Source organism: Arachis hypogaea, chromosome 14 (genome assembly GCF_003086295.3).
Source record: "Arachis hypogaea cultivar Tifrunner chromosome 14, arahy.Tifrunner.gnm2.J5K5, whole genome shotgun sequence".
NCBI lineage: Eukaryota > Viridiplantae > Streptophyta > Magnoliopsida > Fabales > Fabaceae > Arachis > Arachis hypogaea.
Genome location: NC_092049.1, coordinates 103,855,589 through 103,927,677, shown reverse-complemented (window position 1 = coordinate 103,927,677; position 72,089 = coordinate 103,855,589). Strand labels below are relative to the sequence as shown.

The 72,089-nt window shown below is 35.1% G+C and overlaps 4 protein-coding genes across 4 annotated transcripts; all 4 read left to right on the top strand.

The window, feature by feature from the left end:
* The first annotated feature begins 24,563 nt into the window (after positions 1-24,563).
* Positions 24,564-26,229, top strand: LOC112740478 (uncharacterized). Its single transcript, XM_025789165.3, has 2 exons — positions 24,564-25,208; positions 25,478-26,229. Exons 1-2 carry the CDS (start codon positions 24,603-24,605, stop codon positions 26,150-26,152), a joined length of 1,281 nt encoding a protein of 426 aa, XP_025644950.1. The 5' UTR covers positions 24,564-24,602; the 3' UTR covers positions 26,153-26,229.
* A 15,392-nt stretch (positions 26,230-41,621) lies between these two features.
* Positions 41,622-43,080, top strand: LOC112740477 (uncharacterized). Its single transcript, XM_025789164.2, has one exon. The coding sequence runs from the start codon at positions 41,639-41,641 to the stop codon at positions 42,875-42,877; it is 1,239 nt and encodes a 412-aa protein (XP_025644949.1). The 5' UTR covers positions 41,622-41,638; the 3' UTR covers positions 42,878-43,080.
* A 10,810-nt stretch (positions 43,081-53,890) lies between these two features.
* LOC112742853 (uncharacterized) lies at positions 53,891-55,755 on the top strand. The gene is made up of 3 exons (XM_025792091.1): positions 53,891-54,013; positions 54,364-55,308; positions 55,435-55,755. Exons 1-3 carry the CDS (start codon positions 53,891-53,893, stop codon positions 55,753-55,755), a joined length of 1,389 nt encoding a protein of 462 aa, XP_025647876.1.
* A 4,487-nt stretch (positions 55,756-60,242) lies between these two features.
* Positions 60,243-61,499, top strand: LOC112742850 (uncharacterized). Its single transcript, XM_025792089.1, has one exon. The coding sequence runs from the start codon at positions 60,243-60,245 to the stop codon at positions 61,497-61,499; it is 1,257 nt and encodes a 418-aa protein (XP_025647874.1).
* Positions 61,500-72,089: the final 10,590 nt, after the last annotated feature.

The following is a 72,089-nucleotide window of genomic DNA, read 5'->3' as shown; positions in this document are numbered from 1 at the left end:
CTTCAACTTCCGTATGCACATCACGTCTTAAAGAACTAACGTATCGCGTTACTACGTCTATAAGTCGCACGTGATATCAAAACAATTCTCGAGTCTACTCAGAAGGATACAAGATTTAGGAATGAGAGATAAATGTCAACAATAATACTCATAGATTTGAGAGAGTGTATCCAATTTCCAGATAAACAAAGACGCTCAAGCAATGAAGTTTGCTAGAAATAAATCAATTGACAACTTCAAAGATAACCCTTGGATAAAAGAATTTCAATAGGTCCAATAAGAAGAATCAGCACATTAATTTGAACCAAATTCAAATTGGGTCGAAGAAGTATGAGGTTTACAGAAGAGAATATTTCAGACCCAAGACAAAGCTCACAGAACTCGAGCACGATTAAAGGTACTTCCGAATACATTGTTCATAAAGGAACCAAAACTTGCGGAAAAACCACTTCGCAGTCTAAAAGAAAGGTTAAGTAACAACATCCTTCAAGAGAGTAACAAAAGCATAATCGTGGCTTTACCTCAATACAATTTCATGTTGAAGTAAATCATGTAGAGTTTTAAAAACAAAATGCACACAAGTTTCGCTAAGAGCTAAAATATTTCCTCAAATATTTTAGAAAGATAATTAGGTGCACAACTTAACCAAAAGTAATTCATAAAACTCGGAAGAGAAATCAAATGCTTGTTCAAAAATTCCCAAAATTCATATTCAAACAAGCGTGTATAACATTCATAGCAAGGGTGAAAGAGGAAGTTAAACCTTTTTTTTTTTTTAGAAAAGAAATTCCAAGGTAAAAACTTGCTTGCAATTTGGTAAAGGAAATAAGTGGTGCGTCACAAACAAACCGGTTTCCACTAAACAAGGAAGCTTTTCAAAACTTCATTTAAAACAGCATATGCCAAATTTAAATTAACTTCGTCAAAATTGAACAATGGTTTCAATCTCAATCAAGCAACAGAAAATAAATTCCGTTTAATATTTCTTCAAAGAGAATTCAAAATTCTTTTAAAAGGTTCAAAACAAGACTCTAAAAGCGTTCTTGAAATCACCATCTCGGAAGAACATTCAAGAAGTCTAAGATGTACTAAAAAGGAGTCAAGCCTTGCAAGAAAGGATCTTAAATTAGAGTAGTTCAAACAAGATCCACTAAACATGAAATATCAAACAAGTTTTAAATTGATCCAAAAGAATACAAAAGTCATAGAAAAGACAACTCAATCATTTGTAATTTTTTAAATGATAAATCTTTAACTAAAAACTCTTGTAGAGATAATGGGAGAATAAACAATGCACTATCTTGAAACGAATCAAACTGACCCACATATGGATGAGATTCACAAGAGGGGACAAACCAAGATCAATGGTAATGTTCACAAGATGTAAAAGATTAGTTAAAAACAGAATCACGTATGACATTCATAGAGGTGAAAAGCTTAAGAAGGAACCAGTCCGTTCATAAGAAGAAAGCTATGAATCCAATATTTTCAAAAGAACAACAATGGCATAAACTATGTAGTATGCTAAACCAAACTCAATTCAAAATAAGTTAAGTAGAGCTTATCAAACGAAACTCAACCGGAATAAAAGCGAAAATTCTTTTCTTTCCAGTATTTCGGAAAATATCCAAATACACAATCAAATAAAGATGTCCATTGGAACTATAGTAAAATTACTAGAAGGTCAAAATTTACTTTTAAAATAAGTGCAATTGCGTAAACCAGTAAAAGTACAGGCAACGTATTAGAAAGAAATAGTTGTTAAACTGTATAAATAATTTCAAAGTCTCATATATAGAAAAGTATATATCTAATCAACAGCAATTTATAAAATCTCAAAATTGGCTGTGATTACTGTCAAGTAAGAGAAAAACTGAATCAACAATTTCTCAAAGAATGGACTCAGAATCCGGAGTTAAAAGTCACAACACATTAAGACAGGTTCAAGGCTATATCAAAGAATACTTGAATCAAGAAGAACTCAAACAGAGGAAGATAGATGCAACAAAGATCTTAAACCAGCATATGCACTTAAGGTCAAACAAGAATACATATGGATAGAGGAATAGAGTGAAGACATCAAATTACTCTTCAAAAGGTCTAGCAAATAAGAACTTCAAGTTAGGATATGAAAGAACATGTCAACTCGAACAGAATTCAAGACACACAACTGAATAGCCTCGAGAAGTAGTTTCCAACTTTTCCAAAACCCGCGATTCGCTTTACTCAAAACTAGGATTTCATCTTTGATAACCCATCAGTGCTTTCATATACATATTTCGCTAGTATTAAGCCGGCCAAACTTAATATCAGGAATTATGCAATGCAAGACTAACAGTATTAATCAATAGATCGTCATGTGCATAAAGCCCTAATTCTCGTCATTCGACAAGAACTAATACATGACAAACGCTCAGAGTATGCAACTGAAGCATAGTTAGTCCATTCCTCAGGCTCTACAGGAAGAACTGCTCTGATACCATAATGTAACACCCTAACTACCAAAGCTCGCACTTCCGGCTGTGCGACTCTGATAGCTCGGGCATTACGACGACACTTATATTATTTAATACTAAAATATGAGCCTGTTTAAAATTTTAAACCGCAATGCCGCTCCCAAAGATACTTTCGTTCGATAACGTACATCCATAAATACCATACAACTTACAAAAACTCATAAAGGGTACATACATATATACACTTATATACATAGATAATATTATAAGCATTATCCAATACAATTCCTATTCCTCTTACAGAACATATCAAGATAAAGGCGAGGGTGCAGTAAACCATAACTAAAATAATACAGAGCATCACAACAACAATTAAATAAGCTCTTCGTAACTTCTGCGCCATATCCTGAAAGGGGAAAAATGTAGGGGGGTGAGAACATCATCCTCGAAAGGGTTCTCAGTAGAGGGTTTTTAGGAATTACTGTAATAGGATACGTGAAGATAAACCGTACCAGTGATTCATAACCGTCTTATGCCTCTTTTCAAAAACAACGGTTTACAATGAAAGTAAAGTCGGAAATCTTTTCGGAAAGAAGAACCGTTCAATTCTCAAAAACTCAAAAGCCTTTCAAAACGGTTTATCTAAGCGAAACCAAAATAGTCATTCATATTTTATTCCAAACCAGAAACACAAGACCGAAATCAACCATCAGTTCATCTCATTCCAACCACGGCCCTAGGCCCAAACAATCCAACCAACAACCAATCACCACAATCCAACAGAGTCCCAGATGCAAACACAGATAGGAAGTTCAAGCACAAACAAACAGTTATTACAAGTAGAACAGTTAGCAATTAATCACATAGGCAAACCAAGTATAATATGCACACCCAACCAATGTCACACAAATGCATATGATGCATGCCTGTCCCTAGTGGCTGATGATATCATCTGTCGGTTATAGAGCCAACCCGACAAGTCCTGGTAGCTAACCATTGGACTGTCCCTCTGTCGTGCATCCCCAACTCGAGTTATACTCATCATAAACTTGATCATAATCATGATCCATATCCATCACCCTTACTGGTGAATATTTATCCATCACCATCACTGGTGAATATTTATGGGGGCGAGCTCATCCGGGGCTTTCACAGTGCCCGGCCACACTTACGACATAGGGTCAACAGAGTATCAAGTCTCAACCTGGAGCACGTGGTGGCTAGCCACTGCTACTACCCAGGAAAACTCGTATCTCAGATAGTGGAAGTGCAACATTCACATTTATCAATGATTCAGCATAAACATGCATTCAATCTCATCCATGGATCAACATCCATCTCAGCCATCCGGCTCACGGTTCAGTCCAGAACCAGCCAATATTCATATCATACACAGCCATTCCGGCTCATGGTTCAATCCAAAACCAACCAATATGTATAATCATACACAGCCATTCCGGCTCACAACAAAACAGCACTTCCACCATTCAAAATCATCAGATTTATGAAATCGGCATTTAAGCCATAAATCATTTTCTCAATTCATTTCACTTTGAAATCAAGTTTCAACTCTTTTCAGCCTTGGCTTTAGAAATCTCGTTTCTCAAATCATCTCAGGCTCATAAGCCAAATTTACTCAAAGTGAGTTCCCTTTTTAACACAAAGCCACTTTCGGCATTCTCTTTCCAAAACTTCCAAAACCATGGCAAGTTAAGGATTTATTTCAAAATATTCAAAATCACCCATACAAAAATGGGATTTCATAACAAAAGTTGCTCGGCAGAGTCCCAAGTCTTTAGGGGAGAATAACATATCTCATTTCGCCAAAATCATTTAAAATCATTAAAACATTGGCTTTCTGATTTGAGTAAGAAAATAGGATCTAAGCCAAACCGAGTCACGTAACCTTTACTTCTTTCAAAACCATTTCCTTTACTTAAACAAAACCGGCTTCAATTCCATAATTAAATCTGAAGCGTTTCAAACTGATAAGAGAATCATTTTCGTTGTGTTAAACTAGAGTTCAAAAGATACTTTGAATCTTATTTAAAACGTCAAAATAATGAGGCTCATCAATCGAAATCCAATTCCTTTTAAAATCACGAAAACTCTCCCAAGGGACAATCTTTGTGTTTAATGGAGAAAAACATAAACCCGTTTTACCTTTTAAAACAGCCTCAAAGCAAAATTCTCTTTCAAATGAATTGTACCCAAAGACATACTGTTCTTCTTGGAAAATAAGGATAAATCATGATTCTCTTTTCAATAATTCTTTCAAAGCATAACTTCATTGCTTTCTTAATTGCTCTAAGTAAAGGTAATAAAGAAGCCATAATTTCACAATCCTCAAAATAGATAGGAAAGGCATTAAACTCAAAATTCCCCAATTAACATCTCAAATAAGGACTCGGATTCTATAGAAATTTCGGCAGCACCTCCCCTAAAACTTGGACTTTTGCCACCCGGTTCGGGTCCCAACTAAACCGTTTCTCATTCTTTTTCAACAGCTCAAAACCAGAAATCAATTCAAAAGCAAGCTAAATCCAACAGTCGCCTCAGTGGCATATCTCAAGGAAGCCATTTCAAAAATCAACTCAATATCAACCGATTTAACTCATTTCCAAAGCTTTAAAGAATCGGTTCAGCAATAAATCGTTTATCAAAACCAAATCAATTAAAGCAACACAGGCTGAATTTCAAGAGTATTCTATCTTCCACATCATCAAAATAATTGACTCAATTCAAACCAATCCTCAACGGATTAAACTCATTTCAAATATTTAAAGAATCAACTTCAAACATTACATTTCACAAGCCACACAACAATTCAGCCAAGCCAACATCCATAATCATTCGAGTCAATCAAATAATACATAAGGCAGATACAATCGCCAAATACACAATATCTCACATCAGTATCCATATGTAATAATTCCAATACATAAAACATAGTTTTTGGAAAGCGCCCCTACCTCAAAATGCAAATTCCATAACTCGAAGGCATCACAGCGTCCTTTCCGCCTCGACCCAAAATCAACAATCAAAATCCCGACTACCAAAACCTCAGCTCCAAACCGTTTCCTCAGCAACCACAACGACTCTAATCGCAATATATAATAACCGAGATTAACTCTCATAACAACAAATGCTACGACTCCTCAACGTATAATAGAGCAGTAAATAGAGGGCTTTCAGATCGAAACGCTTACCGAACCAAAGGAACGGCTGAACCGAAATGACGGCGGTCTCCGAACCGGTTCGGCGGCAGCCCGGCAGTTAGCCCCAAGCAGCAGCGGCGATCTGAACCACACGCAGCGACAATGAAGTTCCAGGAAACTCAACAGAAGGGAAACTCAACTTAAAAGCCTTACCGGCAGTGGAGCTCGGTGGCGGCAGCGGCGTTCCCGGCGGTTGAGGCTCGACCAGAAGCTCCGGCGGTCAGAACAGCGGCACGGCTTCTCCCTCCTTCGGCAACAACAACAGTGGTGATTTCCGGCAACCGCCGATCTCCGGCATCAGCAACAGGAGCTCCAGCTAGGCACCGAGGAGCAGCAAATCGGTAATGCCGTCGGCCAAGGTGCGACGATAGAGACGCCCTCAACCGCGGTGAAACGCGGCGGCTATGGAAGCTCCGCGGCGGCTGGCTCTGTGACGAGGATGATGGCGCGTCAGCGGTGATGCGACAAGCTGGTCGACGACGAGGAGAACGGCGAAGGCCCACGCTCGGCGACGATGACAGGCGGTGATGGCTTCCCCGCGGTGGCTCCCTTTCGTGCATCTTCTCTCTCTGCGCGCGAGTTCGGCGGTGGCGAGGCAGTGAGGCGCGACGGTCTTCTCCCTCGGTCAGGCGACGGCGCGATGGCGACGGTGAAGCCCGCATGCCGGCGCGGGTCTTTCTCTCCTTCTCCTTCCTCGGCCCTCACAGCTCTCTCCCCTCCTTGTCAGCAGCGGCGGCGACGGTGGCAGTGGCGTCCACCGCGCCGCCTTTCCTCCTCTCTCAATCTTCTTCCGCAAACCCCTACCTGTTTCCCCCTTTCACGTTGCAGCCGCTGCTGCTGAGTATTAGGGAGTGTTTGTGTGCTGGGTTGTGGGGGGGAAGAAATGGGTTACCGGGTTAGGGTTTTAGGGTTAGGGTTTCTCTTTCAAAAATTAGGGTTAGGGGCATTTTGGTAATTTCAAATAAAAATAGGGATATTATAGTAATTAGAAATAAATTCTAATCCATTAATAATAATGTATGAAAATACTATTTGCTCATCAATTTCATAAATTATTTTCAATAAAATGTCCCCACCAAATAATTAGAAATAATATACTTATTTTCTTCATTTTCTAAAATAGTAATATCAATATTCTAAAATATTACTTATCCAATCCAAATCATTATAAAATACTTATTATTTTATAACTATCAACTTTATAATTCAAATATAGAAAATAATCCAATAATTATAAAATTGGATAATAATCATAGCTTATCTTAAATCCAATAAATCAAAACTTGCATTAATTATCTTTAATAAAATAATTTCTGAAATTAAGGCTATAAATAATTGTAGGATTTGAGACTTGATCATAATAAGACTTTTCAAAAGTTCTGGGTCTTACAGAAAGAAAAGGAAAAAAATATTAAAGAACCTCTGCCACAGGAGAGCAAAGAGTAGGAATAAAAGAAACGAAAGAAGGAACAAAACGAAAAGGAGATAAGTAGAAGTATTGTTTGGCATTGAGAACGAGATGAGATAATTGTGTACCTGCTGAAAACGAGCAGAGATATGGTGGTGAGTCCACCGAGATTTGCTTCCAGAGATACATCGCCCAATCTAGGGGACGGTCGCACCTGTAAGACAGAGGTTGCTTACAGAGGTTATCGATACATACATTGGCTAGAGAGCCTCACCTGTAAGACTGAGGTTGCTTACAGAGGTTATGTTTGCATACATCAGCTCAAGAGAGTCGCACCTGTAAGACAGAGGTTGCTTACAGAGGTTATCGATACATACATTGGCTAGAGAGCCTCACCTATAAGACCGAAGTTATTTACAGAGGTTATGTTTACATACATCGGCTCAAGAGAGTCGCACCTGTAAGACAGAGGTTGCTTACAAAGGTTATGGCACTGGAAACCAAACTCAGACAAAGGTTGCTGAGTTGCATCGGGAGTGGGTTGAAATCGACAGATGAGCTCATTACCTGCACTAGGAACCATGCATCATACTTGTTTGCGCATATTTGTTTGCGAGTGTATTTTTTGTGATTGTGCATGTGCTAAATGACTGTTTGAATTCTATGTTCTTTAATTGTTGAATTAGATGGTGCCTTATTGATTGTTATTGATGACCAAGTATATATAAAATGAACTTAACTCTTAATCCTGACCCTACTAAGAACTCCCCAATTCTTATCCCCTATCTCCACCCCTTTCAACTACAGAAGCGAAGGCTTACTGCGGAGCTACAAGAGCATAGAAGATTCTGTTTACAAGTTGAGTTGTTAGATTTTATTTTTTCCTTGTCATTTATTGTTTTAGTTTTTAGAGGGGTAGGAATTGTATTTGAGGATCTTTGAGTAAGTCTATGTATATAATATTACGTGGATATATATAATTTTGTGATTAAATGATTTAAAGTACCGACTCTTCATTTTCTTGGTGAAAGTTTTGGTTCGTATTCGCGAAAGATCGATATTAAATAAAAATGGTATAGAATAAAAAAGTTTAGAAGTAAGTAACGCCTGAGTTTTTAGTACGATTATGAAGTGCTAAAAGTTAGGATGTTACACCTTTAGCCACTCCATCCACTTCTTACTGAAAGCCTAAAACCCATTTTCTCCGTAATTGCCCAAACACAAGTTCCATTCTACTTTGTTAGTTGATTACAATAAGCACTACAATAGTTTGTATAAGTCTTACAAATTAATACATCATAATATATCACAATATCTAGATATTTACTTCTATAAAACAAGATCATGGAATTTTAAAAAATTTCACAAATATATAGCATAGTCAATAGATATATTATAAATAAAAATGATATACAAATAAATTGACAATAACACCAATAAAGTTTATAAAAAATAATATAATATGATAGTTTTACCTTTTAACAGTAGTCAATATTTTTTTTATCTAGTACTCTCTTTATATTACTCGTTCTTAAGATATAATTTTTTCACAATTTTTATGATTTAAATAACTTTTAGTCTTTTTTATGGGATTAATAATTTTATATTATAAAAAATAACAATAACAAATATATTACACATACTAATTTAAGAAAAAAGCTCCATAAACATGTATTAAATCATAGTAATTAAACTTGTTAGAACTTTAACATCAAAATATTATTTAATTGTTTAATTAAAAATTTTTCAAAAATTGATAATAATTTTAATATCATATTTTTTTAAAAGAATATGAAAGGGATATATAATAATTTTAACAAAACAATTATATTATGCACATTTTATTTCCAAACCTTTCAAACATGTAATTTGTTGTGCAAAAAAATTTGATAATAAAACAATTACCGATCTTATAATGATACAATGACATAGTGTGTTGGGTAACTATGTAATCCACTTAATATTTATCAGGGTGATTCCATGAAGTTTTCTCTATACCATCAACATCAAATCAGCTTTAAACAACAAATGTAATATTTTTTTTGTGAGAAAAATAATATTTTATAGTACTGTTTTTATTATGGTACTCTCATATTATAAATTATATTTTAAATTTGGAGTACAATTTAAATAAATATATATATCTAAATATATGTATAAAAAATTTGAAATACTATTTAAATATATATATATTAAAAATATAGATGAATTATTTAAATTTAAAAAATTTTAAATTTAAATCAAATATTAATCATTTTAATTCGAATCATAATATTAATTTAGATCGATTTATTTAAAAAAAATTTATGTTTTAAATTAATTTGATTTAAATTATTATAATTTGAATTGAAAATTTTATATTTGATTTAAATTTTAAATTTAAAAAATATTTTTAATTAATGTGTTATAATCTACAACGAAATATATGTAAAATTTTCATTCAAACAAGAGTAAACAGAAGTCTATGCATGCATAACATCAATCACCATTCCTATATTATAGGCCATAGCAACAAAAAATCTATTGGAGTTAGAAGTAGTATTTAATTAATTAATAATTACTCCCTCTAATTTCAAATAATATAAATGTTTATCTTCAAAAATTGATTTGACTTTAGGCTAGTCTTTATTAAGAAAGCTTAGACATTATTAATTATTTTTCATTAGTAATTTTATTAACAGTTCCATTATACATTTAAATTTTTTTGACAATTAAATCTAATTAAATTAGTCTAAACCCAATAAAATCAACTCATACAACGTGCATATGAAACCACGTTCTTTTTCTTTTTTCGTGTTTTTTCGTGCGCTTCTTTTTTGTTCTATTAGTGCTGGTGTTGCAGCATTTTATTTTTATTTTTTTTTCTCCTCCTCTTCTTCATGTGTTATTATAGTTATTTCTTAGTTTTTGTTTGATTTTTTTTTGTTTTATTTCTCTTAAGATAATAAAACAAGAGGAATTATAAAAAAAGTAAGAAGCAAAAGAGTTTTAAATTGCGCAGAATTTATCAAAAAAATAGCATCGAAAATTTTTTAAAATAACACATAAATTTCTTAGTTTTGACACTAAAATTTTGCTACAAAAGCACATAGCTGTCTTCTTTAATGCTGCATTTTTCTTATTTTTATTCTTCTTTCTTTCCCTTTTTTTCTCACTATAAGAAAAATACCGAGTACTGTTGGATTTATCAGCGAAAAAATAAAATTAATCTGCCGATAATAAATTTATCGTCGAAATTTGTGTCAGTTTCAATCTGACAGTATAAATCTCGCCAGTAAATATTTACTGTCGGATTTTATTGTCTGACGGTAACTTTCAGCGGATTTGGCGGCGGATTTAGTTTTTAAGCTACGAATATCCGATGTCAGTTGTTGACGGATTTTTTCTAATAGTAACTTTTGGCGCCAAACAGTTTTGTTCCCGCATTTTTTTCGTCGGATATTTCCCCCGGGAAATCCAACGGTAAGTTCAATTTTTTTAATATTTTTTGATAAAATTAGTGGTGAAATTCTAAATTTTTTTATTTAACTTTATTTTTTTTAATTAGTAGTCAAATTCTAAATAATAGAAGCCAAATATGTTAAATAATCTACTGTACAAATAAAATAAAAAGTCAAATAACAGAGGATATGATACAATCAAATAGTGTATAAAAAAACCCTAGTCACTAAAAGTTGTCGCTGTCATCATCATCGTCCCGCTGGACCTGTTGCTGAGGCGGCGGCCTAGGCAGGTGATGTTTGTGCCTTTCCATCAGCACCGCTGCCACCAGCGTGTATCTGATCTTCGTAAAACGCTATGTGTCGCTCCATCCATTGAAACCACTCTAGCTCCTACCTCCACTCCAGTCTTACGTCATCTGTGTCTGATATGAATGAGAAGATTGCCTGATACATTTCCTTAGACTCCCGCAGCTGCTGAGCCTGTTGGTGAAGGCTCTGGGTGAGGAGCAACACCTTCTCCCTCAAATCCATGCTGTCCTTGGGATCGACGGGCCGACCGGTATATTTCGATGACCTGGCCGATGCCCTGTTAACTCTATTGGTGAGACGGCAACGCTTGAACCCCGCATCAGTCTCCCAATGGTTATGGTGCTCACATACGTCCTCCAAAATCTACTGAAGTCGCCTAGCCATCCGATGGTCGAAGAACTTCCTAATCATGAGATCGTGAGCCATGTCCCATAAAAATTTCTCCTGCAAAAAAAAAACATTTAGTACGAGTTAATTGAAATTAAATACATAATTAAACAAAATAGAAGATATAAACTAACACAAAGTTTTGAATATGTTGAGTTCTTACCACCCACTTCTGAAACCATCGCTCTCTGATCTCAGTTGGGATCTTCTTGTAGCTCAACCATGGATGGTCGTACATAAGCTTTATGACATTAGTACACTTCTGTGTACAAGCATTGTTATTTGGTACAAACCTATGAATGGAAAACTTAAGATGCGTTTGGTTTGTATTTTCATTTTCTATTTTTATTTTCAGTATTTTCTGTTTTCTGAATTTTGTGAAGAAAAAAGTGAAAACAAGAGGTGAAAACAGAAAATAAAATTTTATTGTTTTAACTTTTTCCTTCACAAAATTCAGAAAATAGAACATACTGAAAATAAAAACAAAAAATGAAAACACAAACCAAACGCACCCTTAGGTTTGGTAGTTTACTAAAAAGTACTTCAAAGTAATCTATAAACTTCAATTATATTTAGATTTTTTTAGGAATTTCGGCAGAGTTTCATCTATACTTAGAATGTGCTAAAAACTACTCCATCAATAAGTCAGTTAAACAGCAACATCTATCAATAATCAACAAATAAGAATCAAGAATCAAATTGTTCAAACATATCTTAACAACCTAAATCCACTAAAATCAGTAAAATTGAGTGTAACTAAATTAAAATGACTAACTAAAGTGGTTTGCATATAAAAGACTTAAAATAGTACTCACGTTGAAGTCCCATCAGGCCAAATCGTCATCCGTATGATGGGAGGTGGTGGAGGGGCATCTGATTGGAATCCGTGAGAGGATTTCGGCACTGCGGTGTCTGTCGCAAGAGGCAACGTCGTCGAGGTAGTGCATTGCTGAGTGGATGGAGGTGGTGGAGGAGTCCAATCTGATGAAGCAAACAGACGACTTCCTGGTTGTGTAACCACCCTTCCCCATGAGACCTGCGATTCCTCATTCTATACAACATTCGCTGACGCGCATAGGTTTAGATATATATAAATATAAAGCATACATAACGAATTAGAATTGGAACACGTAGCACTAAAACTTTCTTTTTAGTGCTTCCGAGTGACAAGTTTTGGTAATTAGATAATTACCACTATAGTTAATTTATTTCTTTTAAAATTAACTATCTCTTAATAATTCATAAGTAATGAATTAGTAGAAAATTATCCTAAATGCGTTACCAACTATTAACCCGATTTTTCCTTCCTCCCGTTTAAAGCCACGGTTTTTTCTTTTTTTTCTTCTCCCGGTTAAGCCGAACCAAGTTTCTTTTAATTAAACTAAAACCTAAGGAGAACTCTGGTTAAGTTCATTCCCTCTTCCTCTCTCACCACTGAATGCTACTCCAGGAGGAACCATAGTCACCGCTTCATACAATGATTGCTGTGAAATGGTGTTGCAAGGGGAGAGAGTCACGAAACCTTGTTGTACCAGCTCATCCTTTCCCACCTTCTATAGATATATATGGTAGGGCCAAGCCTTTCAATTCCTCTGAAGACTACATGAAGAGAAGAAAGGAATCAAAAGTGCTGATTGCTCAAAGAAAAGGAGAAGGAAAATGGCAATAGGATCATCATCATCATCTGCGTACACCACCATCAAGAAGGAAGAAGAGGCCTACTAAAGGAGTTGCAATCTGAAGTTAGAGAAGAAACCCTACCATTTTTCTTTCTAATTCTCTTGGTATTTTTCTGATTAGGTAAGAAATCAGTAACTCTGTATGCTGTTGTTCTTCCTAATTCAAAGGTTTTACGCTTGTTAAGCTTCAATTTCTGTAAATGAGGACCAACCCAATCAAATTCATCCTATCACAAGAATGAGACTCCTTCCCTTACTCCATGTGCAGGTCATTTTGCCTTGTGAACTAGCAAAATTCCTTAATTACATTTGTTAGGGTTTTCTGGGTTACAGTAGCAAGAAACATACCTTGGTTTGTAAATCCTTAAAATGAGGTAAGGGTTAGGATTGTAAATTAGATATGGATGATTGTTAGATGTAATCTTGATTGATGATGATGAGCTAACATGATTAATGTTGCTAAAAATTCTGTTAATTGGCTGAATTATTGTTGTTGGATGTAGTGCAAATTTTTAATGTTGTGAAAGTGTGATCATGTTATGTTTATTGTGTAAATTCTTGATGTATATAGATCTGAAGCTCTTGGACAGAATTATGGAATAATTCATATAGATATAGTAATGAGTAATGAGAATTATTGATTGGCATGAGTTAGAAACTTAGAGGATCAAATTTGGTTTTGGAAAATTAGGGAGCCTTGCTGGAGAAATTCTGGAACAGATTGGACAGCAACTTAAAAGAAATTTTGGGAGCAATCTGGCCAGTTTTTACAAGAAAAATTATTTTTCTAATAAACTTCAAGAGATCAATATTTCTCCATAAAAATTTTAAGAAATTTGGTCAAGTGTTTTGGAAGATATGAATTTTTGAAATTTAGTGGTTGCTGCAGAATTTTCTGGTTTTCTGGTTATGCAATATCAAATTCCAGCCACTATAACTTTTGACGTATTTGGAATTTTGAGTTGGTTTCAAAATTATTTTGAGGATCTGTGAGTCTACTTTAATTGGGTATAAGTTTCATGTCCAGAGATATTTTGTAGAGTTAATTATGTCTCTTGGAAGTTGTGTTGTTCGCAGGAAATTCAGAACCAATCACTTGAAACAGGACAGCAGTTCCAATTAACATTTAATTAACCAAACTAAGTGCTATGAACCTGAAACTTATTTGTCCTAAAACTTAAGAGAGTTGGGTGTATCCTCATCAAATTCTGGAAGTATCGTATTAGAATTAGATTTATCATAAAATTTTCAAAAATAGAGCTGTCTGTTGTATTTTTCTGAATTTTCCTAGGACAGCAGCAGATTTTTATTAAATTTGTCATCAAATCCAATTGTAGTCCAAACACAATAAAACTTTAATTTTAATCCAAAGGGTATGTCCAGATTTGGCATCATACATGACTTTAGTTAAATGAAAAGGAAAGGATAGACTTTTGTCAAAAAGTTGATGTTAAATGGTGATGCGGAGGAATTTCTAATTAAATGGTGATGCGGACGTAGGTATAATAAAACGGTGATGCGAAGCTGCGTGTATGTAATTGGTGATGTGGAGGTATAATGAAAAGAAAAGAAAATGAGAAACAATGAATGAAACAAAAGTTGAGAACTGTATATTAAATGAGCCTTGTGCCGAATTGCTAATGCGAAAGTACCCGCCTAACTAATAGCCTAAGGATGCTAATGCAGGAATGTTCGCCTAACTGATGGCCTGTTTCTTGCCGTGATGCCAAGATATCCTAACTGACATGGGTTCGTCCATGATGATAATTGTGCTTGAATGACACGGTAAGGAAACCATATTTGGGATTAGCCCCGAGTAACGTCGGGTTGCGGGTAGACAACCGATGCATGAGCTCCTGGCCTGTGCTAAGAATAGGCATGCATCATCTTGTATGCGCATATGCACTTCCGGTGAATTATTTATTGCCATGCCCTAATTGTTTATACTATCTATTTGTTGTATGCATCTCTGTGCCCTGTGTTTCCATGTTTGTTATTTTTCTGTTTCACGACAACCTAAAGACAAAGACCTTAGGTTCCCTTTTTACCTTGCTGAGAACTCTTGGTTCTCACCCTTCTTTTCTTTCTTTTTCCCCCTCCCTAGATGGGTTCGGCAGAGGAGTTCTATGAGTTTTGTCTTATCCTGACCTATGAGGACCCAGCGCGGGGCGGAGTCTTAATATGGAGTACGTTGTGGACCCGCATCTATGTTTTCCACGAGCCCGAGTTTCACGTCTCTGTACTGTACCCTCTCTTTGACTTTTACATGCCGTACGCGTTCACGCTATCCGAGTTACACCATCTTGGAGATCAGTCCCCCTCTTCTCCTCCCCTTCTCTTGGTAGGACCATGCCATAATTTACTTCTCCCGGATGCTCCGCACACATATGAGATCGACTTGGATCTTGCGCAGCACCTTCCCATTTTTGCACCTCAGTCTAATCCCATCGAGTCCGATGACCTTCTGGAGTTCGTGGTAGTAGCCATGGAGGCCAACTCTTTGGTCATGACGTGTCAAAAGTTGAGGTGTTTCAAGTTGGTATAAGAGCAGTTCGTCCTTTGAGTCTTGCGATGGATTGATTATGCCTCCTTTCATACTCTGAATCTTTTTATGCCATGCAGTTAGGATATTTTGTAATATATTCTGCATGAAGGTCTGTGAACATCCCTTGTAGTAATATTAATACTTGATTTTGATATATTAAGAATGATCACCTTAATATTGATTATTGGGTATTGATAGGACTCAAATGGCTGTGAATAGGTGAGGACGCACTCGACTAGAGGGAACAAGTGAAGGAACTATCCTCGATGAAACGGCAATTCTTGAATCTGTAAATGCCATGGCCGCTGCTGTACGCGATTCAATAGCTGCTACCAATTGAGTAGTTGAACGTCTTGACCGCCACAATAGGCTGGAAGTAGCAATGGAACTACACATGGAAATGGAAAAAGTGACGAAGGTGAAGATGGATTACGCAACAAAAATCGGCCAATGACTTTAGCCTCTTTATTGAAAATCAATCCGACACAGTTTAATGGAAACAGTAGTGCTACCCGAGCTGACGACTGGCTTAAGGAAATAGGACGATCACTGCGAGCACAACAAGTCCCCGAAGCACAGCGTGTAGAATTTGCTGCCTACATGCTGAGGAACGCTGCGCAATATTGGTAGCAGGGGGTGCTTCAACTGCTGGGAAGAGAACCTGTTGACATCACTTGGGATGAATTTTCAACTGAATTCTATAAGAAATATTTTTCTCAATGTTTCTGTACCACTAAGGAATTAGAGTTGCTTTAGATGAGACAGTGAAACATGATAGTCACTGAGTATACTCGCAAGTTTGAAGAGAAAGTTATGCCGATTCTCAAACGTTTATCAAGGAGCACCAGCTGCATTCAAGAAATAGAAGTGTATCAAGTTCGAAGGAGGACTTAGGGAAGAATTGTTAGCTCATGTGGGCTCAATGGAAATTCAGAATTTTGCGGAATAGTTAACAGGAACCAACTGACAGAAGAATGTATAAAGAAGCTGGTGGTAGCGCAAACTAACCAAAGGAATCTTCCAACAAGGGATTTCAATCGTAACCTCACTCCTCAAGGTAGAAATGTCAAAGTAATTTGGCAGCCAGACCTAGGCAAACAACCGCAGCCGACCCAACCAAAACTGACATGCATTGTGTGTGGAAGGAATCATGGAGGCAGATCCTATCTGTTGAAGTCTTGGGTTTGCTATAACTACGGTAAGCCTGGACACATAGCCAAAAAATGCACACGACGAATGGAAGAATTTGCTTCCCCTGGGCAACAGCAGCCAAGAAGGGCGTTTGTTATGGATTTGGAAAATACTACCGAAACCAATCCCCTTACTCGAGGTAACAAAATTTTGAGGACAAAATTTTTTTAGGGAGGTAGAATGTAACCACCCTACCCCCACGAGGCCTGCAATTCCTCGTTCTATACAATGTTTGCTGACGCGCATAGGTTTAGATATATATAAATATAAAGCATAGATAACGAATTAGAATTAGAACACGTAGTGCTAAAACTTTTTTTTTAAGTGCTTCCGAGTGACGAGTTTTTGTAATTAGATAATTACTGCTATAGTTAATTTATTTTCTTTTAAAATTAACTACCTCTTAATAATTTATAAGTAATAAATTAGTAAAAAATTACCCTAGATGCGTTACCAACTATTAACCCGGTTTTTTCTTCCTCCCTTTCAAAGCCATAGTTTTTTCTTCTTTTCCTCTTCCCGGTTCAGCCAAACCAAGTTTATTTTCATTAAACTAAAACCCAAGGGAAACTCTAGTTAAGTTCATTCCCTCTTCCTCTCTCACCACCGAACGCTACTCCAAGAGGAACCACGGTCACCTCTTTATACAATGATTGCTGAGAAATGGTGTTGCAAGGGGAGAGAGCCATGAAGCCTTGTCCCACCGGCTCATCCTTTCCCACCTTCTATAGATATATATAGTACAGCCAAGCCTTTCAATTCCTCTAGAGACTACACGAAGAGAAGTAAGGAATCAAAAGTGGCGATTGCTCAAGGAAGAGGAGAAGGAAAATGGCAATAGGATCATCATCGGCTGCGTACACCACCATTAAGAAGGAAGAAGAGGCCCACTAAAGAAGCTGCAATCTGAAGCCAGAGAACAAACTCTACCCTTTTTCTTTCTGATTCTCTTGGTATTTTTCTGATTAGGTAAGAAATCAGTAACACTGTGCTCTATTGTTCTTCCTAATTCAAAGGTTTTACCTTTGTTAAGCTTCAATTTCTGTAAATGAGGACCAACCCAATAAAATTCATTCCATCACAAGAATGAGACTCCTTCCCTTACTACATGTGCAGCTCGATCATTTTGCCTTGTGAACTAACAAAATTCCTTAATTACGTTTGTTAGGGTTAGCTAGGTTAAAGTAGCAAGGAACAGGCCTTAGTTTGTGAATCCTCAAAAAGAGGTAACGGTTAAGATTGTAAATTAGGTATGGGTGATTGTTAGATGTAATCTTGATTGATAATGATGAGCTAACATGATTGATGTTGCTGAAAATTCTATTAATTGGCTGAATTATTGTTGTTGGATGTAGTGCAGATTTTTAATGTCGTGAAAGTGTGATCATGTTATGTTTATTATGTAATTTCTTGATGTATATGGATCTGAAGCTCTTGGATAGAATTATGGCATAATTCATATAGATATGGTAATGAGTAATGAGAATTATTGATTGGTATGATTTAGAAACTTAGATGATCAAATTTGGTTTTGGAAAATTAGGGAGCCTTGCTGCAGAAAATCTAGAACATATTGGACAGCAACTTAAAAGAAATTCTGGTAACAATCTAGCCAGCTTTTACAAGCAAAATTATTCTAATAAATTTTAAGAGGTCGAGATTTCTCCATAAAATTTCAAGGAATTTGGCCAAGTAGTTTGGAAAATATGAATTTTTGAATTTTAGTGGTTGCTGCAGAATTTTCTGGTTTTCTGATTCTGCAGTATCAATTTCCAGCTACTATAACTTTTGGCGTATTTGTCATTCTGAGTTGCTTCTAAAATGATTTTGAAGATTTGTGAGTCTACTTTAATTGAGTATAAGTTTCATGTCTATAGCTATTTTGTAGAGTTAATTATGTCTCTTGGAAGTTGGGTTGTTCCCTGGAAATTCAGAACCAATCACTTAAAACAGAGCAGCATTTTCAATTAATATTTAATTAACCAAACATAGTGCTATGAACCTGAAACTTATTTGTCCTAAAACTTAATAGATTTGGGTGTATTCTCACAAAATTTTGGAAGTATCGGATTAGAATTGGATTTATCATAAATTTTCCAAAAACAGAGCTGTCTATTGTATTTTTGTGAATTTTCCTACGGCAGCAATAGATTTTTATTAAATTTGTCATCAAATATGATTGTAGTCCAAACACAACAAAAATTTAATTTTAATTCAAAGGGTATGTCCAGATTTGGCAGCATACATGACTTTAGTTAATTGAAAATGAAAGGATAGACTTTTCCTAAAAAGTTGATGTTAAATGGTGATGCGGAGGGTTGTGTAATTAAATGGTGATGCGGAGGAAGGTATAATAAAATGGTGATGCGGAGGTGCGTGTATATAATTGGTGATGTGGAGGTATAATGAAAATAAAATAAAATGAGAAACAATGAATGAAACAAAAGTTGAGAACTGTATATTAAATGGGCCTTGTGCCGAATTGCTAATGCGAAAGTGCCCGCCTAACTGATAGCCTAAGGATGCTAATGCGGGAATGTTCGCCTAACTGATAGATTGTTTCTTGCCATGATGCCAAGATATCCTAACTGACATGGGTTCGCTCATGATGATAATTGTGCCTGACTGACACGGTAAGGAAACCATATTCGGGGTTCGCCCCGAGTAACGTCGGGTTGCAGGTAGACAACCGACGCATGAGCTTATGGCCTGCGCTAGAAACAAGCATGCATCATCTTAGTTGCGCATATGCACTTCCTGTGAACTATTTATTGCCATTTTCTAATTGTTTATACTATTTACTTGTTATATGTATCTTTGTGCCCTGTGTTTCCGTGTTTGTTCTTTTTCTGTTTCACGACAACCTAGAGACAAAGACCTTAGGTTCCCTTCTTACCTTGTTGAGAACTCTAGGTTCTCACCCTTCTTTTCTTTCTTTTTCCCCCTCCCTAGATGGGTTCGGTGGAGGAGTTCTATGAGTTCCGTCTTATCTTGAGCTATGAGGACCCAGCGCGAGACAGAGTCTTCATATGGAGTACGTTGTGAACCCGCATCTATGTTTCCCACGAGCCCGAGTTTCACGTCTCTGTACAGTACCCTCTCTTTGACTTTGGCATGCCATACGCATTCACGCTATCTGAGTTACACCATATTGGAGATCAGTCCCCTTCTTCTCGTCCCCTTCTCTTGGTAGGACCACGCCACGATTTGCTTCTCCCAAATGCTCCGCACACATATGAGACCAACTTGGATCTTGCGCAGCACTTTCTTATTTCCGCACCTCAGTCTGACCCAATCGAGTTTGACGACCTTCTGGAGTTTGTGGCAGCAGCCATGGGGGCCAACCCTTTGGATGATTTTCCCGTCTGGAATGATGAGTCGGAGGAGGATTCAGAGTCCGACGAGGAGCCGCTTCCATCTTGGGCCGACTTCCAGGAGATGATTCAGAGGTCACACCAGAGTTAGGCACGACGGATCTTTTACTCTTTTTTTTGGATCAGTAGTATTACTTTCCCCTCGCTTTTGTAGTACTTTTAGAGGGGCAGGACCTCTTAGTAGTTTGGTTCCAGTTTAGGGAATCCATGTGAGGGTTGGGACTGACTTTCTCTTTTGTATTTGTATACATAACTTGGTGTGGTACTTGGCTTTTGATAGATGACATATATCTCCAAGTTTAACTTGTGTATATTTGTATATATGTATATATATGATACTTTCTGTTACCATGTATTTATCTATGATATGACTTTATGTATTAACCTTGCTAAAAACTAAATAATTTTTCATGATAAGTAAGTTAATCACGCTGAACTGATAAAGACTTATATTAACATTTGCTTATGAAATTCGAGTCTAGAGCCAAGTAGGTCCTTACGACAAGTAACACCTAAACGTTTGGCGTTTGTCATGATGTGTCAAAAGTTTGGGTGTTACAGTTTACAGGGGTGGCGTAGCAGTATGAGCCACATAGTTAGTGTTAGGGATCATGATGAACGGCTAGTCCTGTGCACCCATTGCCTCTGACGTCACAGGGGTAGTCGGCATAGAGGAGGACGACTGAGAAGTTCCAGGGATTCCAGTAGAACCCCTCCGTCTACCATGGCCACGTAGTCGATCCGTGACACCTCTACCTCTTGTCATGTCTCCAAAGAGAATATCAATTAATACATGTCACAAAAACAATGTTAATAGAAATGATAAAATTTATAGACACTTTAAATCACATAAATTAGCAAATATAACATAAATCCTGTGTACATCTATGTTATTTGGAAAATATTTTGGCATAACCTCCCCTAAAGTTGGACATATATCCACCTCTATAGTTTACACAAATCCAACCAACCTCAATTATGAATTAAAACTTACAAACAGCCAAAATAACTTAATTAGTTAACTAATTAGTTGAGTTCCTAACTACTTAAGTGTTTTCATTTATTCGTAATCAAACCAATAAATTAATCAACAACACCTAAAAACATGTTTTAGTTAGAATCTGAACCAAATAACGAACACAAAATTATAATAACAAATCACAACCAAAATTATAACAACTTATAATAACAAATCAGAATCAAATAACAAACACAAAATTATAATAACAAATCATAACCAAAATTATAATAACTTATAATAACAAATCAAAATCAAATAATGAACATAAAATTATAATAATAAATTAGAACTAAAATTATAATAACAAATCAGAATCAAATAACAAACACAATTTTAATAACAAATCAGAACCAAAATTATAATAACAAATTAGAACCAAAATAACGAACACAAAATTATAATAACAAATCAGAATAGATTATAACTAAAATTATAATAACAAATCAGACCTTATTCCTATTTTAGAAAAAAAAAGTTCAAAAGCATTACCTAAAGAAGAGCACCAGCACCGAGAAAAAGAGGGTGGCAGAAGCGGTAGCAGCAGCAACGGAGACGAACTGTGCCAATGAAGGAGGGGGCTTCCGAAGAGGATGGGGCTGCCAGAGAGAAGAGAGAGTTAGAGAGAGTGGCAGGTGAGAGGGTTAGAGAGAGAGAAATTCAAATGAGGAGAAAGATGATTCGCGGTTCGAATTTAGGACACAATTATTGTCGAATTTACTGGCGGATAAATCCGACGATAATATATTGCGGGTTAACAAAGTGTAGAGTTACACCAAGTAGGTTTACCGTTGAAATTTTTCGCAGGTACATCTGACCCTAAATGTAGCGCCTATTTTTTCGTTTTCCCTCCAATTATTACCGGCGAATTTACTGTCGAAAACAAGAATCCATCGGTAATATTTTGACCCTACGAATTCGACGCCTAAACTGCTTGTAAAGACGTCGCTACTTTGCAACGCTAAATCTGACAGTATTTAGTATTTTTCTTGTAGTGTCTGTTGCTCTTATTTTTTCTTTTAGGAACATTGTTTCCCATATTATACTTGAATGAACATGTTTGTATTGTATTACCATCTTATTTAATTGAATAAATGTAGGTTCACATTTATTGGATTGAATTCTTGCCAGAAATAAAAGTGACACCAAAATTTGTCTAAAGTAATGCTAGAATTTAAATATAATGATATAAAAGATAGAAAATAAATTACATACTGAAAGATCACATTGATAGATAAAATGAAATAAGATAGCACCAAAATTACTTAAAATTGACACCAGAAGTATCTCATATATAAAACAACACATAAATTTCTAAAAAATAACACCAAAATATCTTCACTATAACACCAAAATTTCTAATTAAATGATGTGGTAAACTAAGAATTTATTTCATGAAGACTTGAGCTGTAGATTCACAAATTTCAATAAAAAAAGAGAATAAGTGGAAACATCTGTATATAATGCAGCGAAATTAAGTAGAATAAGTGCAAAAATTTGAACGAGAATGAACAATGTCATTTACACAGAATAAGAAGACGATGTATCTAATATATAAAACAACACAAAAATTTAATTTTGAAATTGAAATTTTATTACAAAAATACATAAATTTCCTCTTTAATGCTACATTTTTTTTGCTTCTTATTATTCTTCTTTCTTTCTTTCTTTCTTTCTTTCTTTCTTTCTTTCTTTCTTTCTTTCTTTCTTTCTTTCTGTTACTTTTATTTCTTTTTTTTAGGAGTATTGCTTCTCATATTACATGAACATGTCTATAATATATTGCAATCTTATTTAGTTGAATGAATGTAGGTTCACACTAATTATTTGAATTCTTACCACAAACAAAAATATCACCGAAATGTGTTCATTCTAATACCAAAATGTCTTTATTCTAACACCGAAATTTTTAACTAAATAATGTGATAGAATTAAGAATTTATTTCATGAAGACTTGAGTTGCAGATTTATAAATTTTGATAGAAAAGAAAATAAGTGAAAATATCTGTAGATAACGTAGCGAAATTAACCAGAATAAGTGCAAAAATTCGACCATAACGATAACGATAATGATAACGACAATGACAACGATAACGATGATACGCATAAGAAGAAGATGACAATGACGACAATAACAATAACGATAATGGAGGAGAAGGAAAAGGAAGGAGGAAAGAAATTCAAATAAGAAAAGAAGGAAGAGGAGGTGGTAGTGGTAGTGGTAGTGGTAGTGGTAGTGGTGGTGGTGATGATGACAATGATAACGAAAGAAAAAAATGAGAAAAAAGGACGAAAAGAAGAAAAAGCAACAACAACATGGATGTAAGGAAGAAGAAGAATAAGAAGTATGTGTGGATTTAAAACACTATCACACTTTGATTGGATTTAATTAAGTATTTTGCAGTGTTCTAAAAATTGGACTAGATTGGCCAGTTCGACCGAGTTAACCAGGAGTCGGTCCTCCGCCTCGTTCTTTCATCGCACAGGAACTTCATCGCACAGTCCATGTTCTGCCGTCGCCACTAGTCAAGCTCATCTCCACCATCTCGTTCCTCCATCGCACAACCTGTTCTTCCGCACTTTAGCCCTCACTGCTCCAGTTCGCTGCGCTCCATCTTGTGTGTCCGTCGTGCTCCCTCTCCCTCACCTCTGTTCTCTGTGCTCTGGAAAGTATTTTTAGTTATTCTTGTTTTCTGAGTTAATTGTTGTTTTTCTGAGTTAATTTTTTTTATTGTTGATTGTTGTTTTTGTTGAGCTAATTATTATTAAATTATTGTTAAATTTCAGAGTTAATTTTGTACTTTTGTTCTGAACTTCTGATTTTGAGTTCATTTTCGTAGGTTTTTTATGTTTATAGTGATAACAATTTTTTTTATTGTGTTCAAGTCATAAGAGATGCAAGGTGATTTTTTATTTTCTAAGTTAGTTATCGTTGATTGTTAATTTTTTGGAGTTTAGTGTTCTTGAGTTTGTTAATTTTGTTTTGCTGTGTCTTTTGTTCCTTGGCTTTTTCTTGTTGACTGGCAACTGGCATCTGTTCTTGTTTTGCTATGGCTGTTGATATGTTGAGGTTATGCTGTTGAATTTTTAATAATTGTATTTTATATTTAATTAAATCGGTTCCATCATAGTTGGATTTTGGTTGAACTATTGAACTATTAAATTATTTATTCGATCGGTTTATTGATTGATTCAGTTCTTGCAACCTTGATATTTTACTTAGTTGCATAGTTTTATTGTTTTATTAAATGAAGGAGAAAAAATAAGTATAAAAAAAGAAGAGTTATTAGAAGTAAGTTTATATGATATTTTTTTTATCTGAAATGAATATTTTTTTAATTATTTCCTTTAAATTCATATGTATATTTATAAATGTAAACTTACTTAAAACGACAGGAAATATTAAAGTGATTAAAAAGACACTTCAAAAAGATTAAATATAGATGTAAAATGATATTCAAAGTATTTTGTGAATGTATGTCAATAGGGAATACAGATGTTCATTCTTGCCTAAGGTTTCTCACATAATTGCACAAAAAGAAAAACACTTGGTCTTTAGACCATAATAGCCATTATGGGTGCTGATCAGAAAATCTCAGAGAATATCAATGATCACGGGCTACAAAACCGCATTACAAAATTAATTGTTATCTTCTATTTCTTTATTGTTGCCACTATGTTCTTCATCAATTCCGATATAGATATAATTTCTAGTTCTCCAGCACTCTCATCATTTGGATTCATAATGCAAAAACAAACTCATCAAGGTGAAAAGAGTGGTGTGAATCTTCAGCTTTCCATAGAAAAAAATCATGAAGAAGAAGAAGAAGAAGAAAATGAAGAGAATCTAATTCCACCACAAAATGTTACAAAACAAGAAAGAATGGCGTGGTTCAGGAAAAACCTACCTAAATATGAGATACTCAAATCAAGCTATAACTCGTCTTCAGCTTCATTTCATTTAAGGGTCCTCAGCTTCCTCACTCAAAATTGCTCAACATTTTTCTTCGCCATATGGTTGTCGCCGGCGAAGAATTTTTGCAAAAGGGACTTCATAACGTTTGACACACTTTTCAAGGTCCACCCTCAAGGATGCTTGCTGATCCTATCAAGATCCATGGAGTCGAAACGAGGTTATCGGATCCTGAAACCGCTCCTAGACCGCGGCTTTAAAGTTCAAGTAAGAGAATAGTCTACGAATTTAGTTCTAAAACAATTGATATTAACAGCTTAGTTCCTAAAAGACCAAAATAAATTCATGATACTTGAAAGATTACTTTATTTCATAATACCATCTCTGTTTCACTTTTCCTAACTATAATGCATGAGTTTTTCTTTTTTTTTTAATTTTCTCGAAGGGCTAAATTGTCAACATTCGTTTAAAAGTAAAACTATCAATATTTGGAATTTTCAATTTATTCAAGACTAAATTAGTTGCTTACTCCGCAGGCAATTACTCCGGATTTGCCATTCTTGGTCAAGAATACCCCAGCTCAATCTTGGCTTGAAGGGATCAAGAATGGCAACAGGGACCCTGGATCAATCCCGATATCTCAGAACCTTTCAAATTTGATGAGGCTAGCAATGCTATACAAGTATGGTGGTGTGTATTTGGACACAGATTTGATCTTTGTGAAGGATATGTCACAATTGAAAAATGCAATTGGAGCACAATTTGTTGATCTAGAGACAAAACAATGGTTGAGGCTAAACTCAGCAATTATGATATTTGACATGAAACATCCAATTCTACTTGATTTACTAGAAGAATTTGCATCAAGTTTTGATGGTAATAAATGGGGTCACAATGGTCCTTATTTGGTTACTAGAGTTGTGGGGAGAGTAGTTGAAGATAAACTGGGGTACAATTTAACTGTTTTGCCACCTAGTGCATTTTACCCTGTGGATTGGAACAAGATTAAGGACTATTACAAGAAGCCTACAACTGATTCTGGAACAACTTGGGTGGATAATAGGTTTGTGGAATTGATTTATGGAGGGAAGACTTATGCACTTCATTTGTGGAACAAGAAGACCAGAGATCTTGCGATTGAAGAGGGAAGCGTCATGGAAAAATTGTTCACTGATTATTGCCTTACTTGCTCCAATTTTACTAGGACTTAGTCAAGTAATTTATTTTCCCTGCAGAAAAAAAAAATACGTTAGAATCATTTTCAGGGAAAAAGATTATTCACTTTATTTATCATCTTATGGATTATTTAAAAATTTAGTCTCTTTTTAAAATCTAATTTTTTTTGTATTATAATTTTTTTTATAGTTTCACTATATTCACTCTTATAAATCTATTTTAGAGAGTAGACTTTGGTCACAAACCTATGAACCTATCATTAGATATGATATAATGTTATAATGTTATATCACTCTTATTTCAATGTAAAGTGAAGCTTCTTTGTGTACTCTGCTTTATATAAGGTATGACAAATTCTAACAAGGTAACCCTTCTCGTTTCTTATGCACAAGAGTCAAGTAGGAGTAAACACAGATTGAATTTGATATGGTCAAAATTTTGATTTGATCTGCGTTAAAATTATCGAATCGAATCCAATATTCGCAATTTTTAAGCTTGGATTCAATCTGCATATTTGTGGATCGAATCGGATTGAATTTCTGATATATTTGCAAAACATAAAAATATTTTAAAAATATTATTTTTATGAAAAAATATCAATAAAATTCTTTTTTTTCAGGCTTTTAAATATATTTATTTTTAAAATATTATTAAACATATTTTTTTAAATAATAAAAATAAAATAATACAATGTATATGACAATTATTAGTTAAAATAAAATATAAAGAGAATGTTTACTTATTTATTTATTTATTTTTGCAGATTCGCGGATATGCAGATGCCTGCATGAAATCCGCAATCCGGTCTTATTAATATGCGGATCGAATTAATATCTGCAATTTTCGGATCAAATTCGAATAAATACCATAAAAATATGGATCAAATTCGATCTATGAACACCCTACGATCAAGGGTATGAATATTCAATCAGCTTCATCAATGGCCTTCTCACCCTGCCATTGCCATCGGCCGCCAACGGTTAGGGCGGGTCTCCCCGTTAATGTCTCAAATGCCACATTATTCCTCCCACAATTCTATAAACATTTCTCTGATGGCACATTTGTAATACCCTAACTACCAAAGCTCACGCTTCCGGCTGCGCAACTCTGATAGCTCGGACATTACGACGACTTTTATACTATTTACTACTAAAATATGAGCCTGTTTAAAACTTTAAACTGCAATACCGATCCAAAAATACTTTCATCCGATAACATACATCCATAGATACCATACAACTTACAAAACTCATAAAGGGTACATACATACATATATGCATACATATATATAAATAGTATTACAAGCATTAACCAATACAATCCCTATCCCTCTTACAGAATATATCAAGATAAAGGCGAGGGTACAATAAACCATAACTAAAACAATACAGAGCATCACAACAACAATTAAATAAGCTCTTCGTAAATTCTGCGCCCATATCCTGAAAGGGGAAAAATGTAAGGGGGGTGAGAACATCATCCTCGAAAGGGTTCTCAGTAGAGGGTTTTTGGGAATTACTGTAATAGGATACATGAAGATAACCGCACTAGTGATTCATAACCGTCTTATGCCTCTTTTCAAAAACAACGGTTTACAATAAAAGTAAAGTCAGAAATCTTTTCGGAAAGAAGAACTGTTCAATTCTCAAAAACTCAAAAGCCTTTCAAAGCGGTTTATCTAAGCGAAACCAAAATAGCCTTTCATATTTTATTCCAAACCAGAAACACAAAACCGAAATCAACCATCAGTCCATCTCATTCCAACCACGGCCCTAGGCCCAAACAATCCAACCAACAACCAATCACCACAATCCAACAGAGTCCCAGATGCAAACACAGATAGGAAGTTCAAGCACAAACAAACAGTTATTACAAGTAAAACAGTTAGCAATTAATCACATAGGCAAACCAAGTATAATATGCACACCCAACCAATGTCACACAAATGCATATGATGCATGCCTGTCCCTAGTGGCTGATGATATCATCTGTCGGTTATAGAGCCAACCCGACAAGTCCTGGTAGCTAACCATTGGACTGTTCCTCTGTCGTGCATCCCCAACTCGAGTTATACTCATCATAAACTTGATCATAATCATGATCCATATCCATCACCCTCACTGGTGAATATTTATCCATCACCATCACTGGTGAATATTTATGGGGGCGAGCTCATCCGGGCCTTTCACAGTGCCCGGCCACACTTACGACATTGGGTTAACAGAGCTTCGAGTCTCAACCTAGAGCACATGGTGGCTAGCCATTGCTACTACCCAGGGAAACCCTCATCTCCAATAGTGGAAGTGCAAAAAATCACAATTATCAATAATTCAGCATATACATGCATTCATTCTCATCCATGGATCAACATCCATTTCAGCCATCCGGCTTACGGTTCAGTCCAGAACCAGCCAATATTGATAATCACACACAGCCATTCTGGCTCACGGTTCAATCCAGAACCACTCAATATTCATAATCATACATAGCCATTCCGACTCATAATAAAATAGCACTTCCACATTCAAAATCATCAAATTCATAAAATCGGCATTTAAGCCATAAATCATTTTCTCAATTCATTTCACTTTGAAATCAAGTTTCAACTCTTTTCAGCCTTGGCTTTAGAAATCTCGTTTCTCAAATCATCTCAGGCTCATAAGCCAAATTTACTCAAAGTGAGTTCCCTTTTTAAAACAAAGCCGCTCTCGGCATCCTCTTTCCGAAACTTCCAAAACTATGGAAAGTTAAAGATTCATTTTGGGAACATTCAAAATCACCCATCCCACAATGGGATTTTATAACAAGGTTTCTCGGCAGAGTCCCAAGTCTTTAGGGGAGAATAGCATAACTCATTTCGCCGAATTCATTTAAAATCATTAAAACCTTGGCTTTCCGATTTGAGTAATAAAATAGGATCTAAGCCAAACTGAGTCACGTAATCATTTACTTCTTTCAAAGCCGATTCCTTTACTTAGGCAAAACCAGCTTCAACCCCCATGATAAATTCTAAAGCGTTTCAACTGTTCAAAATTGTTTTAGTCTTGCAAAAGTTCAGAGTTCAAAGAGTACTTAAAACCTTTCTCAAAACATTTCAAAATAAAACTTGTCAATAGACATTCAGGTTCTTTCAAAGTCATTGAAACTTCTTTAATTGAAACCCCCAAGTCAAATTCAAAGGCATAAACCCTTTTCGCATTCAAACAGCTTTAAAACACAAGTTTCATCTAAATAACTTCCTCTCGAAAGAGATACAATGCCTTTATTAAGAAGCAAGACTAAATCACAATTTCCTCTTTACTAACTCATTTCGAAAGCATGAATCATCCTTTTCTTGATAATTCAAATAAAATAGCAGAAGTCTTTAACTCATCATTTTCCAGACAACATTTCAATAAAGACTCGGATTTTATAGAAATTTCGGCAGCACCTCCCCTAAAACTTGGACTTTTGCCACCCGGTTCGGGTCCCAACTAAACCATTTCTCATTCCTTTTCAACAGCTCAAAACCAGAAATCAATTCAAAAGCAAGCTAAATCCAACAGTCGCCTCAATGGCATACCTCAAGGAAACCATTTCAAAAATTAACTCAATATCAACCGATTTAACTCATTTATAAAGCTTTAAAGAACCGGTTCCGCAATAAATCATTTATCAAAACCAAATCAGTTAAAGCAACCCAGGCTGAATTTCAAGAGTATTCTATCTTTCACATCATCAACATAATTGACTCAATTCAAACCAATCCTCAACGGATTAAACTCATTTCAAATCTTTAAAGAATCAACTTCCAAATATTACATTTCACAAAGCCGCACAACAATCCAGCCAAACAAACATTCATAATCATTCGATACAATCAAATTATACGTAAGGCCGATACAATCACCAAATACACAATATCTCACACCAGTATCCATATGTAATAATTCCAATACACAAAACATAGTTTTTGGAAAGCGCCCCTACCTCAAAACACAATTCCATAATCCAAACGTCTCATAGAGTCCTTTCCGCCTCATTCCGAACTGACGGCAACCAAAACCTCGGCTCCCAGTCACGTTCGCAATGACCATAGCAACACTAATCGCAACATACAATAATCAGGACTCGACCCCACGTTATCAAAACTCGTATTCATTAACCATACACAACAAAATACTAATGCGAGGCTCTTCGAAATATACTTACTTACTGAGACAAAGAAAGGACGGCTGAACCGAAACAGCGGCGGTCTCCAGGCCGGCTCGGCAGCAGCCCGGCAGCCACCTCAAGCGGCTGCGGTGACAATTCCGATCACGACATCTGAAACCAACACGCAGCGACTATAGTATTCCCGGAATTCAAAAAGGATAGAAACCACAATTAAAACCCTTACCGGCAACCTTTTCCGGTGACGGCAGCAGTAGCCAGAAGCTTCGGCGGTGGTTCCGGTGGCCTCAAGAACTCCGGCAGCGGTGCTGTCAGACTCCGATGGTGTTTCAGGGCAGCTCCGGTGGCAAAAAGGTTTTTCGGCGACCATACACAGCAGACCCCAACCACAGCAACAACTAGGAGACCGGCGGCCATGGCGGCAGACTCTGACGGTACGGCAGCAAGGGCGGTGGAACCACCCACCACCATCGTGCCTCACTCTCTCCGCAAGCCCCCCACGAGCGCGTTCTTCCCCTGTTCGCGCCTCCATCGGCACCGGCGAAGACAGCTTCTATGGCAGTTCTCGGTGCCGATGACACAGGCAGAGATGGCTCCCCCTGTCGCGCTCTCTCTCTCTTCCTGCTTGCAAAACTCCGATTTCTCTCTCCCTCTGTGCTTGCCGGCAGTGATAAGGTGGCGGCGGCAAACCCTAGCAGTGGCGGCGGCATGGCGTGGACGCGGTGGTGATGAAGGCGCTGCGGCTCCGAGCCCGCGACCATCCCCATTCGCGAGCCAACCCCTTCTCGGTTCTGCTCTCCCTGGCGACGACGCAACCGGCGCGATGGTGGCAGAAAATTGGAGCGTGATCGGCGGCGAGCTGGACGTGGTGGCAGAACGCGGCTGGCCGACGAGCTGCTGTTTCCCCGGTGCTCTTCCTTCCACTGGTGGTGAATCCCTCCCTCTCTGATCTCCCCTTTCCCGATCCCCCTTCCTTTCTTTCTTTGTTTCGTTCTTTCTTTCTTGAGGAACAGGGTGTGTGTGTGTTAGCATAGGGGCTGCGCAACTGCTACTGAGCCTTGGGGGAGAGGGTAGATGGGTTAGGGTTTAGGCAAAATTAGGTTTAGGGGTAATTTGGTAATTTCAAATAAAATTAGGTACAATATAATAATTGAAACCCAAATTAAATCCAACACTAATTATATATATAGAAAATACCATTTGTCCCTCACTTTCACAAATTATTTCCAATAAAATGCCCAAATCTAAAAATTAGGAATAATATAATTATTTTCTCTATTTTTCCAAAATAGTAGTAGTAATATTTAAAATATTAATTATTCAATCCAAATCATATAAATTCCTTATTTCATAACTGCCAACTTTATAATTTAAATATAGGAAATAGTCCAATAATTATAAAATTAGATAATAACCATAACTTATCTCAAATCCAATAAATCAAAACTTGCCTTAATTATCTTTAATAAAATAATCTCTGAAATTAAGGCTATAAATAACTGTAGGATTTGAGACTTGATCATAATAAGACTTTTCAAATATTTTGGGTCTTACATTCTACCCACCTTATAAAAATTTTCGCCCTCGACAATTGATACAAAATGAAAGAAATTCCATATCAGTTCACCTTTGAACACATTTAAGGAAGAAGCAAAAATATCTCAAAATATAATCATATATACGATTTTCAAATACTTTGATTGTCATAAGCATAAGGATGTAAAGGTAGGAGTGTGATTGCAAAGCAAACGTTACAAGGTAGGCTCCATGCAAAAGATAACATGGGTCAATCATGTGGTAGAAGGGCAAGGCATCAAAGGCTATTAAACAGGATGGAGTTAAAATGACGTGCTTAACCTCCGCACACTAATCTCATACCAACCTCAAAGTTTCAACCTTCCAACTCCATCAAGCACTTTACAAACCCCAAATTCGATCACAAGCCTGGCAACCACAAACCCGTTCGCAAGGAACAAAACACCCACAACTCGTAATGCTGCACACCTACCGTTTCAACTTCCGTATACACATATCACGTCTTAAAGAACTAACGCATCGCGTCACTACGTCTACTAGTCGCACGTGATATCAAACAATTCTCGAGTCTACTCAGAAGGATACAAGATTCTAGCAAGGAGAAACAATATCAAGGATAATGCTCATAGATTTAAGAGAATATATCCAATTCCAGACAAACAAGGATGCTCAAGCAATGAAGTTTGCTAGAAATAAATCAATTGACAACTTCAAAGATAGCCCTTGGATCAAAGAAGTTCAATAGGATCAACAAGAAGAAAACCAGCGCATCAGTTTGAAACAAACTCAAACCGAGTCGATGAAGTATGAGGTTTACAGAAATGAATATCTCAGACCCAAGCCAAGCTCACAGAACTCAAGATCACGATTAAAAGTACTTCCGAATACTTTGTTCATGAAAGAGTCGAAAACTTGCGAAAAACCACCTCACAGTCTAGAAGGAAAGTTGAGCAACAAACATTCTTCAAGAGAGTAGCAAAAGCATAAATGTGGCTCTACTTCAATATATTTTCATGTTGAAGTAGATCATGTAAAGTTTTTAAAAAAAAACAAGATGCACACAAGTTTAGCTAAAAGCTAAATTATTTCCTCAAAACATTTTAGAAAGATAATTAGGTGCACAACTTAACCAAAAGCAATCATAAAACTCGGAAGAGAAATCAAATGCTTGTTCAAAAATTCCCAAAATTCATATTCAAACAAGTATTTATAACATTTATAGCAAGGACGAAAGAAGAAGTTAAACTCTTTAGAAAAAAAAACTCCGAGATAAAAATTTGCTTACAATTTGGTAAAGGGAATAAGTGGTGCATTACAAACGAACCAATTTCCACTAAACAAGGGAGCTTTCCAAAACCTCATTTAAAATGGCGCATGCCAACTTTAAATTAATTTCGTCAAAATTGGACAATGGTTTTCAATCTCAATCAAGCAACAGAAAATAAATTCCGTTTAATATTTCTTCAAAGAGAATTCAAAACTTCTTTAAAAGATTCAAAGCAAGACTCCAAAAGTGTTCTTGAAATCACCATCTCAGAAGAACATTCAAGAAGTTTAAGATGTACTAAAAAGAAGTCAAGCCTTGCAAGAAAGGACCTTAAATTAAAGTAGTTCAAACAAGGTCCACTGGACATGAAACATCAAACAAGTTTTAAATTGATCCAAAAGAATACAAAAGTCATAGAAAAAGACAACTCAATCATTTGTAATTTCTCAAGGATAAAATTTTTGACTAAAAACTCTTGTAGAGATAATGAGAGAATAAACAATGCACTAACTTGAAACGAATCAAACTGACTCACATAAGGATGAGATCCACAAGAGAGGACAAACCAAGATCAATGGTAATATTTACAAGATGTAAAAGATTAGTTAAAAACAGAGTCACGTATAACATTCATAGAGGTGAAAAGCTTAAGAAGGAACGAGTCCGTTCATAAGAAGAAAGCTATGAGTCCAACATTTTCAAAAGAACAACAATGGCATAAACCATGTAGTATGCTAAACCAAACTCAATTCAAAATAAGTTAAGTAAAGCTTATCAAACGAAACTCAACCAGGATAAAAAAAATGAAAAATTCTTTCTTTCCAAAATTTTGAAAAATATCCAAATACATAATCAAATGAAAATGTGCATTGGAACTATAGTAAAATTACTAGAAAGTCAAATTGTAATTTTAAGGTAAAATGCAGTTCCGTAAACCAGTAAAAGTACAGGCGAGGTATTAGAAATAAATAGTTGTCAAACTGTGTAAAAATCTTCAAAGTTTCATATATAGATAAGTATACATCTATTCAACAGCAATTTTCATAAAAGTCTCAAAATTGGCTGTAATCACTGTCAAATAAGAGAAAAACCGAATCAACAATTTCTTTAAGAATGGACTCGAAATCCCGGAGTTAAAAATGCACAGCGCATTAGGACAAGTTCAAAGCCATATCAAAGAATACATGAACCAAGAAGAATTCAAATAGAGGAAGGTAGATACAACAAGGATTTCAACCAAGCATAGGCACTTAAGATCAAATAAAAATGCATATGAATAGAGGAATAGAGTTGAAAACGCAAACTACTTTTCAAGAGGATTAGCAAACAAGGACTTCAAGTTAGGATATGAAAGAACAGGTCGACTCGAACAGAATTCAAGACACACAACTGAATAGCCTCGAGAAATAGTTTCCAACGTTCCCAAAACCCGCGATTCGCTTTACTAAAAACTCGTATATCATCTATGATAACCCATCAGTACTTTCATATACATAATTCACTAGTATTAAGCCGGCCAAACTTAATACCAAGAATTATGCAATGCAAGCCTAACAGCGTTAAATCAATAGATCGTCATGTGCATAAAGCACTAATTCTCGTCATTCGACAAGACCTAATACATGACAAACTCTCAGAGTATGCAATTGAAGCATAGTCAGTCCATTCCTCAGGCTCTATAGGAAGAACTGCTCTGATACCATAATGTAATACCCTAACTACCAAAGCTCACGCTTCCGGCTGCGCAACTCTGATAGCTCGGACATTACGACGACTTTTATACTATTTACTACTAAAATATGAGCCTGTTTAAAACTTTAAACTGCAATACCGATCCAAAAATACTTTCATCCGATAACATACATCCATAGATACCATACAACTTACAAAACTCATAAAGGGTACATACATACATATATGCATACATATATGTAAATAGTATTACAAGCATTAACCAATACAATCCCTATCCCTCTTACAGAATATATCAAGATAAAGGCGAGGGTACAATAAACCATAACTAAAACAATACAGAGCATCACAACAACAATTAAATAAGCTCTTCGTAACTTCTGCGCCCATATCCTGAAAGGGGAAAAATGTAAGGGGGGTGAGAACATCATCCTCGAAAGGGTTCTCAGTAGAGGGTTTTTGGGAATTACTGTAATAGGATACATGAAGATAACCGCACTAGTGATTCATAACCGTCTTATGCCTCTTTTCAAAAACAACAGTTTACAATAAAAGTAACGTCGGAAATCTTTTCGGAAAGAAGAACCGTTCAATTCTCAAAAACTCAAAAGCCTTTCAAAGCGGTTTATCTAAGCGAAACCAACATAGCCTTTCATATTTTATTCCAAACCAGAAACACAAAACCGAAATCAACCATCAGTCCATCTCATTCCAACCACGGCCCTAGGCCCAAACAATCCAACCAACAACCAATCACCACAATCCAACAGAGTCCCAGATGCAAACACAGATAGGAAGTTCAAGCACAAACAAACAGTTATTACAAGTAAAACAGTTAGCAATTAATCACATAGGCAAACCAAGTATAATATGCACACCCAACCAATGTCACACAAATGCATATGATGCATGCCTGTCCCTAGTGGCTGATGATATCATCTGTCGGTTATAGAGCCAACCCGACAAGTCCTGGTAGCTAACCATTGGACTGTCCCTCTGTCGTGCATCCCCAACTCGAGTTATACTCATCATAAACTTGATCATAATCATGATCCATATCCATCACCCTCACTGGTGAATATTTATCCATCACCCTCACTGGTGAATATTTATCCATCACCATCACTGGTGAATATTTATGGGGGCGAGCTCATCCGGGCCTTTCACAGTGCCCGGCCACACTTACGACATTGGGTTAACAGAGCTTCGAGTCTCAACCTAGAGCACATGGTGGCTAGCCATTGCTACTACCCAGGGAAACCCTCATCTCCAATAGTGGAAGTGCAAAAAATCACAATTATCAATAATTCAGCATATACATGCATTCATTCTCATCCATGGATCAATATCCATCTCAGCCATCCGGCTTACGGTTCAGTCCAGAACCAGCCAATATTGATAATCACACACAGCCATTCTGGCTCACGGTTCAATCCAGAACCACTCAATATTCATAATCATACATAGCCATTCTGGCTCATAATAAAACAGCACTTCCACATTCAAAATCATCAAATTCATAAAATCGGCATTTAAGCCATAAATCATTTTCTCAATTCATTTCACTTTGAAATCAAGTTTCAACTCTTTTCAGCCTTGGCTTTTAGAAATCTCGTTTCTCAAATCATCTCAGGCTCATAAGCCAAATTTACTCAAAGTGAGTTCCCTTTTTAAAACAAAGCCGCTCTCGGCATCCTCTTTCCGAAACTTCCAAAACTATGGAAAGTTAAATATTCATTTTGGAAACATTCAAAATCACCCATCCCACAATGGGATTTTATAACAAGGTTTCTCGGCAGAGTCCCAAGTCTTTAGGGGAGAATAGCATAACTCATTTCGCCGAATTCATTTAAAATCATTAAAACCTTGGCTTTCCGATTTGAGTAATAAAATAGGATCTAAGCCAAACCGAGTCACGTAATCATTTACTTCTTTCAAAGCCGATTCCTTTACTCAGGCAAAACCAGCTTCAACCCCCATGATAAATTCTAAAGCGTTTCAACTGTTCAAAATTGTTTTAGTCTTGCAAAAGTTCAGAGTTCAAAGAGTACTTAAAACCTTTCTCAAAACATTTCAAAATAAAACTTGTCAATAGACATTCAGGTTCTTTCAAAGTCATTGAAACTTCTTTAATTGAAACCCCCAAGTCAAATTCAAAGGCATAAACCCTTTTCGCATTCAAATAGCTTTAAAACACAAGTTTCATCTAAATAACTTCCTCTCGAAAGAGATACAATGCCTTTCTTAAGAAGCAAGACTAAATCACAATTTCCTCTTTACTAACTCATTTCGAAAGCATGAATCATCCTTTTCTTGATAATTCAAATAAAATAGCAGAAGTCTTTAACTCATCATTTTCCAGACAACATTTCAATAAAGACTCAGATTTTATAGAAATTTCGGCAGCACCTCCCCTAAAACTTGGACTTTTGCCACCTGGTTCGGGTCCCAACTAAACCGTTTCTCATTCCTTTTCAACAGCTCAAAACCAGAAATCAATTCAAAAGCAAGCTAAATCCAACAGTCGCCTCAATGGCATACCTCAAAGAAACCATTTCAAAAATTAACTCAATATCAACCGATTTAACTCATTTATAAAGCTTTAAAGAATCGGTTCCGCAATAAATCATTTATCAAAACCAAATCAGTTAAAGCAACCCAGGCTGAATTTCAAGAGTATTCTATCTTTCACATCATCAACATAATTGACTCAATTCAAACCAATCCTCAACGGATTAAACTCATTTCAAATCTTTAAAGAATCAACTTCCAAAGATTACATTTCACAAAGCCGCACAACAATCCAGCCAAACAAACATTCATAATCATTCGATACAATCAAATTATACATAAGGCCGATACAATCACCAAATACACAATATCTCACACCAGTATCCATATGTAATAATTCCAATACACAAAACATAGTTTTTGGAAAGCTCCCCTACCTCAAAACGCAATTCCATAATCCAAACGTCTCATAGAGTCCTTTCCGCCTCATTCCGAACTGACGGCAACCAAAACCTCGGCTCCCAGTCACGTTCGCAATGACCATAGCAACACTAATCGCAACATACAATAATCAGGACTCAACCCCACGTTATCAAAACTCGTATTCATTAACCATACACAACAAAATACTAACGCGAGGCTCTTCGAAATATACTTACTTACTGAGACAAAGAAAGGACGGCTGAACCGAAACAGCGGCGGTCTCCAGGCCGGCTCGGCAACAGCCCGGCAGCCACCTCAAGTGGCTGCGGTGACAATTCCGATCACGACATCTGAAACCAACATGCAGCGACTATAGTATTCCCGGAATTCAAAAAGGATAGAAACCACAATTAAAACCCTTACCGGCAACCTTTTCCGGTGACGGCAGCAGTAGCCAGAAGCTTCGGCGGTGGTTCCGGTGGCCTCAAGAACTCCGGCAGCGGTGTTGTCAGACTCCGATGGTGTTTCAGGGCAGCTCCGGTGGCAAAAAGGTTTTTCGGCGACCATACACAGCAGACCCCAACCACAGCAACAACTAGGAGACCGGCGGCCATGGCGGCAGACTCTGACGGTACGGCAGCAAGGGCGGTGGAACCACCCACCACCATCGTGCCTCACTCTCTCCGCAAGCCCCCCACGAACGCGTTCTTCCCCTGTTCGCGCCTCCATCGGCACCGGCGAAGACAGCTTCTATGGCAGTTCTCGGTGGCGATGACACAGGCGGAGATGGCTCCCCCTGTCGCGCTCTCTCTCTCTTCCTGCTTGCAAAACTCCGATTTCTCTCTCCCTCTGTGCTTGCCGGCAGTGATAAGGTGGCGGCGGCAAACCCTAGCAGTGGCAGCGGCATGGCGTGGACGCGGTGGTGATGAAGGCGCTGCGGCTCCGAGCCCGCGACCATCCCCATTCGCGAGCCAACCCCTTCTCGATTCTGCTCTCCCTGGCGACGGCGCAACCGGCGCGGTGGTGGCAGAAAATTGGAGCGCGATCGGCGGCGAGCTGGACGTGGTGGCAGAACGCGGCTGGCCGACGAGCTGCTGTTTCCCCGGTGCTCTTCCTTCCACTGGTGGTGAAGCCCTCCCTCTCTGATCTCCCCTTTCCCGATCCCCCTTCCTTTCTTTCTTTGTTTCGTTCTTTCTTTCTTGAGGAACAGTGTGTGTGTGTTAGCATAGGGGCTGCGCAACTGCTACTGAGTCTTGGGGGAGAGGGTAGATGGGTTAGGGTTTAGGCAAAATTAGGTTTAGGGGTAATTTAGTAATTTCAAATAAAATTAGGTACAATATAATAATTGAAACCCAAATTAAATCCAACACTAATTATATATATAGAAAATACCATTTGTCCCTCACTTTCACAAATTATTTCCAATAAAATGCCCAAATCTAAAAATTAGGAATAATATAATTATTTTCTCTATTTTTCCAAAATAGTAGTAGTAATATTTAAAATATTAATTATTCAATCCAAATCATATAAATTCCTTATTTCATAACTGCCAACTTTATAATTTAAATATAGGAAATAGTCCAATAATTATAAAATTAGATAATAACCATAACTTATCTCAAATCCAATAAATTAAAACTTGCCTTAATTATCTTTAATAAAATAATCTCTGAAATTAAGGCTATAAATAACTGTAGGATTTGAGACTTGATCATAATAAGACTTTTCAAATATTTTGGGTCTTACAACATTTACGTGCTAGTGATGTCTATGTCTTAGAAGTCTTTAGTGTATTAGTATTTTTCAAAAGCAATGCTATATGTCCAATATATATTATTATTTTTTTGTTAGTATTTGACTAATAATAATTTACAAAGGAACTTTGCACACAGAAAGTATATAGTTTGTAGATATATTTATCAGAATTTGTATACATAAATTAATACAATTTGCACTTACATTTTTTTAGAGTTTGCACGCATGAATTAATAAAATTTATTTGTTAAAAATAATTTAGTGTTTGTATTGGTCAAATAATAACAAAAAATACTAAAAAATACTAGCTCTAAGAGTTTCTCGTTTTTTAATTTGTTGTATTTTCTCTTAGAATATTTATTTACATGGTTGAAGCTAAAACGTTAAATTGATGGAAGCGCATGCATTTCTCAAAATATTTTTGCAACGCTTAACTTGGTGTCGGTTCCGCAACCGCTGCAAAAGGTTACTTTAAAATGCGTCGGCGTCTTTGGTGTAATTTTGACTGCCACTTGCCATTGAGCTTGGATACTGCGGTTACGTTGTCCTTGGAGTTGTTTCTGAAAATTTTCTCCCCCTTTCAGCTTTATCCTTAAACCCTTGGTTGCAGTTCTTTACACAATTAAGGATTGCAAATCTATAATGACCTAGAAATTAAAAAATATGAGATCATGCAATGCCAAAGTACGATGCCAAAATTACATAATGTTTATATGGAAAATGCATGACAATAAGTAGTTAAAATTAGGACAAATATTTAGACAAAATATAACCCTTATTGAAAAGTAAGAAAATAACAAATTGGATATTATTAGCATAAAAGGAGAGGGAAAAAAAAAAGACAAACAAAGAGGTTCGAATGTTCGATCTCTGAAATATTTAGATCCAAGCTTTTCTTGTGTTTGGATAGAGATGTGAATGTTCAGTTTTGTTTTTTTACGAAGATAATATATTAATTTACAAAAATATCACGTGCATAAAAAAAAAAAAACAATTATTAAATTAGTTATTATATATTTGTATATAAATATATTTATTCTTTTTAATTTGAACTTGAAATAATGGGTTTGTTTAATTATTTTTACATTTTCTATATTAATTTTTACAACCATGTTAGATATACACTAAAATCAATTCTTAAATTCAATTATCAGTATAAAATACATATAAAAATATAAAATACATAATAAAAATGAATTAGACTATACATGTATTTAATTTATACATAAATACATGATGATTAATTTTATTATGCAAATATCATTTTTGCAATTTTTAATAGTTTAGATTATTAAGATTTATCAAGAAAAAGTAAAAAGAGCGAATCAATAAAATCATAGTCAATTTGAATTTTTTTTTTATTGTCTACTTTTATCTGACTAGCTTACTTTTTTTTTTCTTTTTTACAAAATCATAAATTCAAAATTTATTATTTTTTACTATCACTTTTAGCTATAAATTCAATTCTTTTAATTTAATAATTTAATTATATATTTTAGCTCACACTTTTAAATATTGATGGTTAACTATAGCCAAAACTAATATATTATAATGGTGCATTCCTCGTTGAAAAAACTAGAAATGAAAATTAATGGGAAAAAAACGAAAGTTGTGGAAAACGACATACAACTTATTTACAAAATCATACCTTATTATTACGTTCTATTCTTCACTTACAAATGTGCAATTATACTCAGCCAGCATCAATATTGTCATAATAAATACAAATGTTTAAAGAAAGAAAGGGGAGGAAATAAGCGTCGCGTTTTTCACCATTGACGTGGTTGATGATGACAAAAAAAACTCTCAATGCACCTAACTTATATAAGCCTGATTTGATATAATTAAAATTGTTAGATCTAAATAAATGATTTCATCATCAATCTGGGTTCAAATTAATTGTAATAGGCATTAATATAAGGTTAATAAATTAGCAACCTTGATACTGATAACAAAGCCAAAATTTGAAGTTCCAAAAGCTACATATATATTATTGAAAACGAAAAGAATAAATGTACAATTTGGAGTATCATCTTGCTAAATAAAAGTTACTGTACAATTTTGTTGATAATGATAAGAAAACTTAATATTTCTTACATCAATCGCCAAAGAGCTTTAATCTTTGAGGTAGCTTATATATACAAAATCTCTAAAATATAATTCCATAATGTTAGTATCATAGATGGATTCATCTGGCTCTTTGGCAATGATGCGTTCTAAACATATATCAAGGAAGATCTTTGAATACAAACAAAAAAGCCGCAACCCAAAATCACCATTCTTCTATGCCATTATCTTTGCAATAGTATTCATCTTCTGCTATGTTCAAAGCAAATACTCAAATTCTAGAATCCTTTACTTCAGTTCAACAAATCATGGAACAGATTCATCATCATTTGAAGAGTCAACAACTAGTGATTCAGAAAACTATGACCCTCTTATTCCACCGGCAAATGCATCAAGAGAAGTAAGAATGGCATGGTTCAGAACACAGATTCCTAAGCTAGAGTTACTACACTCTACAACATTGTCACAACAATTTCATGATAGAGTCACCGGTTTCTTGAACAAAGGTTGCTCTGTTCTGTTCCACATTATATGGTTTTCGCCGGCGAAACACTTTGGGAAAAGAGAATTTCTTACCATGGACACATTCTTTAAAGCGCACCCGGACGGGTGCTTAATAGTTGTGTCGAGATCAATGGACACCGAGAGTGGATATGCAACTTTGAAGCCGTTGATTGATCGCGGCTTCAAAGTTGGCGCCATAACTCCGGACGTGCCCTTCTTGGTTAACAACACGCCGGCCGAGGCTTGGCTTGAACTGATCAAGAGTGGTAATAGAGATCCTGGAGACATTCCTCTGTCTCAAAACCTGTCGAATCTTGTTCGGCTCGCGATGTTGTACAAATATGGAGGCGGTTACATGGACACAGACATCATAGTGCTAAAAGATTTCTTGGACTTGAGGAATGCAATTGGAGCACAAAGTCTTGACTTCACTACCAAGCAATGGAATAGGTTAAACAATGCGGTTATGATGTTTGACATTAACCATCCTGTTGTGTGGGAATTTTTACAGGAATTCTCCACTACTTTCAATGGGAACAAATGGGGTAACAATGGACCATACTTGGTGTCGAGGGTTATGGCGCGGCTCGAAGGCCATAACATTACTATTTTGCCACCTAAGGCCTTCTACCCTGTGGATTGGAATGGAATTGGGAAGCTTTACAAGAAACCGGAAGGCGAATTGGAATCAAGATGGGTGGAAAGCCAGATTGATGAACTTTCTAATGGTGAGAGCTATGCTGTGCATTTGTGGAACAAGAGAAGCAAGAATTTGGCCATTGAAGACGGGAGTGTCATGGCAAGATTAGTATCCACTCACTGTGTTGTTTGTGATACCATAACAACATAAGAGGAATTTGTGCCATTTTTATTACATTAATAGAGTATACAAATTCTCCTTCCTTTGAGTCAAGGAGAGTGAAGTCCAAATTGAATTGTGTTCATGAAATTATACATGCTTGGAATGATCCATGTGAGTAATGGATTCTACCTTGTGATTAATGATTTCATGTGTGTCATTGGGAAAAAAAAAATAGTGCGTGGCATTGGAAACATTAGGGTGCATTTTGTTTACATTTTTATTTTAGTATTTTCTATTTTTTAAATTTTATGAAGCAAAAAGAAAAAATAATAAAAACAATAAATTTTTTATTTTCACTTTCTGTTTTTTTTTTATAAAATTTTAAAATAAAAAATATTAAAAATAAAAATACAAACCAAACACACTTCTATATTCTCAAGATGCTCCTCTTATTTTTCACTAGGTGTGATTTTCGGACTTTTTTTATAAATAAATAACTTAATTATTTTATTTACCAAAATATATAATTTATAGCGTATTTATCAATTTATAATGCATTGATTTATCTCATTTATGAATGTATCTCATTTATAGAATTTAAAAAAATATACGTATCTCGTTACAATGTAAACAAGATACATATATATATAATTATCTCCTTTACACTGAGATATGTGTATTATTATTTAAAAAATTACGATTAGATTAATTTAAATTTAAAAAAAATGTTTTACGAGGAATGAAAAGTTTTGTGTAAAAAATGAAACATTGAGTTCGTAAGAGAATATTAAGGATGAGAAGTTACGTATTCAGGTTCCATTAGAGAATATCAGGGATAAAAATTAAGAAAATATGAGGAGCCAATGTAGTTAGTATATAATGTATACAATGGGATATTTTTGAAATTAACATCAAATGATAATTAAATTAATTAATTAATTACAAAATTATTTCCAATTTTAAATACAAAGCAAATAAGGATTCCAAATCGTCACAAACACCTCCAACCGGTCTTTCTCTCTCTCTCTCTCTCCCTCTCCATCCTCTCTCATCTGCCGCGCCGCCACAGGCACCAGCCGCCGTAGCCCTCAACATCCACCGCCGTGGCGCCGCGTGACCTGAAGCCTTCATCAGCGCCAATCAGAACTGTAGCGCCCAACCTGCTTTGTGCATCTTTCCTCCGCTGGCAGCAGCTGCTTCGGTCGGCCCCGGTCTTGCACCGCTTGCCCATTACGCGCGCATCTTTCGGCGTCCGCCTGGCTCCTGCCTCCTTCGTCAGCCAGTTGAAGGCGTGACCGTTGGACAGGTTACGTTCGCATTTGTGTTACGGCCCCTTCACACCTACCGTCGTCGTCTTCTCCTCATCTGTTCAAGTTTTCTTTTTCTTTTTTCTCATTTTATGGTTACATCAAATCATAAGACTCATGTGTCAAATTATAAATTTTCTTCTTTTTTAATAAAAATTAAATTGTCGGATGATCATAGTTGCTTCTTCTGTTTATTAATCTCCTTCTTCTTCTATTTTAATGGTCAATTTAGGATGGTCATTTTAGTAGGTATGCGGATGGTTATTTTAAATTTTATATAGATGATTATTTTGACAGATTGGGTTTAGTTATATATAATTAAGATATGTTGGATGTTCAATTCATTAGGTAAGCAGATGATTATTTTTATTCTTAAGTGGATGGTTATTTTTACTAAGGATGAGTGGCGTCCGACAAGCCAAGCAGCGAAGGTGAAGTGTGATGATTATTGATGAAGGTGGGGTGGCCACCGGTTGAAAAAGAAGAGGGTCTTGGAGTGAAATATTTTGGTAAATTAGAATTTTGGATGGTTATTTTTTTGAAATAATTAATTGAATTTTTTGAAATTTAAAATTGGGAAATTTGAAATTTGAAATTTGATGTGAAATAATTGAAGGAGAGTTTTTGAATTTAAAATAATACGTGGAGGAATTTTTATTATTTATCCCTATTGGGCTAAATAATTAGCCCATTGTACACATTGTTAAGATTCCTCAATTGTCTCTCTAGCGGGATTCACGAAAATTTACGCGTTATGGTTCCATGATGAGAACAAACGCGGCTCTCCCACTTGTTCCAAAGAAATGCGGTTATCTCTCCCATTTGTTCCCACTGGTTTCATGATGAGAAGAAACACAGTTATTTCTCCTACTGTTTTTTCTGTTTTATCTATTTCATCAACTTCAAGCATCTTTTAATATAATTGTGGAAACGCGTTAAAGAGAGGGTCATGCTCTTATCAAGCTCTATCGTGCAAGTCCAAGAACAGAGGGCAAAGAGATTGGAGATGAGGAATCAAGCTTCATCCATGGTGAAGCAAGATGTGAGAGTATGTGATGAGAAAGAGTGAGAGAGAGAAACGGGAATTGAACTCAGAGTGGTGTAGATGTAAAACTGCTCAATTGGATTATACCCTTATTTTGACATGCTGTTTATATACAAGCTAAAAGGAAATGAGAGAGTCATGAACTTAACTGCCTAGCTATAATCTCTAACTGACTATGCCAGCTGGTATTCCTAATTTCTATTTACAAATATACAATGAGTTTTAGCTACCAAGATGCCTATTCAAGTTACAGCCTCCCGCAAACTAGGACTATAAATATCATGAAGTCCTAGTTTAGCAATGTTGATGTTAAAGGGTGCTGGGGCCAGAGCTTTAGTGAGGAAATCGGCAAGTTGGTTAGAGGACAAAACTGGCATCAGGTGAGTGAGGCCCGAAAGATGTTGATTCCTGGCAGTGTGACAATCTACTTCGATATGTTTCGTTTGTTCATGGAAAATTGGGTTGGTGGCGATGTGAATGGCGGATCTGTTATCACAAAAGAGTGTAATTGGTTTCGTGATGGGCATTCCAATATCCTTCATAATGTAGGAGAGCCACTGTGCTTGGCAAGTTGGAAGTGCCAGTACCCGATACTTGCTTCAGAGGAGGATCGTGCGACTGTGCTCTGCTTCTTGCTCTTCCAACTAATCAGCGACTTACCAAGATAAAAGCAGTGACCAGTGTTGACTTATGAGAGTCAGCACATGTTGCCCAATCTGCATCCGAAAATCTGGTAAGAGTGAGATCATTATCTGCGAAGAAGAGAAGGCCAACAGCGGGACAGCCTTTCAAATATTTCAAAATACGATAAGCTGCTTGCATATGAACATCAGTGGGACAATCGATGAATTGACTGAGCCTTCCTATAGCATAGGCAATGTCTGGTCTAGTGTTGGTCAGGTACAGAAGCCTGCCAATTAATTGTCTATATTCAGTTTTGTCTTCCAGTGGAGTCCCACTCTCGCTAGATAACTTTGAAGCAGTGGTGTAATCCATAGGTGTGCTTACTAACTTGCACTCTAAGAATTTGAAGTCTTTGAGAATATCCATGGCATACTTTAGTTGGCATAGATGAACGCCCTTCGAAGATCTAGCAACCTCCATATCCAAAAAATACTTTACATCACCCAAGTCTTTGATTTTGAACTTCTGATTCAGCAGTTGCTTGATAGACTCAATTGCAGCAAGGTCATCTCGTGTGAGTACCAAATCATCTATGTATACCATAATAATGGTGACACCATGAGTGGTGAGTTTGGTGTACAAAGAGTGATCAGATTCTGATTTGATAAAACCAGCAGATTTCAGAGTTTCAGTCAACTTTAAGTTCCATTGCCTGCTTGCTTGTCTTAAACCATACAAGGACTTCTCAAGCTTGCACACTGACTTCGGGCTTAGTCCTGGTTGCTGCAGTCCAGGGGGTAGCTTCATGTATACTTCTTCGTTCAACTCTCCATGTAAGAAGGCAGTGTTTACATCCAACTGCTTGATGTGCCACTGCTTTGCTGTGGCCAAAGCCAACACAACTATTAAGGTCGACATTCGAACAACAGGGCTGAAGGTGTCTATGAAATCAACTCCTTCAATTTGTGTGAATCCCTTTGCGACTAGTCTGGCCTTGTGGCGTTCAGTGGTCCCATCAAGGTGATATTTGATTCGGAACACCCACTTGCAACCCATGGCTCTCTTGCCAGATGGAAGTGTGGTGATTTTCCAAGTATGATTTCTCTCCAGTGCCTCTAGTTCACATTGTATGGCTTCTTTCCAGCAAGGGTGAACAACAGCTTGCTCATAGTCACTAGGAATAATATTTGAAGAAATGGCCAAAGAGAATACTCGATGTTTTGTACTAAGTGCATCATAAGAGATGATCTGTGATATAGGATGCCTGTAAAGAGAATTGGTAGCAGTGGTATTTATCTTGCATTAATAGTCATTGAGATAATTTGGCACTTTTCTAATTCTGGCAAATCTTCTAACAACACTTGAGTTGAAATTAGGTGCAGGTGATTCATGATGAATGCTAGATGCAGGTGATGCATGAGGATTAGTGGAATGTGATGTGGCTTGTGAAGCAGTGCCAGATGCAGAGCTGTATTGTGATGAATTTTGTTGTATTGATGTGTGATATGTAATAGATGCATTATGATGCATATGATGAGATGAATTGGATGTGTTGTGTGATGAATGCATGAATGAGTTGTATGTGTGGTATGTGTCATCAGTAAAAGAATCATCAAAATTATGTCGAAAAAGCTGTGATTTTTGTGATTGTTGGATAAGTTCAGCATTTAATGTTTTTGGGTTATTGGTTGAATCAGATTCTGAAGTTGGGTATGGAAAGTGGTTTCCATAGAAAATAACATTTCTAGATGTAAATATATTTTTGGATTGCAAATCTATGAGAGTGAATCCCTTTGTCCCTTCCTTGAAGCCCAAAAAAGCATATTTCTTAGCTCTCGGATCCAATTTTGTTTTGCCATTAGTAAGGGTTGATGCATATGCTAAACATCAAAATACTTTTAAATTGGTTAAATCTGGTATTTTATTAAAAATGATGTTGAAAGGAGAGTTGTTTTTGAGAAATTCACTTGGCTGGATATTGATTAGATGCACAGCATGTTTGATAGAAAAACTCCAAAAACATTTTGGCATGGATGAATGAAATAGCATAGCTCTTGCCACCCCTAAAATGTGTTGGTGTTTTCGCTCCACAATACCATTCTGCTGGGGGGTTTCAAAACAAGATGTGTGATGCAAGATGCCATGAGATGCATAGAATGATTTTAAGAGAAATTCAGGGCCATTATCATTTTGCACGCATTTTACAGTTTTGTTAAACTGGGTTTTAACCATTGCAATGAAATTCTTAACAAGATCAGACGCTTCAGACTTGGCTTTCATGCAATGCTTCCAAGTGTATCGACTCTTGTCATCCACAATGGTTAAAAAGTACTTTTATCCATGAATAGAAGGTATTGATATGGGACCCCAAATGTCAAGATGCAACAAATCAAAACAGCTAAGAGATTCAGAAGTACTATATGAAAACGGTAATCGTTTTTGCTTTGCTAAATGACAAGAGTTATATGGATTTATTTGTTCATTACAATTGATGAAGGGATGAGTTTTATGCATTACTTGCAATCTATGTGGTGGAATGTGACCTTGTCTAGTATGCCATAAGGCATTTATGATATGTGTGCAAGCTGCAGAATTGTCATCAATAGTGACAGCTACTGTGAATGTAAGTGATGGGTGCCTGGAAGTGTGTGTGAAATTAGTTTTGTGAGCTGTAGAACAGAAAAATTTCTTATCTAATGTATGGAGACCATCAGTACATTTAGCTACTCCAATCCTCTTCAAAGTAGCTTGGTCCTATATCTCACATAAGTTGTCATCTATAAGCATTTTGCACTTTAACTTGCTGGTTAATTTTGACACAGGAATTAATTTGAAATCAAAGTTGAAATGAAAAGCACATTTGAAAAGTATAATTGATTAGAAAACCTTATGGTGCCAATGATGCTATTAGTCGTATGGCTACCATCAGGCATTCTAACAATCATGGGACCGATTTCTTGATATGATTAAAAATCATCCAAATTAAAAGTGACATGATCAGTTGCCCTGTGTCTATTACCCAGAGATGAGATTTAGCAGTAACAATGGTTGAAATGTTGCTACTATATTTTAAAATGACAATATTACCTTGAATCAATGGAGTATTGTTTGTGGTGGATTGAACCTGATTTGTGACTTGAGGTTGTTGCTGAGCCTCCTGTCCTTTGAGAAACTGCAAAATTGCATCCTTTTGGTGTGAAGAGAGTTCATAACTTGTAGAATCACCAACTTCCTTCTGACTGTTGCTTAGGCTGCATTGGCTGAGATCATCAAGTCTCTTCTTAGCAGGTGCCTCAGCAGCAATGTAGTTGATGCTGCTGATTTTCCTTTGCCTCAAGTGAGGTGGCAAACCATACTTTTTATAGCATGTCTCAATAGTGTGGCCGGTCTTGTTATAGAATGTACATTGCACTCTGCTTCCTCGTCCTTTTCTAGGAGCCTGGTGTCTACCTCTCCCTCTGCCTCTCCTTAGATTGCTCTTATTGTTTGACTGCATGGCTCTTTTTATAAAAAACCTTGGATTCATTGCATTTATTGATTTTTCGTTCCTGTTGTGTTAACATGGAGAAGGCAGCATCAATATCAGGTGTAGGATTCATCAGTATTAGTTGGGATCTGACATTAGCGTATTGGTCATTCAGTCCTCTTAAAAACCTTGTGGTGCAATCCTCTTGCCTATGCTCTTTGATTATGTTCAATCTACATGAGCACACAGAAGTACAATTTACGCAATCAGGAATGGGTTTGAAATTGTTCAAATCCTCCCAAATAGATTTCAGCTTGTAATAAGTCGTAACAGTAGCGTCTCCCTGTTTCAATTGAAATAGTTCTTCCTGCAATTCTGCCACCCGAAACTTGTCACCATGATAATATCTATTCCTCAGTTCCTTCCAAATATCTGAGGCGTTATTGTTCCAAATCACGCTTGCTAAAATTTTAGGACTCAATGATAGTGTTATCCATGACACTAAGTAAGTGTTGCATTTCTCCCAAGCTTCAAAAAGTGCATCATTTTCATTTGGCCTCGCAATTGATCCATCAATGAATTTGAGCCTATTTTTCAATTTCAAGGCCAACAACATAGCTCTGCTCTAAGCACTGTAATTGCTTGCAGTTAAAATAACTGGAATGAGAGGATTACCAGGACTTTCGCTCGGATGAAGAAAATAAGGGCTCGCCGGATCTTGCCATGAATTGACTGAGTTTCTCGCCATCTGAGCTTGAATTGCTGGCATTTGTTTCAAGAAATTCGCAATTGATTAAGCATTCATCACATTGGGATTCAACGGTTGAGTGTTATCCATTGCAATTTAGGGATTGAAGAAAATGAGAAGGGGATCTTTCGAGACGAAAGAAATCGGAGACAGTTTCACAATGAGAAAAGAAAGGAAATGAAATTCAAGAACACAATTGGTGAGTTCAAGAATCTGCTTGGTTTCCAAATTCAGATCTTCTATTCTTGGTCTCGTTGATTAAAGCGGTTATCTCTCTTTCACGCTCACCGCACCATGTGAAAACGCGTCAAAGAGAGGGTCATGCTCTCATCAAGCTCTATCGTGCAAGTCCAAGAACAGAGGGCGAAGATATTGGAGATGAGGAATCAAGCTTCATCCGTGGTGCAGCAAGATGTGAGAGTATGTGATGAGAAAGAGTGAGAGAGAGAAATGGGAATTGAACTCAGAGTGATGTAGATATAAAAATGCTCAATTGGATTATACCCTTGTTTTGACATGCTGTTTATATACAAACTAAAAGGAAATGAGAGAGTCATTAACTTAACTGCCTAGCTATAATCTCTAACTGACTATGCTAGCTGGTATTCCTAATTTTTATTTACAAATATACAATGAGTTTTAGCTATCAAGATGCCTATTCAAGTTACAATAATAACTGTCTATCTCTGTGTACTAAACGATTCAATTATCGTGTTTCTTATCGTTATTGAATCTAAACATGTACAACCTTGTTTTTTTTTTAATTTAAATCAATCTAATTCAATCTATTTTTTATGTATTTTTTTTAGTACCAATTCAAATGAGTTAGTTTTTAAAAAATAATATACTGATTTCAAATAGGCAATTTTAAATCACTAGTTTAAATACATAGCGTAACAGTTTTAAGATATAACTTTCAAAAATTAGATTAATTTAAAAATAAAAATTAAATTGATATTATTTTAATCGTAATCTTTTTAATAATAATACACATATCTCATTTACAGTATAAACGAAATAACTATAAATATATCTTATTTATATTATAAACAAGATATATAGAATTTAAAAAAAAAATTAACATATCTTGTTTAGTGTAAATGAGATACATTAATAATTATTTCGTTTACACGATAAATGAGAAAAATTAATGTGATATAAATTGGTAAATAGTTACAAATTATATATTTTGATAAATAAAATAATTAAATTATTTATTTATAAAAAACAATTCGCGGTTCCCTGCATATATTGGACAAAGTTATAATATGTCGGCCAAAAGTTATTACATTTGAACTTTTATTAATCTCATTTTTGTGTTGGAAATTCATTAATAAAATGTTTTCTATAAACATCTTAATGAAATTAGAAGACCTAAAACATTATTGTTTAAATCAAGTTATTCATTCTTTAATAAATTTTCTAAGCACTTAAGGACACTATCAAAATAGATCAATATACTTATCTTCGTTCCTATAAGAATTCTCCTGAATTTTACATAGAAAACAAACTATATATGAGAACTTAGAAGATTTAGAATAGGTTTAGTTTATGAAAATGTTTTTTTATTTTTATTTTCACCATTTTTTATTTTAAGTTTTAATGAGGAGAAAATAACAAAAATATTTTTTTAAACTTTTTTTATAATATTCTAAAGAGTAAAGTATCATTTATGTCCCCAACGTTTGGGGTAAGTCTCAAATCTATCCCTAACGTTTTAAACGTCCTATTTGTGTACCAAACGTTTGTAATTGTAGTCAATGTAGTCCTACCGTCAAAATTGTTAACATTCCGCTAACTCCGTTACCTACGTGGACGCTGAGGTTGTAAGCCCAAATGGTTTAGAGAGACACGTCTGCGTTTCGCGCCTATTATTCCATTCAGTGAATGGGAAAACGAAACGTTGAAGAAACAGAGCACCTCAACGCTTCTTTGTTCAGTCCGGTTCTCCTCACCACACACGTCTGACACTTCTTCGAGGGTGATCGCAGGGAGGGGCTACAAGGTAGTTGGCGGGTTGTGGTTCCTTGTGTTACATGAAAGATCGCACCTTCGGTCTGGCGACAGAGAGGTTTTCTTCGACAAGGTATGTACGAGGAAGAAATTCTGTTTGTTGGGTTTGTATTTAGTAGTTGGATGAAGAACAAATGTCATACAGCAGGTTGTTTACAGTTTAGGGTTTATTTGAATTTATGTATTCCCAGAGAACTGTTCGCTTCGTACGTTAGTTAGGGCATGAATTGAATTGTTTTTTGTGACTCAAGCTGTGCTTAAGAATTTACTAGTTTCACTTTGCTAGTCTGATGTAACAGGGTGTGCAGTTTTTAGGATGAGTTATTTCAGTGTCAAAGTTTACCACCATGGAAGCTTTGGTCTTGAAGGTGGGCTTTTGAAGTATTTGGGTGGGGAGACAACTGTGATAGACTACTGTAATGGAGATGAGTGGAGCCTGATTGAGGTTTATGATATAGTGAGCAGACAAGGGTATTTGAAAAAAGACATTGCAGCAATGTGGTACAAATCACTGGGAGGGAGTACAGAAGAAAGCTTAAGGATGCTGCGAACAGACAAAGATGCGATGGATATGGCTAATATTGGGGTTAGGGAGGATATGGTGGAGCTGTATGTAGTGCATAAACCTAGTGATATCCATGAAGAAGTTCAGGATGTACACATGTTAGGGAGTACTGAAACTACCATGCAAGAGCAGGCTTGTGGATCTAATGGGCCAGGCCCAATTGTGGCATTTGAGGCCCATTCAGCAAGAGAAGTTGAGAGAAATTCTGGCCCAAATGTGGAGGAAGAAAATGTGGGTGAGAAAGATGGAAAAGATGAATCAGATGAGGAAGAAGAGGGTAGTGATGGCAGCGAGGATGAGGACTATACTCCCAAGGATGGTGTAGATGACAGCAGTGATTCATGGAGTTCTGATTCCAGAAATGGTTATTGCTCAGAAGATAGTGCTGCTGAGGTTGTGTTTGGTGACAGTGATGATGATAAGGAAGGGGCTGAGGGGTTAGTTGATGTGGACATCAGGGTAGGGGATACATTCGAGCCTGGCACAACTGAATCCCAAACTGATGCAGCAAAAGAGAATAGGAGTGGATATGACAGAGGTAAGGAGAAGATACCTGCATGTTTAGGGGATGAGGAAGAGGGATATGAATCAGAAGATTTTCTTGATGTGCCTATTGTTGGTGATGATGAGGATGCCAACAATGTTGCGAAGAGGTATCCCTTGCACAAGCAGCTAAAGGACATGAGTGAGTATAAGTGGGAGATTGGAACTCTTTATGTATCAAGAGAGGAGTTTAAGGATTGTGCTACTGCCTATGCTGTACATACTGGGAGGGGTTTGAGGTTTGATAAGGTTGACCTTCGGAGAGTGAAAGTCATTTGCGTTGAGGGTTGTAACTGGTTTGCATACTGTGGGAAGATGAAGAATGAGCAAACATGGCAACTCACCAGCTGCCACAACAAACATAGCTGTTCCAAGGAGTTGAAAATTGGTATTATGCATGCAAAATGGTTGAGCAAGGTCTTTCTAAACAAAATTGCTGAGAATCCAAAGATAAAGCTCTCCACACTAATGAAGAAAGCATACATCAAGTGGAATGTAGAGCTGACTAAGTCTAAAGCTGCCCGGGTTAAGCAGTTTGCTCTTGATGAGTTACAAGGAACGTACATTGAGCAGTATCGGAGGCTCTATGACTACTGTCACGAATTGCTCAGGTCTAACCCGGGCTCTACAGTGAAGTTGCAAGTGGAGAGACCACCAGAGTTTGCTTCTGAGAGACCAAAACCTGGTGTGGATTTAAGGCCAAAGTTCTAAAGACTTTATGTGTGCCTTGATGCATGCAAGAAGAGCTTCATGGTTTGCCGTCCAATAATTTGCCTCGACGGGTGCTTCATCAAGACACCTTATGGAGGTCAGCTTCTCACTGCTATTGGCTGGGACTTGAACGACCAGATGTTGCCAATAGCCTATGCAGTGGTTGAAGCAGAGACGAAGGACACATGGACCTAGTTCCTTACCAATTTGTGTGATGACTTCGGGTATGACAAGATAAGGGGCTGCACCTTCATGTCTGACCAACAGAAGGTAGTTATTTCTAAACTTAGTTTTAAGGAGCTACTTCATTGAACCTATTATTAGTTTTAGTAGTGTATGCAGGTGTTTGAATTGTAGGGAGAAGTTCTTGTAGTGTTTGCTGGTGTTTGTACTATATGATATATGGTCTGAGTTGTAATGAGTTACTGATTTTGTGCATTAACTGATTTAATTATACCTAACAAATATCATGCTGCTCTAATTACTGTATTAACTATTTCTTGTGGGTTTAGGGATTGGTTCCAACCTTTGATGAGCTGATTCCCGGAGTGGATCATAGATTTTGTGTTAGACATCTTTATAGCAATTTCAGGAAGAGATTCCCAGGGCTGCAACTAAAACTGATGATGTGGAATGCTGCAAAGGCTACTTATTTACAAGAGTGGGAGAGGAGAATGGCTGAGATACAGAGTCTTGATAATGGAGCCTACAACCACCTGATGGAGATACCAACCAAATATTGGTGCCGCCACAAGTTTGGGGCCTGGTCTAAGTGTGACACCTTGGTAAACAATATGTGTGAGGTCTTTAACTCTGTAATTGTGGATGCCAGAGAGAAGTCAATAGTCAGCATGCTTGAAGACATCAGAGTATACATAATGAGGCGTTGGGCTGATAATAGGGATCGTATAATTGAATACCCAAGAGAAGTATTGCCCCGTATCAGGATTAAGGTTGAGAAACAAGCTGATGCAAGTGGTAAGTGGGTGAGCACGTATGCTGGTCATGATAAATATGAGGTAACAAGTATCCATGGAGGCAAAGAGAAGTTCGTTGTTGATTTGAAGAATCATGAGTGTTCTTGCAGGAAGTTTCAACTCTCCGGGATCCCCTGTGCTCATGCAATGACCTGCATCAGGAAGATGTGCTTCAACGTTGACAACTTTGTTGCAAACTGTTACAAGAAATCAACCTACACTGACTGCTACCAACATGTGGTATATCCCTTGAATGGACCCAACCTGTGGGAGAAGACACCCTTTGATGACGTTTTGCCACCAGTTTACAGGAAACCCATTGGAAGGCCTAAAGTAAAACGTAATAAAGCTACAGATGAGAACCCAACTCGGGGAGGAGTTTCTCGCGAAGGGCAGAATCAAAAGTGCTCCTATTGTTTTGCTAGAGGTCACAACAAACGGACCTATCCAAAGAAGCGCAAAGTAGCTGCAACTGCATCGGTAAGCACTGTTAATTTATTTTGCTCATGTTAGTTAGGGCTTCATTTTTATTAATTGCATTTAAAGATTATGATATGAGTAGCTGTTGAATAATTCTGCTTAGTTGATTTTCTGGCTGTTTACTAGGCAAATAAAGTAGCTGGATCCACAAGAAGGGCTTCCAGATTCAAGTCTAGCACCAGCACTAGCACTATCTCAAGCACTATCTCCAGCCAGGGCTCTAAGCCATCCCAAGCTGCTGCAAAGAAGACCACAGTCACCCGGCCAAAGAGAAAATCTGCTGCTACTGATGTGAGTTCACAACACTCTCAAGCTACTTCAAAAAAGCCTAAGCTGACTCCATCCACCACAAATCTGAGGGTGCTGCCAAGCCCATCGAAGAACATCACCCAATCCCAACTGAAGTTCATGGCTAGGACACCTCCCAAAGCATGGAAAAGGATGTGACGAATATGATGTCTGGTGGTTTATATTTTAAGCCTACTTGTTTTATGAGTTCAGGATTTCTGTTTAGTATCCTTATAGTGTCTGGAAACTAGTTTTAAGACAATAGTATATTATTGCAGACCCTTAGTATGGAGCAAACTGTGTTGCTCTTGTTTTGTTATTATGGAGCAAACTGTGTTGCTCTTGTTTTGTTATTTTGCTTCCAACATTTACTGCTTGTATCCAATGACAGCTTTTTGGTTAATCATTAAGTAATATGTTACAGAACCCTATGTTTCCTGTTGACTTGCTTCATTTAAATAGAATGCAAAAATCCAAAACTTGATTTCAATCAACTCTTTCATTGAAACAACATTGCATATGCACAAACCAGCCTTTCTTCAACCAAAACACAAAGTTACATCAATGCATTACCATCTGCCAAAGAGTTCAACAAAATAGCAACTAGTTCAACATGACTATTATCTCTAACCCAACATACAGATCTCAATTTAGCTATGTAACAACTTTCTCCTATGACTCATCAAAACCAGCAACATTATTCTAGTGAAAGTCTGCCAAATTTGGTTGCTGTTGTTTTTTCAAACACCATTATCAGTGCAAGTGTCCATCCAACTAAAGCAACTCCCACTGCAACCATGAATCTGAACTCAACCATATCCAGTTTGCCCTTCAAATTTCTGACCTTCAATCTTAGCCTAGAAACTTGTGACGGATCTTCCTCTGGTTCTGCCCATACGAAGTAGCCACATTCTTCTCCAACCTATACAATACATGATACAGCAGAGTCACACCCATTGATGATCAAAACGCATAACTCAACAACAAATAAGGACATGGCTAAAGCTCACCCCGAAGTTAACGCAACCCCAAAACCTCCGCCCAGGATTTTCTGCCGTCGACGACGTTGCGAGCACAGGCCGTTCCCCACAGTAACAGGTTGTCCTCCTTCGACGTGCTAGGTTCCTACTTCGTGTGGCTTGCTTGTTGCCTTGGCTCGCTTCAGATTGGCATGCTTCATGCTCCATCTTCTTTCACGCACGGGGAATCGGCCTTCAAAGGCAGCGCAGCAGCAACTGGAGCCAAAGAATTGGGTATTGGGGTTTTCGAGAGGATCCCCTGCTTAACATTTATTTTTTTTATTTTATTTTTTAAATTGAATAACGGTAACAACACATGCCCTGCCACCGTGTCACATAACGTCCACGTAGGCTCCGCCGTTAACGAAATGTTTGCAATTTTGACGGTAGGACTACATTGACTACAATTACAAACGTTTGGTACACAAATAGGACGTTTAAAACGTTAGGGATAGGTTTGAGACTTACCCCAAACGTTGGGGACATAAATGATACTTTACTCTATTCTAAAATAAAAAATATTAAATATGAAAATTAAGAACAAAAATACAAACCAAATAAATTCTTAATTTTTTTATTGACAAAACAAAATTTACATTGTACCATAAAAGATGAATTCCTGTTGACAAACTATCTTAACCCTAAAAATTTGTCCAATTCCCAAACTACACCTCCTCACCCAATCTATCCTAACCCCAAATCAAGGAGAGACATCATCATTGTATCATTATGTTGACTGAGCAGATGCCTACAATAGAAAATAATAATGCCAAAATCAAACAAGTAGTTAAACATACTACGAATGACTTGATTAGGGATCTACAAGGAATCAACTCCGAACCCCATTGTGGTTCATAGGAGGACAGAGGGCTAGACACCAATCAAGTGTTAGATAATGCTAGGCTAAACCAGAGAGCTCATGACAATATAACTCAATCATAACCCAGGCCATTAAAAAAATGCTAAATAGAGCAGCTTTCAATACGAGGTTAACAAATCAACCCTATTTCAATTCCTATTTTCAAAGTATCATTAAATAAAAAACACACTACTATAAATTCTAAGAAACTTGCAACGACGAGTTGTATCTGTTCTTCAAATAGAAAGTCTCTGATGATACAAATTTAGTTGATGGTTTATTTGTTTGGTTGAGTAAAATCCACAGGTAATAAATAAAGTAGCATGTTATGGATTTTAATTTTTTCGTTTTTTCTTAAAAAATATATAATCCTTTTGAAAAAAAAAGGGAATATGATTAATCTCATTAGCAAATTACCATGAGTGTCAACCATTTATATAAAACATAATAAAATCGAGAGTTAAGAGTTGCCTTATTAATAATGAGTGCACCTAACAATTTTCAAAGACGAGCCCATAAAAAGAAACCTGGATTCGATGATTCCAAAATATTTGGACTATTAAATGGTCTCATAATAAAACATGTTTTTAAAATTTTTTAATAACTACTAAATAGTCCGTTTCTAATTTTAATTATAAATTAACCACATATATTTTATTTAATTATAAAAGTTATTATTTTATTATTTATCTATTATATTTATTAATAATAAAAAATAAAAACAATAACGAATTAGATCTTTCATTGATCGTAATAACTTTTTGGCAATTTCAATCGATTAAAAATTTATCTTTGATCCATTACATCCGTCGAGGATTTTGAAATCGTATTTCTTAAAAAATCAATTGATTGGATTAACAAAACAATTAATTAAATTTCAAGTTTCCCATAAATCAATCAATTTATAAACCATTAGTCACGGCACGATTCAAAATTTATAAAAATGACATGAAATTGAGAATGGCGCGATTCAAAATTCAATCGATTGAATTATCCTACCAATCGATTGAATGTAGAAAAAAACTTATTTACGTCACATTTCAATCGATTGAATGATCATACTAATCGATTGAATTGGAATATACCATTAGTCATGTACAAAATTCAATCGATTGTATTATCATACCAATCGATTAAACCTTCATATATCATTTTAATAGTGGCCTTCAATCGATTGGGTAATATAAACAATTGATTGAATTATAAAAAAATTCACATTCTAGTCATCGTTCAATCGATTGGGTAATATGACAAATCGATTGATTTTTTGCGAAAATCATACTGTCTTGCAACTTTCAATCGATTGTTTTGTGGTAACATAAAGTCCAATCGATTAAGTTATGGGAAACCTGAAATTCAATCGATTGTTTTGTTAATCCAATCGATTGATTTTCTAAGAAACACGATTTTAAAATCCTCCATGGATGTAATGGATCAAAGATAAACTTTTAATCGATTGGAATTGCCAAAAAGTTATTACGATCAATGGAAGATCTAATTTGTTATTGTTTTTATTTTTGATTATTAATAAATATAATAGATGAATGATAAAATAATAATTTATAAAATAAAAAATAGTTTTTATGGTTAAATAAAATATATGGAGTTAATTTGTAATTAAAATTAGAAATTGACTATTTAGCAGATATTAAAAAACTTAAAAAACATATTTTGTTACGGGACCATTTAATGGTCCAAACGTTCTGGGACTATCGAATCCTTTGCCTTTAAAATAAGTGAATTTTATGGTGCCTATAATTTAGTGTCTAATTTTTGTCTAATTTATTTTTTAATGTAAAATTTGAATATTTAATAATTATTTATTTTTATATTTTTAAAATTAAATATTAATTTTTAACCTTTTTTAATAAGTTAAACAAATATTTTTAGATACTATAGTAATCACTTTAAAATTAATGTTTTTTCAATATATCAAAAGTAAAATAGGCAACACAATGTAGCTAGAAACAAAATAGTTTCACTTTCGACTAATGAAATTGAAATTTTTGTTAAGGAAGTAGAAAGGAAAAAGTAAAGGAAGACTATGAAATTGAAATCACTATCGATGTTGGTCGATGGAATGAATGCAAGGATCGAAGATTGAAAATAAATACAAAATTGAAACACAGCATTAATGTTGTTATTACTTATGACTAGTGACAGAGCATCTCAGTGCACCTGACCCTAATCAGCCTGATTTGATATAGAGAAATTAACATTTGGATCCCAATAAATTATCTCACCGTCAATCTTAATGCAAAAGTTAATAATAGATTAATAGGCTTTAAGGTAAACAAAAATGATATTTTCACACTAAAATTCAGTTCAGCAATTTTTGTACCAAAAGAAATGTCAAACTTAAAGGCTTCAAATAATTGAAAACGAAAAGAATCAATACACCAATTTATGTGAAAAGGGGGGGGGGGGGAATAAATTGGTATACTGTGACAGAACCCACATTTTGTCATCTTCAGAGACATAATAGTTAATGCTAAATGTAAGTTACCATTTGTATAGTAGATCTTTCAGAATGACAAAAGGTTGAATTTCATGTTTGTCGATATTGTATCAAGGAGTAAATTGAAATTTTAATCCGAAAAAACGTTTAGCTTGTGGACACTATTCGTGATGCATCCTTTAATAGAAGGTACCTTATTTATATACAATAATTTTTATATTCTCCCTTGCATAAATCAATTAATTATTTCCTTAGATGCATATTTATATCCCTTAGATCATAGAGAACTTACCTAGCTCCAGAAGCAATAATGGGTTCTAAACAAATGACCCAAACAATCTTTGAATACAAGCTAAAGAGCCGCAACCCAAAAACACCACACTTCTATGCAACCATATTTGTTGGGGTCCTCATTTTCACTTTTGTTGAGAGCATGTACTCAAATTCCAAGATCCATTACTTCAACCTCAAAAGTCATGTTACTGACACAGCACCACAATTTGGATATTTAGAGAACAATGTTGTGATGGCAGAAGAACAGCAATCTGAAGAAGCAGAAAACTATGACCCTCTGATTCCCCCTGACAATGTTTCAAGAGATGAAAGGATTGAATGGTTCAGAAGACAGCTCCCTGAGATAGAGGTTCTAAAGTCAACAACATTATCACAACAATTTCATAGCAGAGTCTTCAATTTCCTCAACAAAGGTTGTCCAGTGTTGCACCACATCATATGGATGTCCCCAGCAAGATCCTTTGGCAAGAGAGAGTTTCTCACACTGGACTCATTCTTTAAGGCCAATCCGGATGCATGCTTGCTTATTGTGTCCCGGTCCATGGACTCGCCACGTGGATACGCAATCTTGAAGTCACTGCTCGACCGGGGGTTCAAAATCCAGGCCGTGACGCCGGATTTGCCTTTTTTGGTTAAGGACACCCCGGCTGAGCCGTGGCTTGAACAGATCAATAGTGGCACTAAAGATCCAGGATATGTACCATTGTCCAATAATTTGTCCAATCTTATCAGATTAACAATTTTATACAAATATGGAGGAGTGTATATGGACACTGACCTTATAGTACTAAGAGATTTCTCTAATTTGAGGAACACAATTGGTGCACAAAGTTTAGACCCTGTGACTAGACATTGGGTCATATTAAATAACGGAGTTATGATTTTTGACATTAACCATCCAATTTTGTTGGAGTTTATGCAGGAGTTTGCAACAACTTTCAATGGTAATAAATGGGGATATAATGGGCCTCAATTGGTTCAGCGGGTTATAGAAAGAATGGGAGGAACTGAAGGGTTTAATCTTACAATTTTGCCTCCTAGGGCATTCTATCCTGTGGATAGGGTTAGGGCTTGGAGGTTTTTGAAGAAGCCACAAGATGAATCGGAATCAAGGTGGGTGGAAAATCAACTGAATGATTTGTCTGGTAGAGAGATCTACAGTGTGCATTTGTGGAACAAGAGAACAAAAGATTTGGAGATTGAAGAGGGAAGTGTTGTGGCTAAATTGATTTCGAATCACTGTGTTGTTTGTGACGGGATTATAAAAGCTTAGAAAAGAGGCAAAATTACTTGTAATGTTTGAGAATTCACAAAGCATTATCAATGGGATCAGTGAGAAGATATCGCAAATCTTATGATTTTGATATTTGTTTCAAAGGGATACTATATAAATCATGAAACATGTAAAAGCATTATATCTTAGGACGACTTTATAGATTTTAAGAATCTGATATTGTTTTTTTTTTTATTTTTTTATTTTATTAAGACGTTCATCTATTGTATAAAATTAAAAGAAGAGTAGCAATAATCTTTATATATGCAGAATCTATATATACTACATTACTACTGATTTTGAGTCAATTTAAACTTCCCATTTGAGACACAATATGATAGTAAAATTCGATCGAGGCATTTAGTCATTTTTTTAAAAATTATTTTACTTATATTAAATTATAGATCCTAAATCATAAAATTTTTATTTTATATTAAATTATAAATTTTAAGTTCTAAAGTTGGTTAGTATAAACTAATTAAAAATTAGTTCTTTATAATTTATCTTAAAATACTTGACTTGCTTAAAATAAGTTAATTGATGTTATCTCAATTGCAATTCGTTTTTAGGAAAATTCTATAGTATAAATTTGAAAAAAATCTACACGGAAAATAAATTGGTCACAATTCTTTTCTATTAATTGTTGTTATAGAGTATGGTCTCTTATCATATATTTTTTAAGTGGGATTAAGAAAAAATAAATGAGAAAAGATATTAAATGAATCATACTTAATCATAACAATTAAAAGAAAAAATTCAGATAATTTAGTACATGTTTGGGCGTCATTATTTTGTTAAAAAAAGATCTTTTTTCAATGAAAAAAGATCTTTTTTTATTTTTTAACGTGTTTGGCAAATTTCTAGTAGTAAAAGTAAAAGCACTAGTAAAATAAAAAAAATCTTTTTTGAGAAGCTGTAATTTACATCTTTTTTTAAAAGATCTTTTTTCCTTAAAAAAAAGATATTTTTCATGTAATAAATAAACAAAAAAGTACTTTTATATTGTTATACCCAAACATAATTGATTGATAAAAAGACCTTTTTACATGAGATATCCAAACATAAAATTACTTTTACTTCTCTATAAGATCTTTTAAAAAAAGATAACTCAAAAAAATATCTTTTTTTAAAAACTCACCCAAACAAGCCCTTACTCTGCTGTCATTTTTAATTAAATTTTTAATATACGAACTAATTCTTAACAAATTTTATATTAAGTCAATTAGATTTAAAAAATAGGTTTAATTATTTTGTTAGTTCTTATTCAAATTTTTAATTAGGTCCTTATATTTTTTTTCCTTTCAATTAGGTCCCTACATTACTTTTAATTTTGTAATTACGTCATTTTTATGTTAAAAATGTTAAAATTAACATAATATTTTTACCAAAATACATGCAGCCAAACATTTAATTAAGTTTTTAATTATAAATACATTTAATTTGCGAAAAAATATTTAATTAACTTTAATATCTTTACACTAAGAAGGACTTAATTACAACATTAAAGCAATGTAGAAACCCAATTGAAAAAAAAAATATAAAATCTAATTAAAATTTTGATAAAAATATAAGGACTAACAAAATAATTAAACCTAAAAAATATTATATAAGACAAGTTACTCTCATTTTAAAACGACGAAGAAAACAATTCGTCAGACAAAACATATCTTTAAGAATCATTTTATCATTTATATCTCTTAAAAATAATTTTGTCAAATAATTTAGGGTCAAGTTGATTATTTACTCTTTATTCAAATATAAATATAAAAGTAAATATTCAACTCCGTTTCAATTCGTTTTCGCAAAAAACAATGGGATCTCTTATAAAAAACACACTTTGACTCTCAACCTTATCATTTTGGAAGATTAACTACTCTCACAAATTATTAATAAATTTATTTTTTAATAAAGAGTAAAAATCTTAACCCTAATCCCTATTATTTAGTATGCAAGAACTATTGCTAGAAATGACGTTGCAAGAAGAACAAATAATTGCAGAATAAAAACTTTTCAAAAAGAAAAAATAATATCAAACAAGAAATAAGAGAAGAAAATAGTGATGTTGAAGATGTTGGTGTTGGTATTGATTGTAAGATCCAGAACTTTTGAAAAAAGGCTATCATGAATTAATTTTAAATTTAATATTTTTGTAGATTTAATTTCAGAAATTTTTTTATTGGGTAAAGTATATTTTTGTCCCTAAAATTTGGAAAAAGTTTCAAAAATATCCCTAAGTTTTATTTTGTTTCAATTTTGTCCTAAAATTTTTCGATTTGCATCAAATATACTCTTGACGGCTAAATTTTCGAAAAATTTAAGACCAATTTAATAATAATGCATGAAAATTATGCTTGATTTGCTTATGTTGAGGGTTGTTCTTATGAAATTGTTGTTGAATTGGTATTAAATTTTTTGGAAAATTAGCCGTCAGGGGTATATTTGATGCAAATCGAAAACTTTTAGGACAAAATTGAAACAAAATAAAACTTAGAGGTATTTTTGAAACTTTTGTCAAATTTCAAGGACAAAAAATATACTTTACCCTTTTTTTATTAAAGATAATTAAAGCAAGTTTCGATTAATTGAATTTGAAATAAATTAAGATTATTATCCAATTTTACAATTATTGAATTATTTTCTATATTTAAATTATAAAGTTGGTAGTTGTGAAATAATAAGAATTTTATATGATTTGGACTAAATAATTAATATTTTAAAATATTAATACAGCTGTTTTGGAAAATAAAGAAATTAATTATATTATTTCTAATTATTAGATTTGAACATTTTATTGAAAATAATTTGTGAAATTGATGAATAAATAGTATTTTTATACATTATTATTGTTGGATTAAAATTTATTTCTAATTACTACATTATCCCTATTTTTATTTGAAATTACAAAACTACCCTTAAACCTAATTTTACTTAAACCCTAATTCCCAAATTGGGAAATCTCTAACCCTGAAACCCTAACCCGGTTACCCTTTCCCCAAACCCAGTAGTCACAATCCCAACCCCCCATCAGCAACACAAACACACGCACACAATGAAACAAAGGAAAGAAAGAAAACGAAATAGAGGGAGAAGAAGGAACCGGCGTGGGGGGGGGGGGGAGGGAGCTCGCCGCCGCGTTGCCACGCCTCGCCGTCGGACCCATTCCGCTGCTGCCACCAACGCCGATGAAGGGGGATGGCTCGCGAGTGAGAGGGTTGCGGGCTTGGAGCCACCGTCACGGAGAAGAGGCGTCGGAGAGAGACAAAACTCAGATCTCGTCTCCGCCGTCCATGGAGCCTCGAGCCGAGTCACTGTCACCGGAAGGAGGGAGAAAACCCGAGATGGAGGAGCTGCGTCCAGTCGCCACTCACTACTAGAAATAGGGTTTTTTCGGACGAATTTTGAGACGAAATTGAAATAAATTTCGAACAAATTAGGGACAAAATTTTTCTTTCAAACAAAATTGGAACGAATTTTTTTTATCCCAAAAAACCTTGTTGCTAATTTACATTTTGTCTGAAATTTCGTTCGAAATTTTTTTCAGACGATTTTGTGACAAATTTTGAATTGGCATTTATCTGCTAGATTTCTAACTATTATGATGTATTATAGACGAATTTTAGACAGATTAGCCAACATAAAGACAATGTATTTCAGACAAATTTCAAACGTAAAAATATTTCATTTTAGACAAAATTTAAATAAAAATATATTTTATTTCAAACAAATTTCTAACGAATTTAGTCAAATATAACAAAATTTTTTCCAACCAATTTTAGACAAATCAAATATTTCTTTTCAATTAAATTTCAGAAAAATTTAATTTAAAAGAATTTACGTATTTAAAATAAATTTCATACAAAACAATAAAATATTTTTGCACAAGTTTTCTACAAATTTAATATAATATTTCAAACAATTTTTATACAGAATAATTTGCTATTTAATAGATAAATATTTTAGAAAAAAAATTGTATTCGATTTGCTTTTTATATTAAGACCATCATAATCATTTTTTTCATATTACATCATTGAAATTATAAACACATAATAAAGACATGAAAAAGCCAATTACCATAAAAGAGTTAAACAAATTTATTATTAAAATACTTGTCTATAATCAAATTAAAATAAAAAATAATTAAACTAAAACAAAAAAAACTTTAAAAATGTCGAATATCATGAATAAAATCAAATGTACTAACTAATTCACCTAAAAATTGCTTAATTTAAATCAGAAAAAACATATACTCCAAACATCAATCACTCATGTTACCATCCTCATCATCAGTAGAGCATGTCCCAGGCTCATCATCCGCAAGAACAGACAAAGTTGAAGGAAGTAGGAGATTCAACTTTTTATACAAAGTATGAAGTGTCCTTTCAGTAGAACCGATTCTTTTCTGTTGAGCTTTTAGTTGACGTCCTTGATCTTTTAACTTATGCTCAGCATCATTCAACTTAACCTTTTGCTCTTCATTGATCATTTCTTGCTCCTTTACCTTTTCTTTCCACATGTGAAGTTCTTGCTCAATATTTAGATTGTCTTTGGATGTCTCTGAGCAATTTCTAGAATCCAACTTTGAAGAGAGATTTAAACCAAAAGAACCTAAACCAAAAGCAGCTTTCTTTTTTTTCTTTGTCACAACTTTGTTCCAAATAGTGTAATCATCTAATATATCTAGGCCTTCCTTAGAAGCCAAACATCTCCCTCATTATCTAAAGATAAAGCTACTTGAGAAAGTTCTGTCTTTCGCTTTTAAAATTCGCCCTACAAAACCAATTCATTTTAATCACAACTAAATATGTCATGAACAAATACTAACATATAGTGAAAATTATTTTTGAAAACGACAAAAGAAGAAGAACAAAGTAGCATCACATACAATGACTTTCTCAGATCTTTCATCAATCTAATTTTTGTCCTTTTTGGTGTGGCATTTAGTATAAACCTCCTCTAGAGAAGGTTTTACTCCTGTAGCTTTCTCCTATAATATAATAGTTTTAATCGATAGGAAAGAAAAAAGAATAAGGAAACATTACACATAATAAGAACAAGACTAAAATTAAACTATTTTTATCTTACGATTCTGCGTGCATGTTTACCCATAGATATGAAACCACCAGTGTGCATGGAACTTTCAGCATTTGATGCTCGATTCACAGTATTTGCTACTGACCAGTTCTTAAAATGCGGATCTGTAGCGCAATAATGTAATAGTTGATGCCAAACGGGTTCAGGAATAGATTTTGGTACATAGTTAGGGTCTTTTGAATAATTGAGTCTCTCCTGATTTATCAACCCTCTTAATTGAGCACTCCCTTTAATCTAAAAAATTTGACAAATTCTTGCATTGTGTTGAGATTCCCATATACAATTTTTTTATAAAAGAAAATAAACATATACATTGAATTACCCACTATGTATAATATCAGAATAATAAAAAATGATAATAAATGCTTACCTTAAATTCAGTAAACTACAAATCTCGCATCTGATCACTGGCATGTCCCCATGCAGGGCAGAATTCTGAAAATTTGCTTTTAATGGCATCTATTACATGACGAACAGTAGTACATAGATTAAACCTATAAGAAGATCAAATAATGAGTAATTACACATGTATTCACAATAAAAATAATATAGAGAGAACGTTAAAACACAAAAGTGATTGTTGTATTTACTCTTTGCCAAAGGCACTATTTTCAAGAGTCCTTCTTGAGTGACAGGTTCACCTTCTTGAGTAAGAGATTCATCTTGATGATTTTTATCTGAAGAGTGAGCATGATGTAAATTTCGTTCATTATTAGGAGCATTATCAAATGATTGAAGTTGGATAGGTGAACAGTATGGTGATTCAGCTGGTGATGGTGATAGTGATGGTGTATGATCGGTATGGGATGATAGTAAATTTCTCTTGAGTTTTTGTGGTGGCTGCAAAGAAGAGGGTGGTAATGTTGAAGGCCTTTTAGATACATGTGAAGGAACTGGAGCTCGTGATTTTGTAGGTTTAGGGTGTGAAAGCTTAGTTTTATGTGCACTAATCATCTCCTTATTAACAGATTTTTTCACTTTTATTGACAAGTATTTTTTATTTTTTATTTTTAGCACCTGACATCTAAAACAACAAAGATTTATAAGATTAGTAACACATTGCATTTAAATTTCAATAACATGTACATCATTGAAAGAATTAAAATAATACAATGTAAAATAATACTTACCTGCCAAAATAATCATTTAGGATGTAAAATAAAGTGCTACTATACTTTAGTACTAAACTACTAATTAATATACATATACACATGAGCATTTTAAGAAGTTCATAGCAAGGATAATACTATATGTGTGAAAGGGACAGATTGTATGGAAGGTGGAAACAGAAAATACTAGTAATTAATTTATCACTTATTCATGTTACTACTTAGTAATATCATTCTAACTCAGTAATTTTCTCCTAGTTTCTCGTTTACCAATTCTAACAAGGCAGTAACATGGTTCATTTACAAGCACTCAATTCAACCAAAACAATAATCGCAACACAGACATAATCAAAGTAAATCCAACCATTAAACTATAATCACAATAATATCAACGACAATTATAATTCATAGTAAAAAACCAAAGTCAATTACATCAAATAATCACATAATACAACGCTAGGTGTTTTAGCAACAAAATTCCAATCATAAATACCTTTTTACTCCTTTCTTCGTAAGAATGCATGATTATGCCGTAGTCTTCACTAAAGTATGTGTGCGTGTATCTTGTTACTGATTCCCGCTTTCCTAAAAAGAAGCCATACAAGGATATGATCAAAAGGTTAACAAACTTAAACAATTCATGAAGGGGTTCACAACTCTTGAGGTTGTATAAAGACCAAACGCATCATATGACTAAAAAAAAAAAAAAACAGACCACATGCACTACTTCTTCAATTCCTATTAATTATTTGTTATTTATTTCCTATAAAAGCTTCTACAAGTAAAGAATACACTAAATCACTGATAATGGAAGGCTTCTAGAGTAGTTTCGACAATTGAAGGCTTCTAGAGAGAAAGAGCTGTTGCAGGTATGAGGCTTCCCCTGATTCTCATTTTGTTAATCGGCTCATGCAAATGATCAACAATATCTAAAGAAGATGAAAATTCACCAATTAATTTTTATTTCAAGATGAAACAATTATGTCTTTATCATTTGAATGTTTCTTTGTAAAAATAATAAACATTAATTTCTGGTTGCTTTATAGTTCTCTAAAGCTTGCAAAAAGTACACATAAAAAGTAGTTATAGGCCAGGGCCTGTTTTGCTTGATCTTCCTTTATTATCGGTGTGCTAATTGATCACATTGTATTTATGATACGTTTATGAAAGCAGTTAAAAAAAGAAGGAAGAAAAAATGAATATGAAAGGCATAAGCTGCAGGCTTTAAATCAGCGCCAGAAAATGGTAAGTATTTAGAATCTGTAAGATGGTTGCTTTACTAGTGATACCTCATGGGTCTTATGTTATTGAGATTCGGTGATGAGTGATGACACCGGAAAATACGAGTGGTTTTAAGCCATTATTTTTAGATTTCCATTACAGCAAATTTCAGGAAATTTATTAATGTCCAAGAGGTACAAAAATAAAGCATACTCAAAGTTGTTAGCTATTTTCATGTTTTTAGTAGTTAACATTTTCTCGGTGAAGGTTCTTTACTTGTAGAAAATAACAAATTAAAGGCACACAAATTGAGGATTCACCCAAAATTCAAGAATTATGAACATAGAAATCATAAGGTGTTGACAAAACAAAACAAAATCAATGTGCTAATGAATTGTAAGTTGAACAAGCATCAAAATATAGCCAAAAGTGCCTCATCCAAGAACAATGTGCCTAACAAAAAGCAATTTAATCTTTATAGTAGCTACAACAAATAAATCAAATGTAAAGTATCACATAGGCATTCAATCAAACATGTGGTGTGCAATTCAGAAATTCAGCATAATCAAGCAATTTTTAGTAGCATTCAATCCATAACAGCCATAATCTAACACTTAAAACTTAACAAGGATCTAATAAACTAATCCTAACCTATCTTAACCACTTAAATCTACTAACAACATGCAAATTCTAATTAACTAACTAACTAATTAAAGAAAATAGACTGAAAAGCAGAACAAAGAAACAACCTGACGTGATGACTAGAGTTCTTGAAGCAAAGAAAGGGGAAAAGAATGCAGTGGTACTATGTTATTGCCACTGCTGGAGGTGCAGTGACAATGACGCCAAAAAGGAAGAGCTGGGCTAAGCTCCTAGTTGCAAAGGGAGAAGATGAACGTCGCTGAATGAGAATGAGAAAAGAGATTTTTTGTTCGAATCTTAGAAATAAAAGAAAAAAAACTATAGGTTATATATGATAAAAGCCATTTTAACAAAAGAAATTTGTGCATGAATTATGATTCAGAATCTTAATTCATCCTTCTATTAGTTCTATTTCTAATCATAACTCTTCTCAATATATATGTAATAGATAATAATAGATGATAAATAAATAGTCACTTCTCTTATGGAGTCATAAATCATCATCCCAAAAAGAAAAATAAAGAAAAACTAATCAGACCACTGTTTAAATAATATATTTGCAAGAATAATGCTAAAGAACCGAAAGCAACAGATCAAGATTCATTAGCAACATATTCAACAAAATTGTGGTGCCATTAATGGAGATGGGGTATAAAATAAATAGAACAAAACACAATATATCTCTTTGTCCACTCACCGAAGAGAATAACAAACTTATCAAGATTTATCATGCTAAACTTTTTAAACGTTATTAAAATTGACATTGAAAACAGGAAAAGCAAGCATAAATAAAAAGAAAAAAAATCCAATAAAATTGACATTGAAAACAGGAAAAGTAAGTATAAATAAAAAGGAAAAAAAACCCAATTCAAGCTGGCAGAGGAGAGACAAAAATTAGCAAGCAAATTAACAATGAACAAAGTTGAGTAACAATCAAATTAACAATGAAGAAAGGAAGCTGAGTAAAAATCGCTACTCACAAAAGTTAGAACCTGGCAGAGTACGCACAAAGGGAAGAAGGAGGCAAGGGCAATCTAGCGAAGCTAGAGGGTGGAGGTCGCCTCAGGTGCGGTATTTGAGGCTGGCGAGGGTGCGGGTTCTGAGACCGGCGAAGGCGCCCACATGCAAGAGGCAGAGCGGTTGTTCGCAAGTGAGAGCTATTACCTGGAGTGCGAGTCATGATGGTAGAGGAGGTCTGAGGTGCGAGAGTGGAGGCTGGAGCGGTGGCTGTCTGAGAACAGAGGTTCGAAGGTTTGAGAGAGTGAGGGTCATAGCGTTGAGCGCGAAGCACGAGCGGCGACCACAGACAGGAGGCAGAGCACGCAGAAGAAGGGAGAAGGAGATCCAAAACTGACGCTGAAACCAAAAGGGAATGCTGAAAAAAGGTTGGGTTTTTGGCAAGGTAACCTAGCTAGCTGTGATACATACGAGGGAGAAGGCACTCAAAAACTGAAATTCCCTAGAACTAAAAGACGGTTTTGAATAAAGTTTTGATTTTTTGCGCAAAGTAAATAAGTGGCTTTGAAACAACTACATAGAACAAATTTTAAAATTGAAATTGTATCTAATTTTCACTAATAAATTAAAAAAAGATAAGATTGCAACGAAAACATATTCAATAAGTTATGGAATATTGATATCTAATAGATAGATTTTAAAAAAAAGTGTATCTAATATTAATTTTAAAATATTTAAATTAAATTATGTTCGTAAATCTTTGTTATATAATAATTTTAAAAGTTAAATATTTAGTAAAATAAAGATTCGAAATTAAATATTCCTTTTATATTAATAGATAAGATGGATAAGATAAGATAACTGTCTCGAATTATATAAAAGGGAGCCAGAGACCCCTCAGTTGCATTCCTCATTCCATATACATATACTTCATAAATTCATTCTGACTTGAGCATCAGAGTATCCTTGCCAACTACCCACCCTATCGTTTCAGTCAGACAATCTAACAACTGTTTTGACTAACAAGTCTCCAATTCATTTCACAACCCGTACCAGAAACTTTTAAATAAGAAATTTTTTGTCCAATTATTTACAGTGTTTATATAATTCTTGTATGTGTGACACAATTATTTGATTAATAGATAAATTAATATATGAAGCTATACTTACATATATATAAAATCTTAATGTAGGGACTGTGGTAAATTCTTCTTTTGAACTATATTAGTGTACTAAAGGGGTCTCTTGATAAAAATTCTACATAGATAATTTTTTTTAATAACTATCATTATGTGATTTAGTGTTCATTATTATAATTTTTTATTATTAAAAATTTTATTATTACTTTAAGATTAGTTCTTTATTTAATTTATCTTGTTTAGTTGGATTAATAATCCTTAAGATGAATTGTTATTTGTGCCTCTTTATGAAAAAAATAATAAAGGGTAGAATTGTTAAAAAGTCAGTTTGGATTGACTTTTAAAAAAAATTTATTTTTTTTATTTTTTTAAAACGTTAACGGATGAAATAGTTTTAAATTTTAATAAAAAAAAAAGAACTTCTAAGTGG

Excerpts from the sequence above, each read along its gene's own strand:
- LOC112740478 (XM_025789165.3), top strand. The coding sequence starts at position 24,603 with ATGGGTGCTGATCAGAAAATCTCAGAGAATATCAATGATCACGGGCTA. Across the intron at positions 25,209-25,477 it reads ACCGCGGCTTTAAAGTTCAA|GCAATTACTCCGGATTTGCC; the intron begins GTAAGAGAATAG and ends CTTACTCCGCAG.
- LOC112740477 (XM_025789164.2), top strand. The coding sequence starts at position 41,639 with ATGGATTCATCTGGCTCTTTGGCAATGATGCGTTCTAAACATATATCA.
- LOC112742853 (XM_025792091.1), top strand. The coding sequence starts at position 53,891 with ATGGTTTGCCGTCCAATAATTTGCCTCGACGGGTGCTTCATCAAGACA. Across the intron at positions 54,014-54,363 it reads TGCCAATAGCCTATGCAGTG|GGATTGGTTCCAACCTTTGA; the intron begins GTTGAAGCAGAG and ends TTGTGGGTTTAG. Across the intron at positions 55,309-55,434 it reads AAGTAGCTGCAACTGCATCG|GCAAATAAAGTAGCTGGATC; the intron begins GTAAGCACTGTT and ends GCTGTTTACTAG.
- LOC112742850 (XM_025792089.1), top strand. The coding sequence starts at position 60,243 with ATGGGTTCTAAACAAATGACCCAAACAATCTTTGAATACAAGCTAAAG.